This window comes from Elaeis guineensis, chromosome 7, assembly GCF_000442705.2.
Source record: "Elaeis guineensis isolate ETL-2024a chromosome 7, EG11, whole genome shotgun sequence".
Classification (NCBI taxonomy): domain Eukaryota; kingdom Viridiplantae; phylum Streptophyta; class Magnoliopsida; order Arecales; family Arecaceae; genus Elaeis; species Elaeis guineensis.
This window is the reverse complement of record NC_025999.2, coordinates 15,980,980-16,051,021: the sequence shown is the minus strand read 5'-3', so window position 1 is coordinate 16,051,021 and position 70,042 is coordinate 15,980,980. Positions and strand designations below refer to the sequence as shown.

The window sequence follows — 70,042 nt, the reverse complement described above, 5'->3', positions numbered from 1 at the left end:
TATGATGACTATTCTGCCCTCTTGACCGGTATCACCCCGCCTTGCTACTCCGAGATTCGCGGGCAGAATGACTTTACCGACAGCCCCCGTTATCAAACCCCTGTTGTTGATGGAATTCTTCCTTGGGCTCCCTTTAGGACGACGGAAATTCTCACCGGCCGCCATTCTCCTCCTCACCTTCCTCCAAACCCTAAAAATTCCCTCAAGAACAGCCTCCCGAGTAGAGAGCATGGTGTGAGGGAAGGAGACAGGGACTGGGGCGAGAGAAGTAGGGCTCTCAGATGAAAGAACAGCGCCAGGATGAAACCACGAAGGGACTGAGGGGTTTAAATAGCCGATGGATCCTGGCGCAGTTATGGCGGCGGGTATTCCTGAGCCAACTGGTGTGTGCCACATGGCGCGTTTATCCCCTTCACCGCCATCGAGGGTTGACCGCTCACAGATTCCCGCAGAGCGACGCTTGGGATCGCATTTCAACGGGGGTTTCGAAAAGACTTTTCAAGTCGCCTTCACCGAAAAACGGATTCTGACGTGCGCGCATTAAATAGGGGCGGCAGTGCGCAAGGTTCGAAGGGGCAATTCCGGCTGCGCACATCTCTCTCTGTGTACTTCCTTCGCTTGAAATACCCGCAGCCGAAATCCTCAGCAGAACGGCTCTGCCCGGACTCCTACGGGAGCCGGGCTCCTCCATCGACAGCAGAACGGCTCTGTCCGGACTCCTACGGGAGCCGGGCTCCTCCATCGACAGCAGAACGGATCCGTCCGGACTCCTACGGGAGCCGGGCTCCTCCATCGACAACAGAACGGATCCGCCCGGACTCCTACGGGAGCCGGGCTCCTCCATCGACAGCAGAACGAATCCGCCCGGACTCCTACGGGAGCCGGGCTCCTCCATCGACAGCAGAACGGATCCGCCCGGACTCCTACGGGAGCCGGGCTCCGCCATCGACAGCAGAACGGATCCGCCCGGACTCCTACGGGAGCCGGGCTCCTCCATCGACAGCAGAACGGATCCGCCCGGACTCCTACGGGAGCCGGGCTCCTCCATCGACAGCAGAACGGCTCTGCCCGGACTCCTACGAGAGCCGGGCTCCTCCATCGACAGTAGAACGGATCCGCCCGGACTCCTACGAGAGCCGGGCTCCGCCATCGACAGCAGAACGGCTCCGCCCGGACTCCTACGGGAGCCGGGCTCCTCCATCGACAGCAGAACGGATCTGCCCGGACTCCTACGGGAGCCGGGCTCCTCCATCGACAGCAGAACGGATCCGCCCGGACTCCTACGGGAGCCGGGCTCCGCCATCGACAGCAGAACGGCTCTGCCCGAACTCCTACGGGAGCCGGGCTCCTCCATCGACAGCAGAACGGATCCGCCCGGACTCCTACGGGAGCCGGGCTCCTCCATCGACAGCAGAACGGCTCCGCCCGGACTCCTACGGGAGCCGGGCTCCTCCATCGACAGCAGAACGGCTCCGCCCGGACTCCTACGGGAGCCGGGCTCCGCCATCGACAGCAGAACGGCTCCGCCCGGACTCCTACGGGAGCCGGGCTCCTCCATCGACAGCAGGGCGACTCCGTCCGGACTCCTACGGGAGCCAAGCTCCGACCTCAGTCTCCGACCTCAGTATCAGCTGCTGGAGCCGGATTCCACCCACGACCTCAACCGAAAAGAGGACTCCTCCCGGACTCCTACAAAGGCCGAACTCCGACCACTGCCGAGCCTCGATCAACAAGATCCGCGTCCCTTGGCAGATCACAATAACAACCATGATCCTGTTCCACTTCCTGTAGCGGATTCCGTGCGGCTCCATCACCCCCTGCGGCGGACCCATTACTCTCTGACAGGCTGTGTCAACGGCCACGATGCTGCTCCGCTCCCTGCGGCAGGTGCTGCACGATCCCACTACTCGCTGACAACTAGCGGCAACGGACGCCGCTCCACTACCTGCAGCAGGCCCTACGTGGCGGGCTACGACGATGGCCACGGGTCTACCCCACTATCTTTCGCAATCAATTCCCCTGACCATGGGCGGCCCACTACCAGGCGGTTACAAACGTCGCCATCAATCCGTTGCCTCCTCCGCCTATAAAAGGGAGGTCCAGATACGTTATTCTTTAAGCTCATTTTTCCTATCTCAAAACTCTGCTAAATTCTCCGTTCGAGCATTCCATTCTTGTTGAGGCAGAGAACTGACTTGAGCGTCGGAGGGTCTTGCCAGAGCAACCCCACCTCCGGTTTAGACTTCCCTTGCAGGTCCCGGCGGCGACCGCGGCTTCTCCGACTCCAGCTTCTCCGGCGCAAGCGGATTTTTGCACTAACAATACACATACATACATACATACATACATACATACATACATACATACATACATACATACATATATATATATATATATATATATATATATATATATATATATATATATGATAATGGCGTTATTTAGTTGTATTATTGCTGTTCATAAAATAAAAAATGGTTTACTAAGAAAATTGAATTTGATAAAATATTAGTTATTACATTGTAAACGTAAAATATAAGATATTCCATTATATAATGTCTTCTGAGGCAGGATGACAACTGGATATTAGCTTACTCTATTATAAAAGCAACGGGGCGCATCTTAAACCATCACTACAGCTCTAGGTGGCATCTTGCTTCCTATCTCTGTCAAGAAAAAGGAAACCATCACTACAGCTATAGCACCATTACATCACCTCCAGACATTTCGATTCTTCTCCGTAAGATAGAGGGCCCACAATCCATCTAAGCATCAGGATCAGTCCATAGAGTGCTTGCGTCAATATCAGGCTTGGCACAGAAGAATAAGTGCTTTAGATACCGGATAGAATGTGCCTTCCCTACCAGACGCTTATTGGATCTATGTAGATTACGCTCCAATGTTCATCCTCCAGGTCAACCCCATCTTAATCTTATCTCACACAAAGATGGCAACAGGTTTGATATGAGTCCGGTAGATCATTACCCATACCTACCCCATACTTGCCTCATAGCCAGATGGGACAGGTAAAATTAGATAGGACAAGTGAGATGGGACATCCAATTCTTATCTTCTCACCCTGCATGCCATGCATCCCATGGAAACCAACCTCACACGAGAATGCCCGGTGAGGAAGTCCCAGGCGATGTCCCACTGTTGTTCACATCGACAAGCATCGACAAGTTCGGTAACCAAAACGGATGCCTTCTGAAGTAAACATATAATACGAAGAAGCAGAAGGACATGATTATTTCGCCGTGACAAATAATGACAAGAATGATTAACTTTGTCCTTATCTATATGGAGAAAAAATTTGCAATGTGAGAGGCGGAATGTTAGACGGCGGGAACCGTGATTTTTTAGGAAACTAATGTCAATTTTAAAAAAATTATCAAAATAATATATTTTCAAAATTATTTATTAAAAAATTATCTAAAATAAAATCATCTTATTATAAAATAATTTTTTATTCTGATTCATCAATCTTATCACTAGTTGGAGAACAAATGGCTGATAATATGAGTCAGCCTACCATAGGATGCATATATTGATCGCCGTATAATAAGGTGATTCTATAAGTTGTTCTATGATAGGCATTATAGGGAGACTCTACAAGTCGCCCTATTATAGAACGACTTTAAAATATCCTTCACAAATCTTTCTGTTCTAACTTGTGGCACAGTGGTGACTTGGCACGAATCGACCCATGAGTCGACCTCTACTGTACTACAAACTAAAGTAGAAAGAGTCGGCCTCTACTGTGCCGCAAACCAAAACAAAAAGCATATTTCATAGGCACAGCAAAAGTCAACCCATGAGTCGCCCCCCGACACAAAAATCGTCCTATGGATCGCCCTCTTTTGCGTGACAGCCCTAAAACGTTCTAGCTAATGCTCCATCCAAAAAGGGATGACGTAGTAGTCACCCCTTCATATCCGAAACTGATTTTCTCTTAATTTTAATTTTTGAAACTTTCAAAAAATATTATTTGTATCTCTAACTTGATGAATTTACAACTTTGGCCTTCTCTATGCATCTTTATCTATCCAAAAATTTTTGATTTTCTTGAGATATAAATTCAAACTTCTCCAAACTATTTTTATAATTAACATAGCAGGATATCTCAGAAATGATAGACAATGCCAAACTCCAACCATATAACCAATATCAAGCTCAACAATTATTTTTTTGCGCAACCAACAACAATTCTAGCATGTGCATTCAGATTAAAAAAAAATTTGTAACATTAATTTCAAAATAATGTAAACCAATAGTTGTTCTTTATAAAGTTTGTTAGCAAAAAAACATATGTACAAGCATTATAACTATCGAAAAATATATATACTAAGATACTGGAACCTCCTCCGCATCTGCCTTTCGTAGACGTGTGTCACCTCTGGCCACTGTCGTGATGGCTCAAGCATGATATCAATCGGTGGGGAGGAAAGTGCAGGCGTGCTCAGCCTATCAACATGTATTCTACGTCTACCTCGGGGGACCCTCAGTCTATCCTTGCCTCTAGTCCTCGCATGCATATGATCGACGTGCTGCTCATCGAGTCCATATGACGTCTTCCGACTCACTCATCCTCTGAGATATAGACGTATTATCTACAAAAAGATCGAAGTCCGAGCAGCCAGTATAGGAAGTGTGCTGGGCATATAATGAGATATTCGGATCATCTGTCAATGACGCAGTGTGAAATCGTCTATCCTCAAAGATGACTCGCATAGTGTCTATCCTCAGGTACGATATGCTCCCATACACTCACATACTCTATATATTCCATAAAAATCAATCACATGAAAATACTCCACGATCCTCTCATATGGCCACCAGTCGTGCATCATGGTAGACTCTCTATGTCTCCAACATAGAGGCCCTACATCCTCTCCAGAGTATATATGATTACTACAGTGTCGAATCTAGAGATATAGTACGATAGTATCTATCGACCCCTGTTGCTCCTTGGATTGATTTTGATGATTACAATGTATTTGAAGGGGTACTAACGATTTTCGCTTGAAAAAGACTTATTGCTTTTCAGGAGCAAAATCATAATTTTACCAAAATCCTGATTTGAAAGCATCAAGTGATAGAACAAAAGATTTGTGATTCATTGGTGAAAATTTTATTGTTTTTAGACTTGTATTTTGAAAGATATTCATGTTTGAAAAACATGAGTCGACCCATGAGTCAACTCATGGCACAATGAGCTGTTTCGCACGCAGATTTTTTGGCTTGGCACAACCTATGAGTCGACCCATGAGTCGACCCCCAAGGCATGAGTCGACCCATGAGTCAACCCCTACTGTTTTTAGGCCAAAAATCACAGAACCTTATTTTCTGGTGGTTTTCTGGTGTTCTTCCACAGAGGTCGACCCATGAGTCGACCCCCAGGCATGAGTCGACCCATGAGTCGATTCCTGTGACGGGATTGTTCCGCAACGACTAGTTTTTAATCCGTTTTAAGTGCTTTTAATGCTCATTTAATATGGTCTAACGGCTCTATTTCAGCCTAGAATATTTTTCACTATTTCTTGAAGCTATAAAATGGACAAAAAGGTGGAAATCAAAAAGAAGAAGAAAAGAAGAGAGATTTTGAAAAAAAAGGAATTTCAAGCAAACTTTTCAGCCCTAAGCAAGAGATCACTCAAAGCATTCAAGAAGCCTTTAATCCAAGCTCACCAACTCCTCAAGTGCACATTCAAGTCTCCAACCACCTTGAGAAAATCAAAAAGAGTCTTCTTCTCTTTGAGTAAAGTGTATTTAAAGCATCATACGCTCATTAAAGGAGCTTTCTTTGTACTTGTGCTATTTATTGTTATACTTTGTTTGAGTTATTGTTTTTGTTTTGGAAGGATTCCAAAACAAGGGAAGGTTGATCCGAACCTTGAATCAGAGTGTATTGGGTTGACTTGTACCCGAAAAATAAGTGGACTAGCTTGGGATAGCTAGAGTCGGAGTTTCCGACGTTTGTATTCGTGTTGAATACAAGTTAGTGGATTGAAATTCCCAAGTAGGAGCTTAGGGAGTAGATGTAGGTGCAAGGTTGGCACCGAACCACTATAAATCCTTTTGTTTGTGGTGTGCCTAATTGCTCTTCTTTAACTCTTCATTATTTTCTTGCATTCTTGCTTTTAGTCATTAGTCTTGAATTAATTTTACTCTCTCTATTTATTTAGCTATTGTCAAATATTTTTCATAAGTCATAAGTTAAGCTTAAAATTTTTAGAAACCCAATTCACCCCCCTCTTGGGTTGCATAGCTGGGCAACAAGTGGTATCAGAGCCCGATGCTCTAACCCTACTTTGATCTAATCAATCAAAGAGCCAAAGATCTATGGCAACTCAAGTCGGCACTTCTCTAGTCGAGGGGCAATCCACTAACCGACCTCCACTTTTCAATGGGTCTAATTAACCTATTGGAAAGCTCGGATGAAAATATTCATTCAAGCACTCGACTATGATATGTGGAGTATCATAGTGAACGGCCCTCACACATCCACTAAAATTATAGATGGTGTGGAATCAGCCAAACCCGAGAAAGAATGGGATGAGGTTGATAAGAAAATGACCCAATTAAATGCTAAAGCTATGAATGTTTTTTATTGTGCTCTTAATGCTAACGAATTTAATCGCATTTCTACTTACTCGTCTGCTAAAGAAATATGGGATAGTTAGAAGTAACACATGAAGGAACCAATCAAGTAAAGGAGTCCAAAATCAACATGCTTGTACATAAATATGAATTGTTTAAAATGGAGCATGATGAGTCCATAACTGAAATGTTTACTCGCTTTACTGATATTATAAATGGTTTAAAGAGTCTTGGTAAGTCCTATACTAACAGTGAGCTTGTAAGAAAGATTCTCAGGTCCTTACCAAAAACTTGGGAAGCCAAAGTGACCGCCATCCAAGAAGCCAAGGACTTGAACATTCTACCCTTGGAAGAGCTTCTTGGATCATTGATGACTCATGAGCTGAGCATGAAGCAACATCAAGAGGAAGAAGTCAAAAAAAAGAGAACAATTGCCCTCAAATTCACAGCTCCACCAGATGAAGAAACTGATGACACCGAAAATGAAGAGCAGGATGAAGAGTTGGCACTCATTACCCGAAGATTTAAAAAATTTTTGAAAAAAAAGAAACAAGGGATGAGAAAGAGGCTATTCACAAAAGGAGAACAGAGCAAAGAAAAGGATAAAGACCAACCCCTTATCTGCTACGAATGCAAGAAATCGGGACACTTCAAGTTCGAATGCCCACAACTGAAGAAGGGTCCCAAGAAGTACAAGAAGAAGGCCATGATGGCCACTTGGAGTGCGAGTGATGACTCAAGCTCAGAAGAGGAAGACTCGACTGAACAAGCCAACCTGTGCCTTATGGCACACGAAAATGAGGTAATTTCCGAAACTCCTAGTGACTTTACATTTGAAAAACTGCATGAAGCTTTTTATGATTTAGTTGATGAATTAAAGAAACTAGGGATGAAGAACAAAGATCTAAAATCGAAAAATCAATCTTTATTGAAATAAAATGAAAGTATTTTAATTGAAAAATCCACCCTGCTTCAAGAAAATCAAAGTTTAAAGAATGAAATTGCCAAGCTAAAACCAATAGTAGAAAAATTCATCTTGAGTTCAAATAAACTTAATATGATTCTTGATAATCAAAAAGCCGTATATGACAAGGCTGGACTTGGCTATAACCCTTTGAAGAAACAAAAGTATCTGAAAAATATCTATGTAAATTCTTCAAATAACAAGTTCTCTAATAGTACTTGCTTCAAATGTGGTAGAATAGGATACAAGTCATACACTTGCTTCTCTAACAAATCTGTAAACTCAAATGTAAAGAAAATATGGGTTCCAAAAAGAACCATTATGACTAACCAAAAAGGACCCAAGAAAGCTTGGGTACCTCAAACAAAAACTTGACTTTTGTTTACAGGTGTGTCTAGCATCCCAAAGAGAAAACAGGAAATGGTATCTTGACAGTGGATGCTCGAGACACATGACTGGTGATGAATCCCAATTCATCACTCTTGATGCTAAGAATGGAGGGATGGTCACCTTTGGAGACAATGGCAAAGGAAATATCATCGGTATAGGTAACATTGGTATCACTCCCTCCAAATACATTGAAAATATTTTGTTAGTAGATGGTTTAAAGCATAATTTACTAAGCATTAGTCAATTTTGTGATAAAAGATATAAAGTTGTTTTTGAATCTTCTGTTTGCATTGTAACTAGTCCTATTAATGATGACATTAAATTTATTGGACATAGACATGGTAATGTTTATATGGTAGATTTAAATGATCTGTCCAAAATAAACATGCAATGCCTAGTATCCTTGAATGCTAAAATTAATGAGACTAGTTGGCTTTGGCATCGTAGGCTTGCACATATTAGCATGCATTCACTTTCAAAATTAATTAAGAAAGAATTAGTTCTTGGTTTGCCAAAATTGAATTTTGAAAAGGATAGAATTTGTGATGCATGCCAACTAGGTAAACAAACAAGAGTTTTATTTAAATCCAAAAATATTGTTTCAACCTCTAGACCTTTAGAGCTTTTGCATATGGACTTATTTGGACCTACTAGAACTACTAGTCTAGGAGGAAAATGATATGGTTTTGTAATTATAGATGATTACTCTCGTTTTACTTGGGTTTTCTTTTTGGCACATAAAGATGAAACTTTTCAAATTTTCACTAAATTTTACCGAAAAGTCACTGATGAGAAAGGATTTTCAATTCAAAATATTCGAAGTGATCATAGAACTGAATTTGAAAATCAAGACTTTAAAAAATTTTGTGATGAAAAAGGAATAGGCCATAATTTTTCTGCACCCAGGACACCTCAACAAAATGGGGTAGTTGAAAGGAAAAACAGAACCTTAGAAGAAATAGCCCGTACCATGCTATGTGAAAGCAACCTTCCAAGATATTTTTGGGCGGAAGCAATTAACACAGCATGTTACATCTTAAATCGTGCTTTGATTAGACAAATTTTAAAGAAAACCCCTATGAGCTTTGGAAAGAAAGAAAACCTAATATTGCATATTTTCATGTTTTTGGTTGCCGATGTTTTGTATTAAATAATGGTAAAGAAAGACTTAAAAAATTTGATGCAAAATCAGATGAAGCAATCTTTCTTGGTTACTCCTCCACTAGTAAAGCTTTTAGAGTTTTTAACAAAAGAACCTTAGTAGTAGAGGAGTCTATACATGTTATCTTTGATGAATCTAATGATCTTTCTTCAAAGAAGAATGAAGGTGTTGATGATGCAGATCCTCTTATAGAAGGAATGAAGGAGATCACTCTGAAGGATTCAACAATTCAAGATGATGAGGAACATGAAGACAAACAGGATGAGGAAAATGAAGAACATCAAGAACAACCTCAAGGTACAAATGATCTACCTAAAGAATAGAGGTATGTTCACAATCACCCTAAGGAGCTAATTATAGGTGATCCTGAGCATGGGGTAAGAACTCGTTCTTCACTTAAAGATGTATTTAATCATTGTGCTTTTGTCTCTCATCTTGAACCAAAAACTATTGAAGAAGCTGAAAATGATTATAATTGGATTAATACAATGCAAGAGAAACTTAATCAATTTGAAAGAAATAATGTATGGACTTTAGTATCAAGACCTAAAAATTATTCAATAATTGACACAAAATGGATCTTTAGGAACAAATTAGATGAACATGGAAATGTAATAAGAAATAAAGCAAGATTGGTTGCTAAAGGTTATAATCAAGAAGAAAGAATTGATTTTGATGAGACCTTTGCACCTGTTGCTAGACTAGAGGCCAGTAGACTTCTACTTGCATATGCTTGCTTTATGAAATTTAAATTATTTCAAATGGATGTCAAAAGTGCATTTTTGAATGGATATATTACTGAAGAAGTCTATATAGAACAACTCTCAGGTTTTGAAAATCATACTTTTTCTAATCATGTTTTTAAATTAAATAAAGCTCTATATGGTTTGAAACAAGCACCTAGAGCTTGGTATGATAGGCTAAGCAAATTTTTGCTAAACAATGATTTTTCAAGAGGTAATGTAGATACAACTCTTTTCATTAAAAGAAATCAAAATGATATATTAATTATACAAATATATGTTGATGACATTATTTTTGGGTCTACTAATGAATCTCTTTGTCAAGACTTTGCAAAACTCATGCAGGGGGAGTTCGAAATGAGCATGATGGGAGAACTTACATTCTTCCTCGGACTCCAAATCAAACAAACAAAGGAAGGAATCTCCATCACCCAAAGCAAGTACACCAAGAAATTACTCAAAAGATTTGGAATGGAGAACTCCAAAGCAATTGGCACACCCATGAGCCCTTCATGTAAGCTTGATAAGGATGAAGAAGGTAAATGTGTAGACTTAAAATATTATAGAGGTATGATTGGTTCTCTATTATATTTGACTGCAAGTAGGCCTGATATCATGTTAGGATTAGAGTCTCACTTGAATGCTGTTAAAAGAATCCTTAGATATTTAAATGGTACTCAAACTCTAAGATTATGGTACTTTAAGGACTCATTAATTGATTTAATAGGATATTCAGGTGCTGACTTTGCTGGATGTAGATTAGATAGAAAAAGTACTAGTGGAACTTGCCAATTTCTCGGAGTTAACCTAATCTCCTGGTTTAGCAAGAAACAAAACTCGGTAGCACTGTCTACGACCGAGGCCGAATACATTGCAGCCGGAAGTTGTTGTGCTCAAATCTTGTAGATTAAGCAACAACTCGAAAATTTTGGTATCAAACTTAATAAAACACCCATAAGATGTGATAACACTAGTGCCATAAATCTTACTAAAAATCCAATTCAGCATTCTAGGTCTAAACATATTAAAATCAGACATCATTTTATAAGAGAACATGTTCAAAACAAAGATATAATTCTTGACTATGTTTGTACTGAAAAACAATTAGCCGATATTTTTACAAAGGCCCTAAGTGAAGATAGATTCTGTGAAATTAGGAGAGAGCTAGGAATTCTTGATCCATCTGCTTAAATATCTCTCTAATTCCAAGGAATCAATGTCAAAAATTCTTTGAACTCAATTTCCATCATTTCTCTTGGACCTAAAAGCTCAAGATTATCATTCTCACAACTTTACATAGAGCAAAATTTCTTCTCCCAGAGTTTTGAATTTTTTCAAAATTTATTCATAATTTTTCTGAAATGTTGTGAATCATGAGTCGACCCCCTAGGGTCGACCCAATGGCATACTTGCAATTTTCGGCCAACATCCCACGGGTTCATCTCTCTTTGATTAAAACCCCGTTCATGAGCCGACCCTCTCTATCTTCGTCTTTCTCCCTCCAAAATCCATAGTCCTCTTCTTCTTTCTCTCCAAATCCAAGGTCTAAGTCCAAGATTTTTCTCTCATCACCTCTCCACCTCAAATCGCCCCTTGGGAAAGGAGCTATTCCCATTTTTCTTCCTTGATTAGAGCGGTTGGAGCGTACCCTAGCTTCCACCATTCTCCTCCAAATCGGAGTTTCTCTCTTCCAAAAATCTCTTTCCATCCCCTAATAACCCTCTATCTCCTCACACATTTAATCTTCCAAGTCTCCTTGCTTGTTCTGGTGGTGAGAATGGCTCCAAAAATGAAACTCCCTCAAAGAAGAAAATCGGTCCGTGAGTTGGAAGAGGGCGTGCGCAGGAAAAGACAAGCTTCTCAGACCTCTTCTGCTTCCATTCCTGCTTCGGCATCTGCTCCAGGTTCCTCTCAGTCTCCTCTAAGCCCTAGTAAAATTCCTCTATCTGTCAGAAAGGTGGAAACCGAGAAAAATATTGACTTCAGATTTTTTGAAAATGAGGGATTCTCCATTGGTTCAAAGATCAAAAACCAGGGTTGGAGATTTTACTGTTCACTTAAAGATGTTACATATGTAGATTTGGTTAGAGAGTTTTATCTGAATCTACGTTATGGCAATGGAATAGTAACATCCACTGTTAAGGAAATTGATATCTGCCTAGATCCTGTTATTTTGGGAGAGATTCTTCATTTGCCCTGTGAGGGATATTCAAACATGGAACTCCCAGTGAAGGAAGAAGGAATTAATGTAATTTTAGGAGGAACTTACTCGGGAAGCCTAAATAAACTTGAAGCCAAGATCCTGTCCATTGAAATGAAAATTCTACATCAATTGGTAACAAAGCTTTTCTTCCCAAGAAGTGGTAGACATGACCTCCTTTCAGACCGAGACATATACATCATGTTTCATGTGATCACCCAAACCCCCCTAAACCTCCCTGCATTAATGATAGAAGCTATGAGAGAAACCCTGAATAGATCCAGGACACATCTGCCTTTTGGTATGGCCCTCACACTGGTATTCAGAAGGTTTGAAGTTAGTTTTGAGGGGGAGGCATCAGCTAGGCTCTCTCACTCTGACACCATCAACCAACACACTTTGCACCGCATGAGATTCACTAGGACCGATGGTGGTTGGATTAAGGGTGCAGAAGAGAGAGTTGAGGACAGAGCTGAGGAAGAAGGTCCTTCATCACCTCTCCATGACATCAGGACAGCATCTCCAAACATCCGGTTTGTTTCAGATCCAGAGGCTGGCCCTTCAGAGTCCACCTGGAGGCAGCCAGACTTAGAGGAGTATTGGAGAGTGGATTTGATTTCCTGAGGAGAGAGATCAGAGGCTCTAGTGAGCATACATCCACCCAGTTCACTGCACTGCTACAGTCTGTTTTGAGAGCTCTAAACCTTCTAGACACCATCAGACTCTCTCTTGCAGTTCAGTCTATTGCTTCTCAGCCTTCAGGATCATCTCGCCCACCTACTCGTGCCAGCACCTCCACTCATGGCAGAGGCAGACGGGGTAGAGGACGAGTCCTTGGTCGTGATCCTTCATCTCCCCACCCCATCTCCGATACATCTGACTCTAATCCATCTAGTCATGAGCTCTACTAGATCCTTATTGTTAGTCTTGACTTTTGTTTCTTTCTAGGATCTATCTTCTGGACCATGTAATGATATTAACTGGTTGACTTTTATATTATGGAATATGTATTGAAACAACTATGGTATCAATCACTTTTTAATTATAAATCTACTCTTTGACTTTTAATATATGACCTTCAAATTGAGTGCATACTTAAAATACTATGAATTGCTATTTCATATCTATGATATCCAATAGTATGTTTTTTTATAATTGCTGTATTCAGGGGGAGTAAACATTTATGTTAGTAAAATTAATGATTAGTACAAGAAGCTCAAGAAACAAAAAGAGAAAATGTATTCAAAAGAAAAGGGGGAGTAAACAATTTTTGTTTGATGATGTTAAAAAGGGGGAGAAATTACAGAACCAAAAGCAAGATTAATAAAAGACTTAAAAACAAAATGAGTAAATTGTTAAGCAAAAGCAAATGAGCAAACTTTAAAATTAATTCTTAGACATGCTCTGATAGTAAATTGTTAAGCAAAAGCAAATGAGCAAACTTTAAAATTAATTCTTAGACATGCTCTGATACACTTTAAAATTAATTCTTAGACATGCTCTGATACCAAAATTAAATAATCAAATGAGAATGAGCAAATTTTCAAGATGCTAAGCAATTTGAAAAACAAGCAAATGAGCAAATGAGATATTTTCAAATATGCAATTTTCAAATTCTTAGGCAAATTCTGCTTTGCTCTGAAAATAAAAACAAATTTTGCTCCGATATCAAAATCACATAATCAAATGAAAAAATTTTCAAATCTTTAAGCAATAGGCAAATTGTTTATGCAAATGAGCAACACAAGCAAATGAGCACATGTATCACATGCCAAAGAATCAATCTTCTTTTTAAGCAAATACACTTATAAGTATTTTTCAAGTTGGTAGCAAATTTCTCATTTATCTTCAAACTACCTATAATGCATTTCATTCCTTTAAAATTCATGCTCATTGTTTCATATATATGCTCTTGTTCAAGTGTTTTGTCATCATCAAAAAGGGAAAGATTGTTGCTCCTTGGATTGATTTTGATGATTACAAAACATTTGAAGGGATACTAATGATTTTCGCTTGAAAAAGACTTATTGCTTTTCAGAAGCAAAATCGTAATTTTATTAAAACTCTGATTTGAAAGCATCAAGTGATAGAACAAAAGATTTGTGATTCATTGGTGAAAATTTTATTATTTTTGGACTTGTATTTTGAAAGATATTCATGTTTGAAAAACATGAGTCGACCCATGAGTCAACTCATGGCACAATGAGCTGTTTGGCACGCAGATTTTTTGGCTTGGCACAACCTGTGAGTCGACCCTCAAGGCATGAGTCGACCCATGAGTCGACCCCTGCTGTTTTTAGGCCAAAAATCACAGAACCTTGTTTTCTGATGGTTTTCTTGTGTTCTTCCACAGAGGTCGACCCATGAGTCGACCCCCAGACATGAATCGACCCATGAGTCGACCCCTGTGACAGAATTGTTCCGCAACGGCTAGTTTTTAACCCAATTTAAGTACTTTTAATGCTCATTTAATGTGGTCTAACGGCTCTATTTCAGCCTAGAATATTTTTCACTATTTCTTGAAGCTATAAAAGGGACAAAAAGGTGGGAATCAAAAAGAAGAAGAAAAGAAGAGAGATTTTGAAGAAAAAAGGATTTCAAGCAAACTTTTCAGCCCTAGGCAAGAGATCACTCAAAGCATTCAAGAAGCCTTTAATTCAAGCTCACCAACTCCTCAAGTGCACATTCAAGTCTCCAACTACCTTGAGGAAATCAAAAAGAGTCTTCTTCTCTTTGAGTAAAGTGTATTTAAAGCATCATACGCTCATTATAGGAGCTTTCTTTGTACTTACTTGTGCTATTCATTGTTATACTTTGTTTGAGTTATTGTTTTTGTTTTGGAAGGGTTTCAAAACAAGGAAAGATTGATCCGAACCTTGAATCGGAGTGTATTGGGTTGGCTTGTATCCGAAAAACAAGTGGACTAGCTTGGGAATGCTAGAGTCGGAGTTTCCGACATTTGTATTCGTGTTGAATACAAGTTAGTGGATTGAAATTCTCAAGTAGGAGCTTGGAGAGTGGATGTAGGTGCAAGGTTGGCACCGAACCACTATAAATCCTTTTGTTTGTGGTATGCCTAATTGCTCTTCTTTAACTCTTCATTATTTTCTTGTATTTTTGCTTTTAGTCATTAGTCTTGAATTAATTTTACTCTCCCTATTTATTTAGCTATTGTCAAACATTTTTCATAAGTCATAAGTTAAGCTTAAAATTTTTAGAAACCCAATTCACCCCCCCTCTTGGGTTGCATAGTTGGGCAACAACCCCGAGTGTACATCGGAGTCTGAACCAATCATATCGTATCTACTATTGTTATGACAAAATAAAAATAAATATCATAAATGTCATTAATAATATAAATGCCAACAGTAACAAAAGGATAATTTCATAATTTTTTTTAAACATTTACATGATATGATTATATAATCAAAATAGTTTAAAAAAATATAAAGGATATATAAAGATAGTCTGTATATCATATAAAAAAAAAGATAAATCAGCACCGTTGGGGGCATTTGCGTCGGTTGTGCCCCATCTCTTTGCACAATCTATAATGGACAATATTTTAACTTTCCATTACATCCATATCATTTCGGATCCTTCTTGATTATGGATGCCCCTTTCCATACCATCTTACGGATGGGTGCAGTATGAGTCTAGATACTATCCACTCAAACCAATAACGAAAATTCTTTAGAAGGTAGAAGATAGATGCATAAGACTGCTCATAATGTCTAATAGTATATCAGTCATCCATAAACTGCTTTCAGTCCAAACGGGACAGATACAGGCTAAGACACTCCATGCTTGACTGCTCCAATGGGACAAATATAGGCTAAGATACTCACATACTGTTCACCACCATTTGAAACTCCTAATGCTGCCGGCTCAATAAAAATTTTAACTGCCAGAAAAAAACTCCTGTGATGGAATGCCTAAGACGGTATACGTTGTTTGATCATCTTCAATACGTACAACCAAATACTATCCAGCCGTATGAAAATACTATCTAGCCGTATGAATCGAAAATCTACATATTAGAAAAACTCTACATTCCTTGGGGTTCTATCTAATAATAGCATTGCAGACCTGCACAAATTCTTGATATGTTACATTACGATCCACCATGACCATTCAGATCCTTCCACCATCGTAATATGCACCATTAGCATTACAACCGATCACTCCATCCCAATAAAGATAATAGTGACAAGTCCTAGATTCATTTTTCAAAAAATATTATGATAACTAACTGTATAAAAATAACAAAATTATAAAATACTATTTCTAAACTCCTTACACAATAACCTGATCTCAATTTCAAATTTGAGTCCTTAAGTTTGAAAAGCAAACCTTCAACAATGAAGAGCTTCATCCTTGAGTCTCTAAATTTGAAAGGCAAATGCAAAAATGCAGTCTAACCCGACAAACCTAGTGCAAATCTCACACCATGAATTTGGTATCATTCATATTACCATAAGAATAGATCCCATAAAATGAAAATTTTTGTAAACAAAAAAACCTAATCCAAATCTCTCACCATGGATTTGGTATTATTCATACTATCACGAGAACAGAACCCATGTTTCTAGCAAGATTAAGCTCTCAAAACCTCAAAGAACCAACGAAGCACCAAATGCCCTAAGAGAAAACCCCAATCGAAACCTAATAAACCCCTCCAACCTCTCTCACGTGCTCTCCTTCCCCACATATCTCTCAAAAAGAATGAAATAAAAAAAACAAGAAGCAAAAATAACAAAATAAATGATCAATATGGATATAGATCATACCTTTTAATAAATCAAAGAGGAGCCAAGAAAGCCATCCACATGCACACACGAGACGAAGAGAGAGAGAGAGGGAGGGAGGAACGCACCCGCATGAGAGAGAAGGGGGATACTTGGGGTGACTGAAGAACTCGAGATAGCAAGAGAGAAGATGAGAGAGGTCGGAGATCTCAAATCTTAAAGATCTGATAAGTGAATCATTCTATCATAGAACGACCCATAAAATCACTTTATCGTAGAATGACCCATATAGTCATCCTACCATATGATAACTTTATATAATATCTACCTCCACACCCCCAACTGGCGTTAGATAGCTGAATCAATATATAAAATCGCCCTATCATCCAATGATTTTATGCGTAAGCATTATTTTCGTAAATAGTTTGAACACAATATTATTTTAATAATTTATTTTTAAATGAACATTATTTCAATAAAAATTCCAGCGAGAACCACTATCAGGACTATTTTCATCGTTCTTTTTTATTTTACCCTTTTTCTTAGCCATGATCAATTTGCAACATAAGTTTTGGTGGACTAAAGTCCAACATAATTAAGTCCTTTAGAAATAGAAACAGATTGAACTAACAGGTATGACCCCAACAGCATTCACCTTCCGCCCTCAAGTGCCAAGTTTGCCATGCCCCTGGACCATCCATCAGAATGTCTGATCAGTACAGAACAAGAATATAGTATTCTGGAAAAAAAAATAACGCTAAATCACAAAATAAGACTTCAACAAAGAACGGGTACGATATGTTGTTTGGGGAGAGAGAACTCTAGTAATATGTGTGAAAGCGGCACCTGGCAAAAGAACATAAATTGCACGAACTGTTTCTCAGTGAGGCGGTTCACAATTCCTAAAGATTGGGAACTTGCCTGTTGGCACCGGAATCATTTGTCTTCTTTGGTGACTACCAAACAGTTTTTTGATGGCTTGCCAAAACAGTCGTTTGTAGAATAGCTTGATTCTAATTTAGAGTTAATTTGGTAAGCCACGGTCACTAAATCTACAGTTCCAAACTTAATCGGCGGGAGATACTGATATATTTAGAATTAAAGCTTTTAAGCTAACAGAAAATTTAATGTGCGCGTGAAATAAAAGAGCTATTTATTCATTCACTGTGAGACAGGAAGGTATATCAGACCATATGCTTAGCAACGTGAATGGGTTAGTTGAACAAATTATTGGATATTCTGGTGGTAGGTGGAATTTTTTGATGGAAGTGATTGATATGCTCTAATGTTCTACAGCAACTGAAACAGCTAAAAAGATTAGATAGGGAGCATCATCTTCCAGATTCTTTGCTGAAAATACACAACAAGAGCTTGGTCATTTGAGAATGTAAGATAATTGATATTTTTATATATTTGTACATGTAAAAAAGCATAAATGAGAAAAAAAAGCTGACAATACAAAGACATGGTCATTTCAGCAGCAAATAGCATCTCATCCAACTATAATTTAGAATGTGTTCCTTGAGTCAGTCACAAATAATTAGAGTAAAATCACAAACCCATATATACTGAAAAGTTCTGTCGATCTGATTATCCAAGAATAATTCAAAGTATTAGTTGTCCAGGAAAAGCAAGAACAATTCAAACTTTTTCAAAAACATAAAGGATCTTGTTACCATGCATAGGATTAAGAAGCTACAGGTCCAGTTTAAATAAAATGAGTCTATTTCTGATTAACCTTATCAGGCCAACCATAGATATTCATATATTTTAAGTTCAAAAGAACTCAAATAATAAATAATTGAAAAAAGAAATTAGCAAAAAATAAGAATGTAAGCAAATTGATTTTTTATATATTTTTTCATGTAAAATAGCATGAAAGAGACAAGAACAATTAACAATGCAAAGACACATAGCATCACCAAATTGTAAGTCAGAATGTATTCCCTTAATTAATCATGAATAGTTTGTGTTAGAATCAAAAATCTTGTGAATCTGAATAATTTGCGTTAGAATCACGAAACTCATGAATGTTGAACAGTTCTAAGTTGATTTGACGATCCAAGAATTTTTGAAATTTTCAATCATGTGGCTAAGAAGTTGGAGGTCCAAATTTAGACTAAAATGAGTTCATTTTTAATTTAATTTATCAGAATCAATTACTAACATTCATCTAACATTAAAAGGAGGAAGGTTACTCTCCCCAACCCTTTACTTTGGACTCTGCCCAACCCCCTCATTCCCCTGAGCATTTCTTGCAACCCTTGGGAAGTGGGACCACCCTCTTCCAGATGAAGAAACTAAAAACAAAAATCATATTTTTATTGATAACTCCAGTTTTCATCTGTGCACCCATCCTTTTTCTTGCACTCTCTTAGAGAAGGAAAGCAACAACAGAAATGCAACCAGCAGCAATAAGATTTTATTTTATCATGCTACATATAATAACTAATATATGAGACTTAAGAATTATTCATGCTTTCTCTCACGTGCATCTATGTCGTTAAGAATATTGCAGCCATCTGTGCTTCATGAAACATGCATTGCATTCAGCCAGCATTGGTATTAAAATATGCCAGGTTTGTCAACCACCTCATTCTCTTATGTTCCAATAAGCTGATCATATTGGATGGTGACAAAAATGTTCCACTACAATTTCAAAAGTAGTACCATCTAGGGTGAGTCTGCAGCCAAAATTGAGAGGATAAGCATGTTACTGAAGATGAAAAGAAAAGAAGAGAGATAAGAGGAACCCTAGTCTGAGGGGTGTAAATGAGCTGAGCTCGAGCTGTTCATGAACAGCTTGTTTAGGAGATCCGGTGAAATCATTTGAGACTTTCGTTTATATATGCGAGCAATAATCTGGATTATATTTTAATCTTATTGTTATAACGTATTCCATTCTGCATAACATGGTTCATCAAATCATCCCAAACCACCCATACCGAGGCATACAGTACCACACTAGTGCAGAACTGCGATGGTTCTAGGTTTGATTTGGTATATGAGCTGAACCAGCCCTGATTGATACGAACTGAGCAATGCTGCCCCGTACTCCCCAGTCCCTACCCATACAATGAAAAGTAGAGTCGGCATAGGAAGGGAAGCTCATCTATAAAAAGAGAGAGCAAGAGCCATGATGAGCGGGGGCAAATGGTAGTTTCATCATTTTCTAAACTGAGATGCATTCTATCATGAGTTGAATCCTTTAGTGTCTCTTTGAGCTATGAACTGAGAGGCCACAGCCATACCATGGCTAGGAGTGAGAAAAATTGTTTAGAGCCTATGTCGATATGGCATGCATATTGTACCATACCCTAACATACTGCTACAATTCATGGTACCAATTTTGCAAACCTTACAACATAACCTATATTAGCTTATAGCAAAGAATTATAAAATAATTATGTTACAATTATTTATATTATATAATAATAATCAACATTATATTATATCTATATTATTTATAAATTAGTTTTCAAGCTAATGTGAGCTGAGTTCAAGCTACTTTCGAATAGCTTACTAACTATTTTCGAACAGCTTATTCATTTGCCAACCCTACCTAGAATTCACCAAGATAAATTTGGGTGGTCATGAAAACTAATCCATCCCAAAATCAGTAACTCTAGTGGTACTCCTAAAAACAAACACCTATACTAGCACAGACACTACATCAAAGAAACTTTATATCTATCCAAAACTCTCAACAGTAATTTTAGGGCTCCTTTAATAAGCCTTATTTAACATTCACGACCCTATACTATATTCATAACCTTTTAACTTTCTAGTACAATGCAGACTAGCAATCTCTCCAATTGGTGCTAGATTTTCTGCAGAATGGAATGGTGAGAATTCCTGTCCCGATCATGCACATGCAGAGGCATGTCATGTGTGTCAAGAACCAAAAAGAAAAGAAAGTAAAAAGGTTGGTAGCATGGGCCCTAATGCTATGAGTTTCAAGGACTTTCACAACCAAGACACCACCTACGCGGAAGAGGTAGGCTACAAATGAGGCTATGATTCTACACTAACAGCTATGAGTAAACTAGAGTAAAAAGCAAGGTAAATAAAGCAAGAAAATTAAAGATAAATGCAAAGACAAAGTAAATATAAAGATAAAAGACAGGTGTTTGATTGGCCAAAGATCCTCCTATGAGAATTACATCCCACTATTTATACATCATGCTGTATTCACACTTGTCCTTCACTCCTCTGACGGTTCCAGTGATTGGTGCTAATAGTTTTCCACTCTTGTCATGCCTCATACCATATACAATTCCTTCTAGTAGGCTGATGAGGAAGATCTTCCGTGGTTCACCATATCTGATTAGCCTCAAGCAGATATGGATAGTCTATGCTTAGGTTGCCTTCAACAACTATTCGGCCTATCCTAGCCGATGCTTTCCTTACTCGGTCTGTGAGGTTTCACACGGTTCCCATGTTAACCCACCCCTTAACTTAGTCTATTTCCTTCATATGGAATTCATAGGTGTCAAGTATTCAGCCTCTGAGTAATCATCTCATTCCATCAATTCCAGGTGTTTGGTCCGAGACCCCTTAACCTCAAACTATGGTTTTCATTGTTCAACATGCAGACCAAGCACACAATGTTTTATAGAGGAACCACCATTGCATTAAGAGACCTCTGGTTACTTGTCCTTATTACTACAGATTTTAATTTGGAGAGAGCAAACTCAAAAGTTTAGAAGAAGTACTAAAATAGAAATTTTGCTAGTTACATAAAGTTTGGAAGTACCTTAGGACAAGCAACTCAAAACAGAATTGCAGAATACCAACCATTATATTAAGTTTACATCGTGCTAGTTATTAATATTTTGATATTATTATGTAAGGAATTCTGAGACAATATATGCTATATGATTTGAGTTCATCCCATTCCCCTTCGTTGTTGACAGGTTTCCAAATGAATACAACCTTCTTTCAGCCTTTTTCTCTTCTTAATCATCCACCACACCCTTTTCAAAAGGAGAATGGTGAAGTAGACATAATGGGTGCTCCTTTTCCTCTGCATATACTTCCTGATGACTCCACTAAGAAGAAGGCTATCAATGAGGAAACAAAATCCTAATAAAAGATGATATATTTTTGATAGTGGCACAGATTGTTGGTTGTAAATGGGTTAATCAGTATGCAGAAGATGAAAGCAAGGTTGGCTAAAGGCTTCAAACAATCCAATAGTACTAACTAACAAGAATGTTTTGTCAGAAAGAATTTTTTTGGTAATCCTCCTTTCCCTACCAAGTGGTGGCCTTCCACTAAAGAACTAGTTTCATAATAAGCTCCTAATGGAAGTGTTTATAGCAACACTTTCAGGGCCCTATGTTTCAAAATTTAAATGGAAAGCTAGCAAGTTGAAAAGGTTGTCCACCATAAAGTAGCAATCTCTTCACATGGTCAAAAAAGTTTACTGTTTTATAAGATCACAACTCACAACCAAGGTTTGCTATCTTAGTACCGAACCTCGTACCAGTACCATCCTATTACAGTGTTGATATGCAGTTCGGTATCGTATGATAGTGTCAGTACAATATGGTGCGTGGTACGTGATACTCATATGGTACGCCTTGTATCATATGGTACGGAGAGATATGGCAAACCTTGGTCAGAACAATATCAGTTTCCATTTAACTTGTGATAAATAGAATTTTATATCCTATTTTCCATGTCAAGGTTCAAGCATATGTATCATCTCAGCACTAGTCATTTCCAAAAATGGAAATATTATTTTTCATTCCCATTTTTTGAGTAGTAACCCAACTTGTCACAAATTATTATACAATCCTATCAATAACTATGTCACATATACACTAGTCACATGTATAAATTTTTATTTCCAAAGCTATGCAACATTAGGTGGCATTTTATAGATTGATTTGACAACCAGTTTACACATTTCATTGATATTAACACATGATATGCTAGGAGGCCCATCAAATGTGCATTTCTCTTTCTATGTAACATTATGAAAACGTCAACATATTATTGTTAACATATTCAAAGCAAAAGGAGGAAAACCTTCAAAATTACATTATTGATGATGTATTAATGATGGAAGAGGGTGAGACTTGGCGCAACGATAAGATTACTCCCCTATGACCTGAGTGTTATGGGTTCTAAACAAGAAAATAACCCTTCCGCACATGAAGGTAAGGCTCGTGCACTGGGCCACTCTTAACTTTTTACCATGTATTAATGATGGAAGAAGGCAGAAGAGGAAGAAGAAACAATGTATAAGAGTTCAGATGAGTTTATTTTATCTGTGCCTAACAAATTCTAGGATTATTTGATCGTATATTAAAATCAACAATTTATTACCTTTCCTACAAAAAAAATAATAATAAAAATAATAATACTAGCTTTATAAAGTTGCTTGGTGGTCTCAAGTCTCAACAGTAAGTTATCACAGCCAACTTTCATTTACGAAAGAAATACAGTTACAGGTGAGAGCTAGGTCTTGCACAATTATCAATTATATTAAAAGGCTTCTCTTTTTTAAAACCCCTTGCCTTTGATGCCAATTATGATTATTAGTATTGGAAAGTTCACATCTCTTCTTCTACAACTTTGGGAAAAAGAAGTCAGTACTTGCTGAAAATCCGCCCATCAAATGAGAGTCCAATCAAAGTGAAAGTAATGTTTGTTTGATACTCAACAACAAAAGATGTTTGACCCTCAGTTCAAAAGGCAAACTAGAAGCAATTATTTTAAACATAGCTTTTGCCACCTCTTTCATCTTCAAACCAAGCAATTAATTCCATGAACCCAGACCTATTCCTAAACCCTAAAAAAGTAAGGTTTCAGAACTTGGTTTGAGTTTTGGTTTCAATCAACCTAAATGAATTTCAATTTCAGTAATTTCAGCAACTTTGTTTTAAATTTTTTTTTTTTAAAAAAGGCACACTAAAATCTAAAAGGGATAATATCAAGAAATATTAAACAAGTGAAGAAAATGAATCAGACATCACTTGAGCATACTGCACTAGTTGGAACTTTCAATGTATTGCTTCTGTGTTCTCATACTAAAATTATATCCATGTACATACAATACCCTGAAACTAATATATACATATATATATGTATACATATATATATGTATACATATATGTATATATATATATCTCGTCTCATATTATTTTAGTGTGTCGTATATCATTTCACCATTTAAGACAAACTAAAGCATGAAATGTATTATTGTTTGTAGCATCGAGAATAACTTTTTTTAGAATTTGCAGATTCTGAGTATAAGTTTATGAAAATAATTCTCAAACACAAAGAAATGAAGAATGATACATAATTAGTAAACACTATCAATACACCCATGTTGATATACATATATAATACTTGGCCTCATAAGTTCTGTTTAAAACTCAAAATTAGATTTCATTCGGAATCAGTTCCAACAGATACTCAAAATTGTTTGTTTAGATTTCAGAGTTTCAACCAAGACATGAAATCATGTACAGACTCAGCAATCTCATTTCCTAACTTCCACATTCCAAAAATGCATTCAAGAACTTTACCAAATAGAAAAGTAAAAAATTGACCGAAATGGTGATCCTTCTTTGAATCAAATTATCTAGAAGTTGATTTCTCCTAATAAATTATTAACAATTGTTCTTCGTCAAGCTTCATAGGTTGCATCAAGGCAATGTGAATGCTAAAGTCTACAACCAAGATTATTCATATTACAAGAATTGATACCTAGCAACAACCTAGATTATTCATATTATATCCTAAGATTGATGAGACAAAAGTTGAGTCAGAAATAAATTAAAAAAACAGAGTTCACATAAAGAGTTTGTTGATTGGGGACAGTCAAGATCTATCTTGCAGACCTACCAACATATAAACAGATGCTTAAGAGTTGATGTGTTCTGCAAATTCTTAAATCAGAAAGCGCAACCAACATTACAAAAGCCACAAGAAAAACAAAAGACTTGCATATTTTCAATGATACATGAGTCCCTTGGTAGCCTTTGAACCAAGCAATGAGTGGCTACAAATATAAGCAGGTTTTGCAGTTTTAGTACAAAGAATGGTCCAGTGCAGCCCCTGTGCCAAAAACACTGGTCTCATTTCAAACAGTATCACAGTAAAAAGAGATAAAACAGAAGAACCGATATTATAAAAGTTTATTATGACATTAAGCCCATTAAAAAAACATTTATACATAAACATTCATAATTCTGTATTATGAATTATACCAATTTTCCATTTTAAGTTTGATCCAAACAAAATATCTATTGGTTTGATAAGATGACTGGTTGTTTATACATTCTTCAACCAATATAGAGTTCGGTACCAAGACAGTGAACCTTACTTGAGAGGACTCTATCCATATTTTCTAAATTGTCACTCCTCTCCCATGGTTCAGCCACATGCATAGAATTTGCAAAACTTAGTCATTAATAAAGCTAAGTAGTTGATAGTACTAATATGTCATGTATCATGCATACTATCTGAGACTAGAATAGACTATTATAGAGTAGCACAGGTTCATTTTCTGCAACCACGACCCTCCTCACATGGTTGGCCACAGCCCACATAAGTGGTGCAACACAGTGACACACACCACTGCGAGCACAGAAAATGGTACTCTATCCTACATGGTCAAACCAAGTCAAGGCAGCAAGCAAAAAGAGAAGATCAAAGGCATAAAGGGATCTTCTGCATCACCTCTTGTTTTCCTTTTTGTGGGACATGTTTTACGTTACCTATTCATGTTGGGGGTGCACCATACTTATATCTCTTCATAAAAATCCTTATAAGATGCTCCCCGAAGAGGTATTAAAATAGCAAGACATCAGTTTTCAACTTGATAGTTAACTCCTTTATCCATTGGCAGCCTGTTCAATGAGATGGTCATATATGAAGTAATCCTGAAATCTTGACACATTTGAGGCAGAGCATGAATTCATAATAAGGTTGGAGTTCATGGAATGGCAGAAAATACTAGTTATTTTCACGTAGAGGCCAATACAAATCACTTTGAAACCAAAAAAGATTAGAAGCCAAAGATGTAAGAATGTGTCCTGACCATTGTGCAGCATTTTAGTTCTTCCAACAAAGGGAAATATTCTAATTGAGATGGATATAATCTCTTGAAGGGGACAGAATGGGAAGGTAGGAGAAGAAAGGTCAGTGACTAAATTTTGTTTTTCTAAGTTTCAAAATTTATATGCATTAATATTATCTCCTCTTAAGGTTAGAAGTCATTTTATTAGAATAAAGTATATAATTGATAAATCAAAGTTGTTAAGAAATTCCAAGTTTGAGAACAAACAGCTGTAGTAATATAAATATTATAAACCAGTGAGTATAAGTGAATATCCCACCATCACCATGGATTGGAAAAATTTTGGAAACCCTTATAAAGTTCAATCTGTAATTTGAGGTCTAAATCAATGGTCCATGGCCAAATGCATTTCAAAAAATCACTGTTTTAGTAGTGTTGTGTTCTAAAATGGCCAAAAGCCCAAAATTTGAAGATTAGCAAGTTTAAGCAATAAAAAGAGGCATGAAGATAAGTTTTTAGGAACTCAAGAAAATGTTGATATACATTTCTTTATTTGAAGATAAAAAAGAACATCACCTAGCAGTCAAGTGATCAATCCAATATTATATAAACTTCATTCAACATTTAAGAAACCCATTTTTAGCCAGAACACAGTTTCAAAATATTTCTTCATTAAGAACCCATTCTCAATTAGCTCAACTAATTAGACTTCAATAAAGCTTCCTGCATGCAGCTTATGCTAAACACTTCTCCGAAAATCATGATCATGCTCTTGAAATAAAAGCTAGCTCTAAAACCATCAAACTTACTAACCAAGTGACTCTTCCAAGGAAATTTATTATCAAGATGGATGCCCAACTGGTTCAGAACTGGTTGAATTGTGCAAGGACAGAGTCATCTCAACCATGAAAATTGAATCCTCAGATTACAGACATTCCCCATAAATTTGATAATTGGGTATCAAGCATGTCTATGAAGAACATACTGCCAGCAGAACAACTAAATGCTGCAAACAGGGTTCTTGAGAGTCATAGTTATGTGATTCTACTCAAGGATGTCAATTTTATCCATCAAAGTGGAAGGGGTGCTATAGGTATAAGCGGTGGCTAGCTTTCTTTGTTAAAAGTAGAGGGATTTGATTGAAATTTGAAATCACTTTTGCTTCCAGAAAATGTATGATAATAATAAAGAAATATGAGCCTGCTAAGTATCCGCCCTTGGTTTAGACCCATTAGTGATTGGAAATTCACCTGTCCCACTTGTAACATAATATTCCTAACTACCAATGCGTCTTTATAACTGTCCTTGGTAATTTCGATAAACCCTTTAAGGCAACCTTTCATCTCAGTGAGATATTAATTTGCATGGGTATCACAGGGATGGCAGTCAGACAGGTTTTTTCAGGTATCTGATCCATCCTAAACCATAATAGGACCAGTTTAGCATATCCTATAGGGTTTGGGACAGGTTTGGGATTTAAATCTAAAACCCAAATGGGTTTGGTACAAGCCTGAGATTTTTCCCTCATGTACCCGCTACCCAACTCTGATTATATATAAATACTAACACAAAACCCTAGCCTTCATCTAAGCTTTCCTTATGCGGCCGCCGATCCAAGCCTCCTGCAGTTCCACCTGATTGAGCCTTGTGAGGACCAAAAAATCAGAGGAAATATTAGGGGAAACACAGGAAAAATCCACAAAAACAAAGGAAAGATATGAAAAAAAATGTAAGACCTTTTCCCATGTAGATTGATCATTTTTTTTTCTTTTCGGTTCTTTTCTTTTCTTTTCATTCTCTTTTTCGGAGATCTGTGAGGAAGTAGAACACCTGAGGGAGATTAGAGGGGTCTCTTAGTTCTAGTTGGGGCTTTTTCTCAAGCATAAGATATTTTGTGCAAGTTGTGGTGGTGTGAGTTAGTTACTTGGGGGTTTGAGAGCTTAATCTTGGTAGAAGTGTGATATTTTGTAGGGTTTGGGGATTTTTGATTGAAAGGATTCTTCTTAGTTTGGCTACTAAATTTTCAATTTATGTAGTTCTATTCTCATGATAATATGAATATGATACCAAATCCATGGTGTGAGACTTGCATTAGGCTAAGTTCCACCTTTCTGAACTGTCATGTGAATGCATGAACAAGGCCTTTCTCATGCTATTCAATGCCAAGGGCCGATGTGCGTCATGGTAGCTTGCACTGGCCACCACAAAATGACGGAGACAAAGATGAAAGGCTCATTGTTTAACATGTCCTTTTCCTTACTTTCTAAACAACAGCTTTGTGAAGTAGGAGGTGGTCTAATTGAGTAATTGTTTTGAAAGGTTGTGTAGCAGTCATGCTTGGAATCAGAGAGAAACCAATTTTTGATTGAGGTGGCTGGTGTACTTTAACTTGTAATTAGTTAAAAAAACAATTTCTTCACCTCTTTTTGACGTACATACCAGTCATTATATATGAGAATCAAAGAAAACAAAGTGTTAGTTCTCTAAATTGTGTTTTTGTTTTAAACATTCATGTTTTTATTAATTTTTATTTTAATGTAATGATAATTATGGTTCACCAAACTGCTCTGAACCGATTGACTCCGAGCATGCCAAACCATACTAGTAGCCAATCTGTGAGGTTCAGGCATTCAATTCGAAATGCCAGCGAAAACAAAGTGAGAGAGAAGGAAAGAGAGGAAGAGAGAAAGGAGGAGAGGGAAGGAGATGGGAAGGCCAAAGGTGGCCTACTGAGGCCGTCGGAGGGCTGTCGAGGTCTCCGAGGCTCCGCAGTCCTCCGTGAGAAAGATTAGAGAGAGAGACAGAGGTGAGACAGAAAAATGGAGGGAGAGGAAGGTGGCGGGGAGGCCGCCGAATGGCCGTCATGGCCGCCAAACGATGAAAATTCAACCGCGACCGCCATGGATTCGAAATAAGGATGACCCGCCTTTGTTCATCTCATTTTTTTTAAAAAAAATGTGATTCACAATAAAACCTGCAATTGATTTGCAGGCTTCACTTTGCCGACTTTACTATAAATCGTGTTTTCCAAAAAAATACGATCAATAGAGGACCCTCCCCTATTTCAAACTCGCAGTGGCCGTAGATAGATTTCCACCATCTAGCGGCCTCTCCACCGCCTTCCTCTCCCTCTGTTTCTTTTCCTCTCCCTCTCTATCTCTCTAATCTCTCTTGTGGAGGACCGCAAAGCCTTGGAGGCCTCGATGGCCCTCCAAGGGCCTCCGCAGCCCTCCGATGGCCACCACCAGCATCTCCACCAACCTCCCTGTCCCTCCTTCCTCCCTCTCTCTCTTTTCCTTCCTCCCTAGTTCTCCCTTGTTTCCATATTGGTTCGGGCCCAATACAGTCCAATATAAGAGCATACCAACTCATATCGTCGATTGGCTGCCACGAGGTTTCGAGTCAGCGAACATTAGACTATTGTACTTTTTCAGTTTTTCTCATAAACAGATGAATTATACCTTACACGGGTTCAGTTTTGGTCAAGCAGGTTTGGATACCCAAATAATCTAACCTGATTACAGGATAATCATGCGGGTTTGGGTACCTGGCGAGTATACCAATTTTAAAACGGGATGGGTTTGGGATTTCCAGTCAGTTTTGTAATCAGATCCAGGACGGGTTCGAGTAGTAATATTTTAAACAGGTTTGGGTATGGGCAGGGCAAATTTTGCGGGTACCCTATGCATTGCTATCCCTAGGTACCAGGCACTCACTGATATGATATATGAAATACATTGTCTTACTTTTTTGCAGCTGATATTAACCAATGCATCCAGAGATTTCAAATATACAAAATCAACAATCAACTAAAATTTTTAGATCATATACTAGCAAGAATTAAGGTCAAATCGGAGCAGCAACAAAAGAAAGAGAGTTCTGGTTTGAATCAATTAATGGAACTATAAAGCAGATGAAAACTTTCAGTTGATAATATGAGCCTGTGCTACTCATGAATCCATTGCATCAAGCCCTTGATGGGAAGGAGGCCTCTAGGAAGAAGCCAATCAGCTCCCTCCACAAGTGCAACTCTTTTACTAATAAGAATCACGGCTAGATCTGAGGAGTTAAATCCTCTCTAAACCTGATACAATGTCCCTCTTGCCAGCTAAATCAGCGACTATACATTAAGGTGGGTAATCAGCAATGGTTCAGCCAAGTTCACACCTTTATATTTATATGTTTTGCTCAATCAGTCAAACACCATTGATTGATGAAATTCCTTTGATGCACTACGATAGTTTATTTAACTTAAGGATTTGATGATAATAAGAATAGTAAAGGTTCCTAATTTAATCTTCAAAGGAATCTTTCTTGTTTTAAATTTTTAATCATTATTAATTTCTTTGTGATTAGTATCATCAGATATATTGTTAAACCAGTTAATTTATGTTAACCAAGATATCTAGCAATGGATCAACCAAATGCTTTCTAGCAAGATAAGTGATGCCGTCTCAAACCACCCAATTAGAGGCGTACTGAACCATACCAGAGGCAGACCGGCATAGTTCCACCTAAGGTATACCATACCGCACTGAACTAGATAGTATGGGGCAAACATAGTGGTATCGAGCTGGTACATGATAAAGAGGAGGCGAACCAACACTTGGTATGGCAAGCCAGCCTCTATATCGAGCGTACTAGCACAACAGCATGATGGCACTGCTATAGGGACTGAAACTAAAGCAGTGTATCTTGGTTCCATCCCTTGGTTTGAAAGATTCGATGAGGGAGAGGGAGGAGAGAAAGGGGGAGAGAGGGAGAGAGAGAGAGAGAGGGAGGGAAAGAGAGAGGGAGAGGAAGAGGGAGAGGGAGGGGGAAGGGGGCTATGTGAGAGAGAGAGAGAGAGAGGGAGAAAGAGGGGGCTCAAAAGCCCTCTTCTCCTCCTTTATTCCTCCACGGGGCCGCCCTTGTTTCCAAACGAAACAAAAGTTTGCCCCTATTTTTTTTTGATAATTTCTTAGATGAAGTTAGCAAACCATTTGCCAAATTCATTTAAGAAATTACAAAAAAAAAAGGGGGGCAGCAATTTACCAGCTTCACTTAAGAAATTACAAAAAATAATTAAGGGCAAAACCCCCATTTCATTTCAAAATAAGAGCACCTCTTGCGGCCCCTAAAAAAGAATAAAGGGGAAAAGGAGGGATTTCAAGCCCCCTTTCTCTTTATCTCTTGGCCTGTCCTCTCCCTTCTCCCTCGCCCTCCCTCGCTCTCTCTTTTCATCTCTCCTTCTCCTACTCCCCTTCCCTTGCTAGATTTTCTATCGATATAGCCTAGAACAGCATAGCACATGGACATACTATACTGCACCACCAGGCAACCGATAAAAATCCTGATACCAGTATAGCTTACCTTACTTTCTAGCCTTACATCTTGACCTAGGTAAATTGACATCTAATTCATCTCAATTTCGGTAAACTAAGATTGACAAGATATTGGATTCTAGAAAACTTGCTTTGAGAATACCTTTTCATACCAACTAAATTAGCTCTCTTAGTAATCTAAACTCACATTGGAAAGATAGAGAACATTAATAAATACTTTCACATCAAGATTTTTCCAAGGGTTGCCATAATAAGAAGCCAACATCCATTGCTTAATTTATATGTATAAAAAACAAAATTAATTTATCAAAACTATTGTAATTCCCTAAATTTTTGTTCCAATGCTTTGCTCCATAATTCAAAGAAATTACAAATTAAATTGTTTGTGCAATCTTGTACATAACTCTTATTCTTATAACTACATATCACACTACTATTACAAAGTTTAGGCATTTTCTTTATTTTCCAACCTTTCATTGGATAACAAAGAGAAATAAAAAGGAAATAAAACAAAACAAAACAAAAAAAGAAGTCTACAAGCATTGGACAATAGTAATAATTAGATTTTGAATCGTATGGTACCAAACTAATAACATTCCAAAATCAACCAATTGTAACTTAGGAACTTAGCATATTAGAAAGGATATTTTATTCTTAGTTAGATATACATAATTTTTTACCCTTAAAAACAAAAGTCAAAACATTTGAATTATGGGAATTAAAATTTAGTGGATCGAAAGAAAGATCAAGATGTTCATAGATTATCTATCTCAAGTTCTGTGAGACATGAGAATAATCAGCAATAATATAAACAGAAGAAAGATGAAGTTTAATTTGTAAATTTTGATTTAGCCAAATTAGTTTTTTTATGGTCCATCTTTAGTAATTTCATCCAAAAAGGAATCAAGAAGGGAAAAAGGAAAAAAGAAAAGAAAAGGAAATCAAGAGAATATCTTAGACATCATGAAGCATATCCATGCCATTACCATTTACTCCATAGATTTCTAATTTATAATGTATCTTAAACAATTCCCTTTCCTATTACTCTTTTTGAATTAGTGCTTCCTTGATCTTGCACCTAAATGTCTATTCCCCCTCTCTTTCTGCTACTTGCAACTATCAGCCAACATAAAGGAAAGTGGCTTAAAGACAGCACAAAGTCAAAAGCAGATTCCACAAAAGAAGAAAGATGAAAAAGTGCAAGGCACAAGCATTCTCAAGAAAGATTTAAGTACCTCTATTTAAAAAATGGAAATAACCCAGTATGTAAAAGTACCTACCATAAACATAAATTGAAACACTAGTTATTAAACAGTTCGTTGGCTGCAGGATCAATGAATGCTAGCTTCAAAGTTATTAGGTCAGAGCCTAGGATGGAGCACTACAATGTGATTCATTTTGTCTATAGAAGAGTAATAGATCTTTGGCGACTTTGTTATCATAAAATTCTGTATATGCTATGACGTACCAGCTGGCAGCAGCTTGTTTCTGCTGCTAACATTTTGTAAGAAAGTCATATTAGAATGACTCATTTTTTATCCATTAAAGTATAAACTTTAAAAAATAAAAGATTCTTTAATATGAAAAAATTTTTGAAGGATGTGTGTGTTGCCAGTACGATCATACCTTGAGGAAGAAATGTTTAAATGTTTTCCCTGATATACTAAGAACTCCTCAAAGGAGATATTAAGCATAATATGGCTAGATGAAGTCAAATATTCATTAATAGCAAATGAAAAAATATTTTGGGAATAGCTATGCTGGTGATTATTGTTACTAGGCATGTAACATGGTTGTCAAGTATCCAAGTATCCTGAAGAAAGATTCGGTAACCTTCAAAAATTTGGACATGCGACACGTCCATATGACATGTGTCAATAAACGTGTACAATTTTATGTATCTAATTAATATCTATCAAACCAATTTGTTTTATAACTTGATTTAACTGAAAAAATTTTGCTAGAATGTCATATTAGACTTTAAAAAATCCAGGGAGAAATGCCAACAAGTTGATACATAAAGGTGAGGACATAATGCTTTGTTGATTTGAAGTGCCATGAAGTGTCTAGGTGTCTAGGCTTTTGGACAATATTTAAAAGCCCAAATTTTAAAGTGCCTGGGTAACACTACAAGTGATGCAACTTACAAACTTCCTTAACATATGCCATCACAAGATATCACTTTTCATGCAATTTGAAACTTACTCATTACATACATCATGTGCATCCCAAGCCAAACATTGAGATAAGAGTATAAAATTGTTTTATCATTGTTTTTCTTATTCTTTTTCTCATCATTTGTACTATTATTACGGGAGCATTCAAACTCTTCTTTTCTGTCATGTTTAATCCTTGGAAAAATAATCTAGCATAGCGTAAGAATACGAATTTCACTAAGATGTGGAAGATAAGTTTAGAAGACAAATTCTGTGTCATTGAGAAAAGCAACGATCATGAATATAAGTGTTTTGGTATGGCCCAAATTTACTGAGCTAGAAATCTTACAAAAGTAAATATACTACAAGCCTATTTAGCATTGCTTTTATTTTTTATTTTCTATATTTCAAAATTATAAAATTTAAGAAATAATTTGTTCATTATTGTTATTTTTATTTACTATTTTTCCAAAATTATTTTCAATATTTCTAAAAAATAAAAATAATAAATCCTTATTTTCAATAATTTCAAAAAAAAAAAAAGAAAACCCATGTTTTTACCAACCCCACTACTATCACATCCACCACCATTGCTACAACCACCTCCACACCGATATCGCCATCAACGCCATCTCCACCACATCACCAACACCCCATCACCACCACTGTTGTTGCTGTTATTATCACCATCTCCATCACACGATTATTATTATTGCCTTCATCTTTACCGTGCCATTGATGCCCCTATTGCCAGCACCATCGCCTCTGCCATAGCACCACCACAATTGTTACCACCTCCACTACACTACCACCAACCCCATTACCATCTTCACTACCTTCGCTATTATTACCGCTACCTACAACACCATCATGTTTTTAAAAAATTATGGAATACACAACATGTTTATAATTTAAAAATTAAAAAGATGCTAAAATTATTTTCTATTTTTAAAAATAGAAAAACAAAAGTGACACCAAACATCCCCTACACCCAGTGATGTTGTTTAATTCTTCCTTCTTTTTTCTATATAAGTTAAGTCTTCTTGCCTGCAGACTATAGTTGGATACAGCAATGAAAAATATACCATGAATCATCTGCTAAGGTTGCAAGTCAACAAAGCTTGTGGTACAACTAAATAAAGAAAATCTAATACAAACCCAAAACTGATACTTTCAGTGACGATATTCTACTATAAGCATGAATGGTAGGATCAGCAGAACTGTAAATTTTATGCACATTGCTTAAACAAGGCATGTGCTTTGACATCTAAATATTTAAATATTTCAAAATCAATCAGAACTAATCATATTAAGGTCATTTTTTTCATGCAATCTGATAAGTATTGATCATTTCACAGTCATATATAAATTACAGGTAATCCTTCAACGGATTTTGTCACATAAACAGTCATGTACTGATAAATAAAACATAACACCTTTAAAAAGAAGACACCGTACCATGAATTTTCTCTATGTTAGATTATGTTTATTGTCAATTCTAACATTTTCAAATCCATTGTCAACTTCCATCCGGTTAGTTTCACATCTTCTCTACTAATGATATAATCCCGAATTTCTCAGAATAAGGGACAGCTTTAAACACATAAACATGCGCTCCCAAATCTGACACTTTTTTCCACTTCTCACTGACATTTTCATGGCGTTCAGATATTACTTTTACACGACTTCCAAACCATTAACATCTGAAGCAGAAAATGAGATATTATATTCCTAGGTTTCAGTTCTCAGACGATGAGGTCTGCCATTATAAGTAGCATGTTCAAATTTACTAAAAGTACTTGCATAATCGAGTATGTTAAGGTCTTTCTCCTTCCTTCTGTTAGTCCCCTTTGAATCAAATTCAAGCCCCCTCCTTACCGTTGGAGTTGATCCCTAATACCGTGTGATTCTACGTAAATTCCATCATCGTCTTCCAAATTGAAAACACCCACCCCTAAATACACAGTCACAACAAACACGCCCAGAGGTCATGATACCAACAACCAAGGAACAATGGCACATTCTATCGCGATCTAAGTCAGGCTAGCTAAAAGTGAAACGTCGTAATGCATTTCTTTGTCTTCGTTCAAAGATCAGAAAAAGAATAAAAAAAAGAAAAAATAGAGGGAGGAAATGGGGGACAAAAAGGAGCTCACTTTTTCTGGCGGCGGCTCCGCTTGGGGCCCCAACCCTCAAGCTTGGCGACAGGGCACCCGCATCGCGAGCGGAAGAGCAGCACAGCTCGGCCGTTGGGGGGCGCCATCCGGCGGAGCTCGGCGCGGAGGCACTCGTAGTCGGGGTTGTTCCCCTGCTGGCCTCCCTTCCAGGGGAGGCCGTCGATCTCCTTCCACATGGAGGCTGCGGCGGCGTCAGGTGGGGAGCGGAGGGCATCCTCGGTCTGGAGCTGGACGTCGAACTCCAGGGCCTTGCGGAGGCCACGGCAGCGGGGATTGCCGCAGCGGCGGCGGGGCCAGAAGGGCCAATCCCAGGGCCGGGCGGCGCCGGAGAGCTCGGCCGCAGCGACGGTGGCGCCGATGAGGAGAAGAACGATGATGGCGGCAAGGTAGGGGAGGGGGGCATCGTGGAAGGAGGCGGCGAGGGGGCGGAGGAGTGGGGGGAGGACGGTGGAGAGGGTGCGGACGAGGTGGGCGAGCGAAGAGATGATGAGAAAGGCGCAAGAGAAGAGGACAAGGAGGAGTATGAGGAGGTCGAGGGTGGCCGCCGGCGAGTGCTTGCACGGCGGAAGGGAGCCGGAATTAGGGTTTGGAGAATTAGAGTTAGGATTAGGGTTTCGCTTTGGCTTAGGGGAAGGGGCGGAGGAGGAGGACGGCATGGCGGTGAGGGGGGAGAAGGGGCGGATCATCCCTCGCTCGCTCTGTCTATCTCTATCGCATCGCTCTCTGCCGCCGCTGCTGTTTTTATTTTTTAATCTATTTATTTAGTTATTTATTAGTTTATCTTAATTTTTTACTTTAATAGTCGTTACTTTGTTTAGAGTGGGCAAGATGGAGTCCAATCGTGTAGGGCTAATTGCTCCGAGTCAACGCGGAAGCACGCGGGACGGGCACGGGTTTGGACTCGGGAAATCGGTGAGGAGCATGTGGAAGGAAAGGCCGACTTTATCAAGCTAAACTAGAAGTTAGATATGGCTTCAATTGGATTGCATGCGCAGGAGTTGGGATCTGTTACGGGGATTATCCATTATTGGATCCATGCTCTCTTCCTTGAAACGAAGCCGAGCATCTTTTGGTGGCCCGATAAGGTCAGTCATCTCCCAAGATGGGATGGCACTACCAGATCGGTCTCCACAGATTTCCACCTCGGTCATTTATCGGGCTTGCGATCAGGACCCACCCGATAATACCCGATGACTCCTACAATTGGTCTCAGATGGAACCTTCAACCTAAGTTTCCGACCCACTCGATCGTCCAAACAACCGCTGGGATTTCCTGACAACTTTCAAATCATGCACACGAACCACAACTGACACCCATAACTAATAATCCAGATCATAAGACAGTGGACAAATCCCAATGATCCATCAAATAGTGATCTCCCAAGCATTGACGGTCTTCCACTGTCCAGTGTAACAACCTATAACACTCTTTTAATATAAAAGGGATAAGCCTCAAGTAAGACCCAAACTCCCATTGGAAAAGGCTAGTGCTCTCGCCTTCATCCATTTTTCTTCGTCCTTGATTTATTCTTTAAAATTTGACTGACCTACGCATCATAGAATCTTTCGTCGGATACAACCCAGCAAAAAGATTTTTCTTGCAAGTTTTCCTTCCACAAAGGACTGCTCACATCCTAAGATGCATCCGACCGACCACTCGACGTGGTGCCATCGGAGCTTAACGGCAAAAGGATTCACAAGTTTTTAGCCAGAATTGGAGGCTAATGGGCTAGCTAGGGTTAGATTGCATGGAATTTAGACAATGACATTTAAGTATGCATCTACAACACCGTATAAAATATGTAAGCATTCAAGAAATGGGGGGAAATATTGAATTATTCGAACAACCTTATGGCATGGGATCTTCCGATCTAACATTTGTTTAGGTAAATGATGTTGATTTTAGTTTTAGGGCTCATCCAGTTATAATATAATTTTAAAAAAATTATAAATAAGCTTTTATGGGCCTCACTTCAACTATGCAAAATTATTTTCTTATCTCATATTTATCGAACAAATAGCTCACATCTCATACAACCTAGCAAAACAAAGAATGCAGGTTGTTATTTGTAACTCCACATTGTAAATTATCATAACTAGTTTTTTTTTTCAAAAATTAATTTCTCAGATACAGTCAACATATTTTTTTCATGTTATTGGACAGTTTGGTCAAGTTTCAAAAATGGCAATATCTCAAAGATGTCAAGATATTTTTTTATACTAAAAAATTGATTTCTTAAGTATAGTCTAGATGTTTTTTGTTGTTGCTAAAAAATTCAATCAAGTCTTAGAAAATATCAATATACCCCAAAGAATCAATCCCTCTTGGACTAATCATTTTACATAATAAAAAAAGTAATGGTTGCTATCCATATAATTCATCCTTTATTTAGATTTTTGTGGCCATGATGGTTGTCACAAAAGTGAAAAAATAGTTGTTATAATATGAAAATTGCCAAAATCAAATAAAGGAAGCTACAATTTGAAGGCCACAATCTAATTTGTAATAATGATTTTCATTAGTTATTTTTTCTCAAGTGTTAAATATGCACCACATAGGATTTGGCTATGCAATATAATATTATTTTTTAAAATTGCAAATAAACTCTTATTAATGTTACTTCAACTATGAATTTTCAAGCCTTTCTTTTCATATCAAACTAATGGCTCGTATCTTAAAGAAACTTATAAAATAAGTAGTCCCTACATGTTATCTGCAGCTTTCCATAATTGCAAATTATCACAACTGTTGCTTTCTTTACTAAAAATTTAATTTTTTAGATTTAGTTAAGATATTTTTGTTGATGTTGGAAAATTAGATAATTTTTAAAAATGTCAATATACCCAAAAATCTCCTTTGCACACAACACCCCCACCCCCCCGGCCCCCCACAAAGTATGCGCCTTCAAATTAGCATTTTTAGTGTTATCCATATAATTAGTCACAATGAAGAATAAAGGTAGTCATAATATGAAAATTATCAATGCCAACCCATTAAGCACATGAGGAAACACTTTTTAAAAAAAAAAATTAAAACCTTCTCCAAATGAAAGAGGCTATAACCAAGAGGTTAGAAACCAAATTGCAATGATGGCTTTTAGTAGCTTCTCTTTTTTTGAAACCTTGAATATACACCAACCAAGTTTCGAATATGTTATAATACAATTTTTGAAGAATTATAAATAAGATCTTATTGATTTGACCTCAACTATACATTTTTAAGCAAGATCCCTTATTACATCAAAGAAATAGTTTACATCTTATGCAATTGAATAAAACAAAGAATACTTACAAGTGGTTATTTTCAACTCTCCTTATTGTAAATTGTTAAAAATACTACTTTTTTGTACTAAAAAATAATTTTTTAGAAGTAGTCAAGATTTTTCTTTCGTTGCTGCTAGATAATTTATCATGTTTCAAAAAATATCAATATCCCCAAAGAATTGATCCTTTTTAGAATTAATTTTTTATTATAATAAAAATAATGGCTACTTTTGAAATTAATCATCCTTTAGTGAGACTTTCTACTCATAATGGTTGCCAAAGTGATATAATAGTTGTCATAATATGAAAAATATTAAGGTCAACCCATCAAACACATGAAGAAACACTTTTAAGAAAACTTTAGAATCTTCTCCCAATGAAGAAGGCTACCATCTAATTTGCAACAATGATCCTTATTACCTATTTTTTAACCTTGAATATGAACCATCCAAGATTCGAAACTAGAATCCCTACTTCTTGAGCAAATAGTGCTACCATAGAGGCAATCTCCTATTTTTATTATTAGTTGTTATGATTTGAAATGATGAATAATAGTAACCATTATTTTTTGATAAAATCATTAGATATAATCAAGATAATAAATTATGTAACTTGATGATTCTTTAGATAAATTCAAATGATTTAATAATATTTAAAATAGTTTTTAGATTTTTAATGATTTATGAATTTTCTATTAATATTTATCTTTTGATAAAAAAACTTGATCTAATTCCTAGAAAAGCTCAAATATTAGAGCGAGCTCTTTATCAACTTTTATATAGTCCTGTATTAGATGTTTTAGTAGAAGGTTACTTCTTACTATTGTTAAATGCAAGGCATATTGGGAAGCTATGGTTTATTTGCTTGTCATGCCTTAATAAAACAATCAATACTCCTCTAGTATTTCTTTTAAAATCAAATGCTAGCTCGCATAGAGAGGGTCATGATCTTTCACTAACCACTTACTTAATTTAAGGACTTGTATTTACTTATAAATGGCACAAATTTATTATATACCACAGTAACAAATATCTACTTACTACATACTATAACTATATATGAGACATCAACTCCATCAAAAAATTATAAAATATCGGACAAACTCTACATCAACAACATTTTTACTATATGCTGATAAGAAATTATCACTCTTTCCATAAATTAGTGTAGTGCCATCTACAACTTATGGAACCTTGATATTGGTGTGAAAATCTTATTTTCAAAATGATAATATATTATTAAAGGCAACTAATTGATTTGTGTGCTATAACAGAGTCATACTTTGGCTCTATTTGTTTCATATATTAAGATTTCTTGTTAAATACATATATATTTGTTGCTGCTGGTTCTAGTTGAGGTCGGAAGTGAAGAAAAAATGAGTAGTTCAAAGTATGTATTTTTAAAATTTTATAATAAAATAATAAAAGATTAAATATTTTAATCTTCTAAACATATCTTAAATTAGATCTAAACTACCATTAAGGATCTATGACATCAAAAATTTATATATAAAATCTGAAATAAAATAAAAAACTGCATCGATCACATCGATGCCCTGAATTTGATCTAACCTTTAGATTATGTCGGTAGAGTTTAGAACTCATCATCTTTTCGCGAGTTGATGATCTTTACTATTGGTAAGCATGGTATGAAGCTCTCACTGATGTCGAGCAGCCGTACAAGCATCCAACCTCTATGGATGGTCCACACGAAGTCCCTCAAACCGATCAGCCCTCCGCGGGAGTGCTGGCTCGCGCAATCGACTTGTGATGGCAGATCTGACTTGATTTTCTTCTTCGATCATCTCAAACCTTTCTGATGTCGAAGATGGATCAAAGAAGGATACTGGATGATGGAGAAAATTTAGATGAAGACTCTCTTCTCTTTGATTTTTCTCTCACCCAAAAATTTGAAACAATTTTAGGTCTCTCACCCAAGAGGAGAATGATCTCCTCTTTTGTTCACACCAAGGAGGAAGGAAACCCATCCAATCCTCCCATCTCAAAGAAGTGTTTTTGATCCTATTTCTCTCTGATATCTTGTGGTGAAGAGCTTTCTTCTTTTGGCATACAAAATTGTAGCCTTTTTATGGTTGTCGTACAAACCAGATAAAACAGGATAAGGACTGGATTTTGTTGCAATTCAAACTCTTTTAAATTTTAATTCGACTCCAACTTTTTCTCACCCTTATCTACCTTAAAGAGAAACTTACTAGAGAAAATTAGACACAAAAATTTGTTAGAAAGATCTCGTTTTCTCGTACACAATAGACCCCTTCAAAAGCAACCAACGTGTGGAAGGATATGGATTAGATTTTTAGTTGAAATTCAAACTAATTTGAATTCAAATCAAAACCAACCAATTTCTATCCTTAATGGGCAATAAAAGAAAAATTATTTTTTAATTTTCTCATATACAAACTGATTTTGTGCGGTGAGAAAAGGCATGAGATAATTTAGGTGGCGCAAGGGATAGAGTCCTACTCATTTGGGACTCTAGGGTTTAACCAATTAGATTTCTTTCAAACCCAATCCAATTAGACCCAAATAAAATATGATGAATTTAATCTAATTAGGCTCTTATAGTTTTAATTAAATTTGATCAAATTAATAAATTAATTGAGCCATAGATCCGATCAAATCAGGATCATTTCTCCCTTACCGATTAGGTCATCTCATAACCTAATCAGACTTGACCTGATTGAATCAAATTCAATCAGACTTGATCCAGACTTTAATACTCAATCAAATTAAGCTAATTAATAATCTAATTACTAATTAATCTTTCACTAATGATAGAGTTCAAGTTTAGTACTCTTCTCTAGAGTCCCCATCCAATGGGACTCTTCAGCAGAGTCCCTGTCAAGTGGGACTCTTCACCAGAGTCTCCGTTGACTGGGACTTTTTAGATTAGCCAAGTGATTGGAGAGAAACTTCTAATATGTATGATCCCATAGGTTCGAACCTAAACTGGTAGTACAGAAACTAATTTCTGTACCAATCGGAGTAACTATCTAGTAATGATACCCGACATCCGGATAGGCCGAATGTATGCTAAACAATACTCAAAAACCTATTTGAATATAGTTATCATATAATTTATCTCTTTGACCTAAATACTCAACGTGACCTAGGATTTAACTGCCAATCCTGATATGATCATCCACATTGTATTTCAATTTTTAAAATCCATCACATGGATTATCCCGGCCAAGGTTTTACTGAATTGAAGCACATTAACTCTTACTTATTCGGAGGGATCAATTTTATCTTGTCTCACACACCGACTTCATAAGTACTTGACTATGTCCAGAAATCTTTCATCGTTGAATTAAAAATTCAGATAGTTCGACACCAAAGTATAGTGAGTTGCTTGCAAGTCATCGTAGTGATCTCAGGTCGGAGGGACACTTATACCTATATCCCTTCGGAGTGATTCTTGATAGCAGAGTACTCCGAAATTGATCACGTTCAGTGAAATATACTCTTATATTTTATCTGCATGCCATACCAACGTCTCCACGCTCCTTGGTTAAGATGATAACTATCCCATATGGCACACAACGATGTACACTTGATATGTCTATCATCCTAGTAATAGCATATCATTTGATCGCAAATTCATTTAAGGACTAAATGATATATCCTCCTATATCGAATCAAATAATCTCAAAGACTTCATCACATAACAGGAGTTCAAAATGAGATGTACACAGTGATAAAAAATCAAATAATATTTATTAATTCAATAATTCATATACAATTATGATAATAAGCACAACCGTCAGCAGGCTAACGATTGACTTTGGGACATAATTTTCCACAACTCCTACTTGGACTAAAGTCAATCGATGCAGTATCGTATATCCATCTTTGATTTGTAGTCTTCGAACTCCTTAACGCTGAGGACTTTAGTAAATGGGTCAGCCAGATTCTCCTTTCCGTCGATCTTCTGAAGCTCCACGTTACCTCGATCTACGATCTCTTGGATTAGATGGTAGCGGCACAAAATATGCTTGATCTGCTGATGTGACTTTGATTCCTTCGTTTGAGCAATAGCACCAGTACTGTCGCAGTACAACAAGACAGGGCCATCAAGGGAGGGTGCCACTTCGAGCTCGTTGATGAACTTTCATAGCCACACAGTTTTCTTCGCAGCATCGGATGCCATGATATATTCCACCTCATAAGTAGAGTCGGTCACAGTATGCTGCTTGAAATTTTTTCAGCAGATTGCTCCACCATTCAGGGTATAAATATATCCTGACATGCTTTTGCTGTCGTCATGATCCGACTAAAAATTAGAGTCTGTAAATCCCACAAGTTTTAGGTCAGATTCTCCATAGATAAGCCACTGATCTTTAGTATTTCTCAAATACTTAAGGATGGTCTTTACAACCTTCCAGTGATTCTCATCTGGATCGGACTGATATATGCTCACTACTCCTAATGAGTATGCCATATCCGATCACGTACATGTTATGATGTACATAATAGATTCCACTGTTGAAATATATGAAATTCTACTTATATGCTCTCTCTTGAGGAGTTGTCAGATAATCACTCTTCGAGAGAAAAATTTCTTGACCTATCGAAAGATAACCTTTCTTGAAATTCTCCATGCTGAACTTTTTCAGCACAGTATCAATGTATGTCGACTGGGATAATCTAAGCAACCTTTTAGATCTATCTTTATAGATTTTTATCCTAAGGATGAATGATGCTTCTCCCAAGTCTTTCATGGACAACTGTGATGATAATCAAATTTTTATTTCCTGTAATGCAGGGATGTCATTTTCGATTAAGAGAATGTCATCGACATACAAAATAAGAAATACTATCATAGAGTTATTAATGCATTTGTATATGTAGGGTTCCTCTCCATTCTTAATGAAGCTATATATTCTGATCACTTTATCAAAATGCATGTTCCAATTCTGAGATGTCTGCTTCAGTCCATAGATGGACCTTTGAAGCTTGCACACCTTAAACTCATCTGTGGATATGAAACATTCAGATTATATCATATACATCTCTTCTTCTAGCTCTCCATTTAGGAATGCTATTTTCACATCCATTTGTCAGATTTCATAGTCCAGATGTACTGCTATCACAAGCATAATCGAATAGACTTAAGCATTGTCATAAGAGAAAACGTCTCGTCATAGTCAATACCATAACACTGATGGTAATGCTTGACAACCAGACAGACTTTATAGGTCTCCACCTTTCCGTCTGTGCCCCTCTTCTTTTTGAAGATCCACTTACACCCTATGAATTTTAACCCTTCAGGTGGGTCAACCAATATCCATATATCATTGATTTTTCTGGACTTCATTTCGGATTTTATGGCTTCCAGCCACTTATCGGAGTCAGACCTCTATATCGCATCCATATAGGTGATCAGATCCTCATTGTTCTCATCAAGTTCAACTGGATCTCCATCTCAGACTAAGAAATCGTAGTATCTATCCAGTTGACACGGTACTCTACCAGATCTCCTTAACAATATTTTGATAATAGGTTTCGGATTTGATCTAATCAAGTCCAACTCTATAGGTTTACTAGATTGTGTCAGTTATTCTACTAATCGAACTTCATCAAGTTCAATCTTTGAGGTATTAGTTCCTTCATCAAGAAACTTCTTTTCTAAAAAGACAGCCTTATTGCTGACGAACACCTTCTATTTGTTAGCAAGGTAGAAGTAATATCCCTTGGTCTCTTTTGGGTACTATACAAATAGATATTTGTCAGACCTAGGTCCAAGCTTGTGAGTTTTCAAATGTTTGACATAAGCCGGACATCCCCAAACTCTCAAATGAGAGAGTGCTAGCTTACACTCTGTCCACATCTCATGTGGTATTTTTCTTACAGATTTACTTTAAATTTTATTTAAAATATAACAGCTGACTCGAGTGCGTATCCTCAAAAAAAAATTAACAGACTTGCAAAGCCCATCATGGACCGAACTATGTCTAACAGGGTTTAATTCTTCCTTTTCGATACACCATTATGCTGTGGTGGGTCAATTCCATTTTGACTCATACATCGACTTCACAAGTACTTGACTATACCCAAAAATCTTTCATCACTAAATTAAAAATTTAGATAGTCTGGCATCAAAACATAGTGAGTTGCTTGCAAGTCACTTGTGGTGATCTCAGATCGAAGGGACACTTATACCTATATCCCTTTGGAGTGACTCTTGATAGCAGAGCACTTCGGAGTTGGTCATGTTCAGTGAAATATACTTCTATATTTTACTTACATGCCATACCAGCGTCTCCACGCTCTTTGATTAAGAGGATAACCATCCTATATGGTATACAACGACCTATACTTGATATGTCTATCATCCTAATAATAGCATATCATTTGATCGCGAACTCATTTAAGGACTAAACGATATATCTTCCTATATCGAATCAAATAGTCCTAAGGACTTCATCACATAACAGGAGTTCAAAATGAGATGTACACAGTGATGAAAAATCAAATAATATTTATTAATTCAATAATTTATATACAATTACAATGATAGCACAATCGTCAATAGGCTGATGATTGACTTTGGAATATAATTTTCAACAGAAAGGTGAGTGATCGGATCTTACGCAGGGGTGCTAGAGTGATCTGCAAAAAAAAGTTCGGATTGGAGGTTTTCGCTTCGGCAAGGATCTTTCGACGCTCAAGTTAGAAATCAGAGAACAATAAAAAATCGTAAGTGATTCTCTGAGGTGGATTACTTATCTGGATCCTCGGGACTTTAGTTATTTATAAAGTGCATGATCAAACAACCATGAGATTGTGCAGTTTCGAGATTGTCAGGCTATTGAACATGCCGTTGTGGGTGAGATTTTTTAGCCTTTATCTACTTCTATAGGATTATGGGTAGTTAGTTACATCTAAGCTTATCCACTTAGGGTAGACAGCTACTGCACGTGCCAGAAAACTGATTGACCGAGGTAATGGAGGAAACTCATATGTCAGATGGGCCGCACATTAGACTAGATACAAATAGTTCAACTTCTTGTACTTCAGCTCGATATTTGGATCGGCAATCATGAAGATAGCTCACTGACATGAGGTATCCAACTGATCTGAGGTATCCACGATACCACCGTAACAATGCTTATTCTCAGTATGGCATGACGAAGATTAGGACATAGAGTGGATCAATAGAATAGAAAAAAACCAAGGATCCTTTAGAGCCACTATGTTGAATGCTTCTTTGCACACAATTAGGAAGCCAAGTGGCAATAATGCATAGGCTATTAAGAGGAATGAAGTAATATAATAGATGTGTAGGGAAGGGGGAGAAGGCAAGGACTATAGATTGGGGAAGAGTGAGTAATGATAATTGATGAAGCAAGGTCATAGAGAGATGAGAAAAAAAAATTTGATATCAAAAGAGAGATTGTAATCCTTCTTATTTTTTTAATTTTGAAGTTAAAGAATTGTATGAAAGATTGAGCTCATAAAGAGAAAGGGGCATCTGGATTGCCTAGGAAATGGCTGACAGGCAATGGCTCAGGTGGGCTAAATAAATAGAAAGATAATGAAAATATAATATTATTTTAATTATGAAATTTCAAAGAGAGAATTTAAGGCATTGTTTATGTAGTTCTAAACATCGATTGAAGTTCCAATGGGATGGGGCTGTCTTGGCTATCCCATCCCATTCCATTAAGATCCCAGCACCTGAGATGGGTGTGGGACCCTAAAACCTACTTCCGACCTTTATCTTGACTATCTCGCCTTCATCTAGCCTGGATTATGCATCGATATAGACATGCCATCATTTTTTTTCTTTTATGGATGATGCTTCGAACAATCGATTCATCATTAGGAGGAAGAAGAATGAAGGTCTGAGTGCCCTTTTTTTTCTTCTTTTTTGGTTGATGTATCAGCATCGGTATCATCATTAGGAGGGAGGAGCACAACCATCATCCTTTCATTCCAAGTTTCCCACAGAGAGTAGAGCACGTCGGGAGGGAGGACCACTTGGGAAGGAGAAGAGAGGAGAGAGGAGGGAGGAAGGAGGAGGGAGGCATTTGGATTTTTTGATGAGGAATCAATTGAGAGGGAGGAGGGAGGAGAGAAGATCAGAGGAGGAATGAGGGTTTGACTAATGAGTATGGCCCTAATGCCCTTTTTCCGTGTGTGCTTGGGCTTTATCTTTTATGTGAAAGAATGATTGATCATCTTTTATGACATCATCCGTTGGATCATATTCACATAGCTTTTAAAGCACTTCAAAGTCTCTTATTCATCAGCATAGATCATGACATTTGCATAATCCACCAATCCAAGAAAAATGAATCATTCCTTAATGCGAAAAATATGCCCCTACCCTCCCAACTCCATCAATCGCGATGTTGCTGTGGTGATGGCTAAACCAACAATGATGGGATTCTCACGGAAAAGAAAGTTAAAAAAAAAAATATCATATACACATTAAAAGGAGAATCCAACAACAACAACAACAATATGTACGTATTAAAATATTATGATGAAAAATTAATCATTCCAATGGTGAAAAAGTCATGGGAGTAGTTTTTTGGAATGAATCCAACAACAACAGTATGTATACATTGAAAAGAGAAAGTTAAAAAAAATATTCATATGTGTTAGAAAATACACCTCAAGATTTGATCCATATTGAGCTTATAGCGAGGTCCAAGATGATGAACAGAGTCCAACGAGCTCAAGAACAGTCCAAACAGAGTCCAGACGGTGAAGATACGTGCGAAAGAAGCTCAAAGCAGGTGGCACGATGCATGAGGCAGCGAAGGCTGGTGGCAGGCCGATGGAGGCTGGTGGCGATGCAGTTGGGCTCGATGAACGTGCACGCATCAGGCACGTGCGGCCCAGCATGCGGGCGGGCCCAGCATGAGTGTGTGCGCGAGCGCCCAGGCCCAACACCCTATGCAGTCCATCGTGGACTGCAGGGTGTTGGCCGGTCCATGGAGGCATCATGGATCAATCACGCAATCCATGCACCGTCCACGAGCAATTTTGCATGATCCAACGATTTTAGAGCGAGCCGTTCATGATTGGACTGCTGAGGATGACTCCGGACATGATCAGGCTTGATCTGAGGCTATAGTGTGCAATCGGACAGCTCTGGTGTGAGCTGATCATGATCGGATAGCCACAGATGGTTCTAGAATTGATTGAAACTCAGTATTCTTAATGTAACAGTATTTTTGAGATTTTGGAGCCTATATAGCTCTGATTGACGAGCTATTTATTGCGTTGGATAGCTGGTGACATTCTGGAGGTATAAAAAAATTTCAAGAGAGTTTTTAAAGAGCTTTTATGAGAATTTTGGAGCTTCTTATTAAGAGACTCTTGTACAAGAGTTGAGTGGTGAGTTTCTCTTATATTGATTGTATTTTATTCTCATAGTCAAGCTTGCATGTCCCATGGAGGTAGGCTTGAGGCCGATTCACGTATTTGTATTGTGTTTCTTATTTTGTTTCTTCATTCTTTCTGTTGCATCGTATGATATCGGATCCTACACAACAATTGATATCAGAGTAAGATGGTATCAGAATATAGGTTACGGCGATGGTGATCGAGATAGAAGATGAAGAAGATAATCAAAATCTAGATGGAGATCAACAAGTTTGATGAAAAGAGTAATTTCTCCTTATAGCAGGTGAAGATGAAGGACGTGCTCATCCAGTAAGAGTTGATCGATACTCTCTTATACGAGAAGAAGTGGACTACCATGGAGATATAAGATTGAAGGCAGATCTAGATGCAGGTGGTGAGTATGATCCGTTTGTACCTAGCGAATAAGATGATGATCCATGTGCTTGATGAGTCTTCTCTGATGGTGCTGTGGTCGAAACTCGAGGAGTTGTACATAATGAAATCTCTCACCAACACTCTCTTCATTTGGAGGCAGTTTTACCAGTTGCAGATGACTGAGGAATAGAGCATGCAGGAGTATCTCAGCCACTTTCAGAAGATCCACACCGATCTTGTCAATGTTGGCGAGAAAGTTGAGGAGAAGATCAGGATGCTGGTCTTGCTAGTGTCGCTTCTTCCTTCGTATGAGTCCTTGATGGCTGCTCTTCTAGTGGAGAAGTGCACCATCAAGATGGACAAGGTCACCATGATGATTCTCCAGAACGAGATTGTCAGGAGGGAGAACCCAGCTTCGAGCTCAGGTGGCAACTCAGCTTTGGTGGTTTCTGGAGGAGCAGAAGGTGGCAAATAGAGCAACAGGAGATCGCGATGAGGGTGGTCTAAGTTCAGGATGAGAGACTTGAACAAGATTAGATATTATCGATGCGACGAGTTGGGACATCTAGCCAGAGATTGCCCTCAACTCAGAGATCGGATAAGGACTACTGCAGTGATGGCCAGTAGTGAGTCAGAAGATGATGTCCTAGAGATATCTAATGAGATATATACTTCTTTTCAGCAGAGATTTTAAATTCTGCATGCACCTATCATATATCGATGGTTAGCTATGCGATCGATCTGTACGATCAGAGGCATCGAGATGGTCAGCTGGAGGATACATGATGATGTAGTAAGAAAATTGGGGGAGGTCCGATACATACTCGATTTTAAGCAAAATCTTGTCTCATCGAGCAGTCTGAATTTGAGAGGCTACAGGACGATAGTGAAGGAACCAGATCTAGGGTTTCAGAGTTAGATCTTGAAAATTTTTTAAGATCAGACAATGGAAGACTAAAATAAATCAAAATTTATCTTATAAAACCAGAGAATCCCTAGATCTAAGATCCTATTACATGATTATTATATGGCATTAAATCAAAAATTAAAATATAAAGAGTAAGAACTATATGTTGATCATATCAACATGTTTCTATACTACATCTAATATATGTAAAATATAATAGGTCAGATCTATTACCTTGCAAGTTAGGTGTTCTAATTTTATTGATCCAAGCTTGAGGATGATATTATGAGCCACACATGCATCCGGTCTCTAGGAGTCATCCCAATGAGCTCATGAATCACGATCAGAAGTCTTGGTCCAAGAAATCAACACAGTATGCTAGTACTGTGCTGATCCTTCTTCGATGGTCGATCAGATGCCTCCTTCTTCTTGATTTGGACTCTTCCAAAAATGAGAAGTAAGAGAAGAAATTTTAGATATGAGACACTCTCAAAAAACTCATGGATGGAGGAAGAGAAGAGGTGAACTAAGCAACCCTAGAAGAAAACCCTCTTCTTCTTCTCTTTGCTTTAACCCAGACACTTAGTTTTGTATCCATTATATCTCCATGCTCTTACACTCTTTCTTCCTAATTTTCACACACCCCAAAGGTCTCTCAATGCTCTATAATTCACAAAAATTTTAAGAAAAAATTTATCTTAAATAAAGAGATATAAAGAATCCTTATCTAGGTCAAATACCTAGTCAAGAAAAATCCAAACAGGGCAAGACAAGTGGTGCCCAACTCTTGGGCGCCCCCTCCTTCTTTTTTTATCATGGACCATCAGAAAAGGGCACAAAATATATGCCCTAAAAGCCACAAAAATTTAAAAAAAAATCTGGATAAAATCAGTGTCATAAGGAAAGAGTTTTGATTTTCTAAAATTCTATCTCATAGAATTTGAAATACAAACTAATTCCTACTTTGACTTGGTCCACAACCACATTCCATGTAAGAGAGAAAGAGTGAAAAGCTTTGGGCATGCATGAAGGCCTAGGAGAGAAGGTTTTATCGCACAAAATAAGAGAGAGTGGAAGTGGGGGGCTAAGGTGGCGCATGGTGGAATCCTAGTCTTACTAGGATTCAATCTATGACTTGTTCAAATTTGATTTCTCAAACCAAATCAACCCAATTAAAATAAATCTTAACCCAATTAAAAATCTAATTTAATTAGATTAAATTATATTTAAATCTAATTTAATTTTTTAATCAAATTAGAAATTAGGTTGACCCAAGTCCTAATTGAACTAGGACTTGTTTTTCTTTGCACTTGGCTTATCCAATAAACTAATTGGACTTGATCCAATTAAGTCCAAACTAAATTGAATTAAATCATATTCAATTAGACTTAATCTCAGCCTATTGGCTTAATCAAATTAAGTCAATTAGTAATAGAATTGCTAATCGATCCTCCTACAATACTTGTACTAGGTTAAATGTCAATCGTATTGATCGTTTAACCCTAAAATGATTCTTAATCATTGATCAACCATTCGATCGGATCGTGAACTCTAATGTGTGTGATCTTATAGGTCTGAATCTAAGCTAATAGTATAAGAATAAATTTTTATGTCAATAGAAGTGACCATCAAGTAATGGTACCCGACGGTCGGATAGGTCGAATGTGTAGAACAACATCCTTAGAACCCATGCGGATATAGTTTTCATATAATTCATCTCCTTGACTAAAATGCTCATAGGACACCTCAAAGTTCAACTGTCAACTCTGATCAGGTTGTCCACATTGTATTTCAAAATATCAAATCCATCTGATGGATTATTCTGGCCAAGATTTTTCTAAATTGAAATACAGTGACTCATTCTTCTCCAACTCTTGGAGTGGTCAATCCCATCTTAATCACACTCCGACTTTACAAGTACTTGACTGTACCCAAAAGCTTTCCATCACTGAATTAAAAATTCAGTTAGTTCAGTACCAAAGCACAGTGAGTTGCTTGCAACTCACTGAGGCGATCTCAAGTCTAAGGAACACTTATACATATATCCCATCAGAGACATTCTCGACAGCAGAATGCTCTGGAGTTAGTTGCGTTCCATGATGATGTACCCTTACATCTCATCTGTATGCTATACTAGTGTCTCCACACTCTTTGATTAAGAGGACAACCAACCCATATGGCCTACAGCGATCTATGCTCGATGGAAGCTGTCATCCTTATTAACAGCTCATCATTTGATCGTGAACAGTTTTAAGGACTAATCGATAAATCTTCTCTTTATCGAACCTAAATAGTCCTAAGAACTTCATCACAACAACTGAGTTCATTAGAAGATAAAAACTTATGATGAAAATATCAAAAATATATTTCATTTATTAATAAATCAATTACAATACAAGGTTGCTCAACCGTCAATAGGTTGACGATTGACTTTTGGGACATATTTTTCAACAATTCCCACTTGTCCTAAAGCCACTTGGCACAGTATCTAATATCCATCTTCGATTTGTGGTTGTCGAACTCCTTTATCGCCAGGGCATTAGTGAAGGGGTCGGCCAGATTCTCCTTTCAATCGATCTTCTGAAGGTCGACATCACCTCGATCCATGATCTCTCGGATCAGGTGGAAGCAGTGCAAAATGTGCTCCGTCCGCTGGTGTGCTTTGGGTTCCTTCGCCTGAGCTATGGCACCAGTGCTGTCGCAGTAAAGCAGGATCGGACCATCGAGGGAGGGTGCTACTTCGAGCTCGGTGATGAATTTTTTCAGCCACACAGCTTCCTTCGTGGTATCCGATGCTGCAATGTACTTTACCTCACAAACAGAGTCTGCCACAGTATGTTGCTTGAAACTCTTCCAGCAGATGGCTTCACTATTCAGAATAAAGATATAATCTGACACGCTTCTGCTGTCATCATGGTCAGATTGAAAGTTAGAGTCTGTGAACCCCACAAGTTTTAGATCTGACTCGTCATAAACCAACCATTGGTCCTTAATATTTCTCAAATACTTAAGGATGGCTTTAACCACTTTCCAGTGATTTTCTTCAGGATCAGATTGGTATCTACTCACTACTCCTAGTGAGTATGCCACATCTGACCTTGTACATGTCATAGCGTACATGATAGATCCCGCGATCGAAGCATATGGGACTCTACTCATACGCTCTCTTTCTTCAGGAGTTGTCGGACAATCCTTCTTAGAGAGAGAAATTCTATGGCCTATCGGTAGATAGCCCTTCTTGAAATTCTCCATGCTGAACCTTTTCAGTACAGTTTCTATGTACGTAGACTGGGATAACCCAAGCATCTTTTTAGATCTATCCCTATAGATCTTTATCCCTAGGATGTAGGATACTTCACCTAAGTCCTTCATGGAGAATTGCGATGACAATCAAACTTTTATTCCCTGTAATGTGGGGATGTCATTCTCGATTAAGGGAATGTCATCCACAAACAAGATAAGGAATACTACAACTGGATCATTTGCCCATTTATAGATGCAGGGCTCTTCTTCGTTCTTAACGAAGCCATACATTTTGATCACCTTATCGAAATATATGTTCTAACTTCGAGAAGCTTGCTTCAATCCATAAATGGATCTCTGAAGCTTGCACACCTTGGACTCATCTGTGGATGTAAATCCCTCAGGTTGTATCATATACACCTTTTCGGTCAACTCTCCATTCAGAAAAGCTGTCTTTACATCCATCTGCCAGATCTCATAATCTAGATGGGCAGCTATTGTAAGCATTATCCGAATGGATTTGAGCATTGCCATAGGAGAGAACGTCTCATTATAGTCAATACCATAATGTTGACGATACCCCTTGACAACCAGACGGGCTTTACAGATCTCCACCTTTCCGTCTGCGCCCCTCTTTCTTTTGAAGACCCATTTACATCCAATGGGTTTAACCCCTTCAAGTGGGTCAACCAATGTCTATACATCGTTGACCTTTATGGACTCCATTTTGGATTTCATGGCTTCAAGCCATTTCTCGAAATCAGATCTCTGCATTGCATCTATATAAGTGATCGGATCCTCATCGTTCTCATCGAGTTCGATGGGATCACCATCCCGGATCAAGAAACCGTAGTATCTGTCTGGCTGATGCGATACTCTACCGGATCGCCTTAATGGTGCAGGTATATTGGGCTCTGAATCTGATCTAATCAAATCTGACTCAGGTTCAGCTATTGGTGTCGGTCCTTCTACCTGTTGAACTTCATCAAGTTCAACCTTAGAGGCAACGATTTCTTCACCAAGAAACTCTTTTTCTAAAAAGGTTGCCTTAAGGCTGACGAACACCTTTTGTTTATCAACATGGTAGAAAAAATATCCTTTGGTCTCTTTGGGGTACCCTATGAATGTGCATTTGTCAGACCTAGGTCCAAGTTTATCTGTAACTAACCATTTGACATAGGCCGGGCACCCCCAGATCCTAAGGTGTGAAAGTGCTGGCTTACGTCCTATCCATATCTCATATGGAGTCTTAATTACAAACTTACTTGAAATCCTATTTAACAGATAACAGGCCGATTCGAATGCATATCCCCAGAAAAATATCGGCAAGCTGGCAAAACCCATCATGGATCAGATCATGTCTAACAGAGTCCGATTTCTCTTTTCAAACACACCATTATGCTGTGGTGTTCCTGGAGGAGTTCATTGGGAGAGAATCTCATTCTCTCCTAGATATGTGAGAAACTCACTAGAAAGATATTCTCCTCCTCGATCAAATCGAAGAGTTTTAATACTCTTCCTAGTTTGTTTTTTTACTTCACTTCAGAATCATTTGAACATTTCAAATGAATCCGACTTATATTTCATCAGATAGATATATCCATATCTGGATAAATCATCCGTGAAAGTGATGAAGTAGAAATATCCACCTCTAGCACCTGTGCTCATGGGCCTGCATACATCAGTGTGTACTAGGTCCAAGAGCTCAGTCGCTCTCTTACTTTTTTTAGTAAAAGGTGACTTGGTCATTTTACTAAGAAGACAGGACTCACAGGTTGAAAGTGATTCACAATCACTGACTTCGAATATTTTCGCTTGAGTCCACCTGTTTATCCTGTTCTTATTTATATGATCTAGCCTATAGTGCCATAAGTAGATATCTGATACACTATCTAATCTAGGGTACTTGCCAGTAGAGTAGACTACGTTAACAGGTTGTGATAACATATACACACCATTATTCAAATGTCCACAAAAAATAGTAACACCATTCATAATGATATTACAAACTTATTTTTTTATTAAAATTTCACAATCATTTTTTATCAGAAGGCCTTCAGAAATAACATTTAAAAAAAAATTAGGACAGAAATGACAATCATTAAAAACAACGATATGGGACTCAAATACAAGTTTCAAGATTCCTAATGCTAGAACTGGAACTGGTCTTCTATCTCCAACGTTCAGGAACCTCTCACCTTGCTCTAATCTTCTACTGATCTGCAACCCCTGCAATGAATTATAAATATGGTAAAGGCTACCGGTATCCAATACCCAGTCAGTTATATCACAAATAGAGAAATTGTAAGGAGTTATCATATAAATACCTTGCCCAACAATAGCTTGCTTCTTTCTCTGCCTGTTTGGGTCCAGGGAGGCAATGTACTGAGGATAGTTCCTCTTCCAGTGCCCCCGCTTCTTGCAAAAGAAGCATTCAGCTTGACTCTTTCGGGCTTGATCTTTCTGGTCTGGCCCTGCACTGATGTTCCAGCCTGAACTTGCACCTTCTTCACTTTCTTCTTCTTGTTCTTCTTCTTTTTCTCAAAGTGTCGAGAACCAGAAGATGAACCTCCCATTAAGTTCACCAACTCCTTATGGAGTTGGTGATCCTTCTTAAAGTTCTGAAGCAACCCCAGTAACCTGTGGTAATTTACTTCAGGCTTTGTCATTCTATAATGAGTAAGGAATGAGAGATAAGACTTGGGCAGCGAGTTCAGTATTGCATCTTTTCCAAGCTGCTCATGCAAGAGAAAGTCGAGCTTACTCAAACACTCCATCAGCTCGATTATGTACAATATATGATCAGTGACAGAGGCACCATCCCGCATTTTGGCGTTGAAGATGGCACAACTAGTCTTGTGCCTCTCCACGTCATCGAGTGCGCCAAAGGCATCCTCCAACACTTGAAGCATATCCTTTGGCTGAGCCATCTCAAATCTACGACTGAACTCGTTGCTTATGGCAGTCAACATGATGCAGTGCATCGTGGTCCGATCACTGAGTCACTTCTGGTAAGTGTCTCTGACTTTTCACGTGCATTGGCAGCTGGCTCCTCAGGTATAGGATCCGTTATCATATATAGGATCCGTTCATGCTCCAGGACTATCTTCAACTTTCGATACCAGCTACTGAAGTTGGATCCCACCAAATTATCATTGTCCAACAATGATCGAAGCGATAGATAAGTAGCTATATCTGCATAAAGGGAAACCATAACCTAATTAGTAATTGATTCATTTAACCTAAAGATTTGAACTTTAATCAAAAGGTTTTTTCCACTATTTTAATCGAATTGGTAGCCTCTACCTCCAATTTGAAGAATTACTCTAATTTCTTAGTGGGTATTAAAATCCATTTAGACTGCACATAAGCCCAACTTTGGTTGGCCAACCCATGTACATCTAAAGGTAAGTTCATAACCAACTATTTCTCTAAATAATGTTTAGTAATTTAAATTTTGCCCCAGTCCCTCATCAGTAGGCTTTGGCCTCCACTGAAAAGGTCTGGTTAGGTCCAACCATTAACATGACCATACTTGGCCCATCTAGCCAATGAATGATTAGGCCCAACTTTGGTTGGCTAACCTAACCACTATTTAGAAAGATGCAGTTAAGAAATCATAATATGAATGATAATTCCATCAGCCGATAAGCACCAGGCCTTTGGGCCTCCAATGATTATCCAACTGATAGATCCATTATCATCCACTTAATGAGAGGCTATGATCTAGTTATCACCATAACTATTTTATTTTAAGAATCTAATAATTTTAAAAAATTTAATTGATTTAGAGGAGGAGGTCAGATGAACCAGCTTATCATGATTCTCCCACTGACTTCATCAAGTCAGCTTAAGGGAGACCATTAAAAGGGCTAGTCTAGGAGCACCTAAATCAGTCACACTGATTTACCTAGCTGATATGGGTCAGCTCGAATAGTCAAGTGATCCGATCAAAATATAATTTCATCAAAAGATCAGGTAAGTTCGATCAGTGGGAGGGTCTGCCAAAGCTTGCCTTAGACACCATCAGAAATGGCTAGGTAAGCGGGCTGCCAATTAAAAAACCACCAGTATGATTTATCTTAGATACCAACTGGTTTAATTAGTTTCAATTAGATCAACCTAACAGTTCATGCTAGATCCTTAGCCAAGAATCAAGTCCATTTGATTCTCGTTAAAGACATGGACTTGACCAACTACAACTATTGTAATTGATCTAGAAAATTTTTGACCTAATCCAAGACAACAATTGATTAGATTTAGTCAATTCTCTAATTAAGTCCATCTTTAATCTAACCTTAGGTCTAACCTAATTAATGGACCTAATTTCTACTAACCCATTAACCCAATGCGTTATAGTTTGTGTCTTAGGTTCTTCAATTCACAATCCTAGAACCTAATCAAACAACTTCTTAATTCTCAATTAAGTTTTGGGCTGAGGGTTGGGGTTCGATTTTTTAAAAATAATTTTCATATTTGTAAAATATTTTTACAACATGGTTCTACCAACCAAGTTGCATGTTTAATTCATAATCAAAATGCAAGTGAAATAGGCATGAAACTACTTTAGATCTAATCTAAACAGGTTCATGTAATTGAAACAATTTTAACTTTAAACTGTATAAATTTTTCAGACAAATATATGATGGTTCTTTACACAAAAAATATTAACAAAGAGATTTTATTTTAGATTTAAGTATTTTTTAAATCTAATAAATTATAAATTTAATCTAAATTATATCTAATAAATTTATGATTAAAGATAGATCTACACGAACTATGACAACCTTTGCACTGTGAGGGATAAACCTTACAGCAGGACAACCTACAATTCGTGATTGATCTAAAAATTTTAATTTCATATTTAACAATCAGATTATAAATTAGATATAATCTAAAAAATAATTTAAGTATATATAAATAATCATGTAATAAACAACTTAGGCTCTGATTCCAATTGAAGGAACTAGATCTAGGGTTTCAGGGTTAGATCTTGAAACTTTTTCAAGATCAGGCAATAAAAGACTAAAATAAATCAAAATTTATCTTATAAAATTAGAGAATCTATAGATCTAAGATTTTATTACATAATTTTTACATGATATTAAATCAAAAATTAAAATATGAAGAGCAAGATCTACATGTTGATCATATCAACATGTTTCTATACTACATCTAATGTATGTAAAATATAATAGATCAGATCTATTACCTTGCAAGTTAGATGTTCTAACTTTTTTGATCCATTCTTGAAGATAATATTGTGAGCCACACATGTGTCCGGCCTCTGGGAGTCATCCACACGAGTCCACGAATCACGATCAGAAGTCCTAGTCCAAAAAATCAGCACAGTATACTAGTATTGTGCTGATCCTTCTTCGATGGTCGATCAGATACCTCCTTCTTCTTGATTTGGACTCTTCCAAAGATAAAAAGTAGGAGAAGGAGTTTTAGATATGAGACACTCTCAGAAAACTCATAGATGGAGGAAGGAAAGAGGTGAACTCAGCAACCCTAGAAGAAGACCCTCTTCTTCTTCTCTTTGCTCTAACCCAGACACTTAGTTTTGTGTCTATTATATCTCTATGCTCCTATACTCTTTCTCTTTGATTTTTATATACCCCAAAGGTCTATCAATTCTATATAATTCACAAAAATTTCAAGAAAAAATTCATCTTAAAAAAAGAGATATAAAGAATCCTTGTCTAGGTCAAATACCTAGTCAAGAAAAATCCAAACAGGGCAAGACAAGTGGCTCCCAACTCTTGGGTGCCCCCTCCTTGTTTTTCTACCATGGACCATCAGAAAAGGGTGCACAATATGTGCCATAAAATTCACAAAAATTTTAAAAAAAATCTAGATAAAATCAATGCCATAAGGAAAGAGTTTTGGTTTCCTAAAATTCTATCTCATAGAATTTGAAATCCAAACTAATTCCTACTTTGACTTGGTCCACAACCACATTCCATATAAGAGAGAAAGAGTAAAAAGCTTTAGACATGCGTGAAGGCCTGAGAGAGAAGGTTTTGTCACATAAAATAAGAGAGAGTGGGCGTGGGGGGCTAAGATGGTGCAAGGTGAAATCCTAGTCTTACTAGGATTCAATCTATGACTTGTTCAAATTTGGTTTCTCAAATCAAATCAAATCAAAACCAAATTAATCTAATTAAAATAATTTTTAACCTAATTAAAAATTTAATTTAATCAAATTAAATTAAATTTAAATCTGATTTAATTTTTTAATCGAATTAAAAATTAGGTTGACTCAAGTCCTAATTGAACTAGGACTAGTTTTTTCTTACACTTGGCTTATCCAATAAACCAATTGAACTTGATCCAATCAAGTCCAAACCAAATTTAATTAAATTATATTTAATTAGACTTAATCTCAATCTATTGGCTTAATCAAATTAAGTCAATTAGTAATCAAATTGCTAATTGATCCTCTTACAACACTTGTACTAGGTTAAATGTCAATCGTATTGATCGTTTAACCCTAAAACAATTCTTAATCATTGATCAACCATCCGATCGGATTGTGAGCCCTAATGTGTGTGACCTCATAGGTCCGAACCTAAGCTGGTAGTATAGAAATAAATTTTTATACCAATCAAAGTGATCATCTAGCAATGGTACCCGACGGTCGGATAGGTTGAATGTGTAGAACAACATCCTTAGAACTCATGCGGATATAGTTTTCATATAATTCTTCTCCTTGACCAAAATGCTCATAGGACATCTCAGAGTTCAACTGTCAATTCTGATCAAGTTGTCCACATTGTATTTCAAAATATCAAATCCATCTGATGGATTATCCTGACCAAGGTTTTGCTAAATTGAAATACAGTGACTCATTCTTCTCCAATTCTTGGAGTGGTCAATCCCATCTTGATCACACTCTGACTTCACAAGTACTTGACTGTGCCCAAAAGCCTTCCATCACTAAATAAAAAATTTAGTTAGTCCAATATCAAAGCACAGTGAGTTACTTGCAAGTCACTGAGGCGATCTCAGGTCTAAGAGATACTTATACCTATATCCCATCAGAGATATTCTTGACAGCAGAATACTCTGGAGTTGGTCACATTCAATGATGATGTACCTTTACATCTCATCTATATGCCATACCAGTATCTCCACACTCCTTGGTTAAGAGGACAATCAATCCATATGGCCTACAGCGATCTATGCTCGATAGAAGCTGTCGTCCTTATTAACAGCCCATCATTTGTCGTGAACAGTTTTAAGGACTAATCGATAAATCCTCTCTTTATCGAACCTAAATAGTCCTAAGGACTTTATCACAACAACAGAGTTCATTAGGAGATGAAAACTTGTGATAAAAATATCAAAAATATATTTTATTTATTAATAAATCAATTACAATACAAGGTTACTCAACCTTCAACAGGTTGACGATTGGCTTTTGGGACATATTTCCCAATAGATAGCTGGTGGATGAATCTTGAAGGTGTTGCATGGTGATAGGGTTATTCTAGAGGAAAAGAAAAGGACAAAAAGATATTACTACCTCATGGAAAGTCCAGTGCGAGGTGGAGCCCAAATGAAAGACTCAGGAGGATGAGAGACGACATTGCAGAGTGAAGTTCCTATTACTGCAGAAGATTTTTTCGAACAGATCTTTGGTCAGAGTGGACACAACCCATGACAGAGGTGGGATCAAGCAGTTTGGCTCGACTCCCACATTTGCCCATCCATGAGATAGCAAGCATGCCCTAGGATGTGGGGGTTAGACGGAGCACAAGCTTTCAGAGTTAGGAAGAGGCCGAATGTCGAGTCGAGATCGAGATTGTTATAATATATGTCTCAAGATTCGATCTGTATTGAGCTCATAGTGAGGTTCAAGATGATGAATAGAGTCCAACAAGTCCAAGAACAGTCCAAATAGAATCCAGATGGAGAAGATACGTACGAAAGAAGTTCGAAACAGGTGGCATGGTGCACAAAATGGCGGAGGCCAGTGGTGGATCGATGGAGGCCGACGGCAGTGCAGTCGGGCCCAACGGATGCACACGCATGCACAGGCACGCACGGCCCCATGCGGGGGCGGTCCCAGCATCCTGCGTGGTCCACCATGGACTGCCGGATGTCGAGCGATCCATGGAGGCCGTGTGGACCAATCACGCGGTCCACGCCCAGTCCACGGGTGATATTGTATGATTTGATGGCTCTGGAGCTAGCCGTTCATGGTCGGATGGCTAAAGATGACTTTGGATGTGATCAGACTTGATCTGAGGCTATAGTCCATTATCGGACGACTCTGATATGAGCTCGTCACGATCAGACAGTCACGAATGATTCTAAGGTTGATTGGAATTCAGTATTCTTAGTGTAACAGTATTTTTTAGATTCTGGAGCCTATATAGCTCTGATTGACGAGCCATTTATTATGTTGGATAGCTGGTGATGTTCTGGAGGTGCAAAAAAGCTTCAACAGAGATTTTAGAGAGCTTTTATAAGAATTTTAAGACTTCTTGTTGAGAGACTCTTGTTCAAGGATTGAGTAGTGAGTTTCTCTTATATTAGTTATATTTTATTCTCTTATAGTGAAGCTTACATGCCCTGTGGAGGTAGGCTTGAGGCCGATCCATATATTTATATTGTGTTTCTTATTTTATTTCTTCTTTCTTTCTGCTGCATCGTATGGTACCGGATCCTGCACAACAATATGATGGGACTATCACATGGGCGACACTCAACATGATTTGAAATAGCAACGATACCATTTATCCACATGAAGAAGGATAGATCTTCCAAGAAATTATTCATATGAGGTCAATGTGATTTGAAGTAATAATATCTTTGGAAAAGAAAATAGCACCTAATATGCAGTTTGATCCCATAATCTTCTATTACCATATAAATATTTACAGCCCATCTCTCAAGACCAGATAATATTCATCAGACTCGAGAGCCCTGTGGTGATGGCAATATTATTCTTGAGGACCTTGAGGTTCTATCTTAGAAGGGAGAGAAATGGAGAAGAATTGCTTAAATCCAAACTGTAGCCACCACTTCCTATTTTTTAGAATTTGTACAGCAAAACTGACGAGACTCACCAATGGAATTCCCACTCCCACCTTTGTTTCCATGTTTCATACTTATCATCAAATTTATAAATATTTTTCAATTAATAAACTATTGTTTAAGTAATTATTACCATTATTTTTCTTACTATATTTTAATTTTCTATTACAATAGTGATATCAAAATTATGACCACTCCAATCAATCGTTAATTTAAAGTTGTTGCAATATATAACTTTGGAATTGTTAGATTTTCTCTAATAAAAATAATGAAACTAAGGTTCAAGTTATAATATTTGATATTGTGTTATAATATTTTACTAAGGTTCAAGTGTTTTTTGGATCCTTTAAAATGTGTAATTATTAGATGGACTAGGTCCAGTGGACCAGTTCAATAGTTACCCACCACATTATCCTTTGCATTCAAACAATTCAAGATCATATGAAGATGCTTGTTATGTACTATACATGTGCTCTAGGATTTGGAATGCTTAACTAATCCATATAATATTTTTTTCTTTTTGAAATAGTGAGATACTAAGAGTCTGATATCAAAGTTAAAGCAAGTAAACAATATTTTTAAAGAGAAAATAAAGTACAAACTCTCAAAAAAGTGAATGGGAAGGGGATAAAAAGATTAATTTCCCATCAAACTTCTTGTGTGATTATAAATTACAGTGAGGAGATTTTTCTATATTTAAGATAGAATTTATATGCTAAAGTTCATATTTAGAAGTTACAAAAAAATAATAAATATAAAAAAGGATGCATATAGTGTATGCCGTATATAACTTAAATCTAATTTCTAGTTACTTACTATGAATTCTAATAATTATATAAAATAATTAAAAAATTATTAATTATAAAAATATATTTTAGAAATTACAAAAATCTTAAACATTAAAAATGGTAGATAATTAGATACACCAAACAACTTAAATCTAATTTCTAGTTACTCTTGTTGAATTATAGTAATTACATAAAAAATTTGAAAAATTAATGAAAATAATGAATATAAATAATATAAATATCCAAGTAAGTTTTTCAAAAATTTTATAAATTTTTAATGATTATTTAATATAGATTAGCAAAAGATAATTAAAAATTATAATAAATCTAGAAAAGTATGGATATAGCATAAGCAACTTAAATCCAATTTTTAGATACTTATAATTATTAATTTTATATTTTTTCTGAAACTAGGTGGATCCCAATAGCAAACAATAGCATGATCCATATATTGGGTGGCATTTTGAAAAAAATGAGAAATGACTGGCATCCATGGAAATGTAATTACTGCAACTAGAAAATAGAGGAGTTGAAGTCAGTTGATTGAAGTAACACTTGGTGGGTGGCTTTAGTGATGCTAAAAAGTATCCGAAGGTACCATAAGGTTTGAGTAATAATAAAGAAGCATCTATAGAAAGAAAAGGAGGTGAAGATATCATTCAAAGCTCGAAGGGAAGCACCTGATTGTTAGACATCTCAATCAAATACTCACATAGACTGGGACGATGGTGATGATGATGATTATTTCGATTTAGATGATTTAGAGATAGCTCATCAACAAGAGGCTATTCGGGCCTCTCAATAGGACCAATGGCAACATGAGGAGGTATTGAGACATAGAATACAGTTTGGACACTCTTAATTTGAAAATCATATTCATATTTATAGTTCGCTAGATTAGAGAGGAGTTAGCCTATGAGGATAGAATCATCTTCAATCAAATCTTTTTTGGGTGCATTTAGAAAGAAATCGAAGAAGAGCTTAAGAGGTCCCAGTATCCATGGTCTAAATCCTATAGCATATCTAGATCTAGAGAAAAACAACTAAGAATTAGTGACTACATAAACAGGACAAGAAAAAATGATTAATAGGAAGGGTAATTATCAATATATTTTACTTTAGTCATATTCTAGCATGAGTAGCAACAAATATGTACTTTCGATGGATGCTTAGTACTGCATAGAGAGTCGATCTAGATATTGATCCTTCTATATCTTATGAGATATATGAACCATATTTGCAATAGCAGATCATAGATATCAAATCTTAGATTGAGAGATAAAGAGTAGTAGAATACTTATGGGATGACATTGATGTGTGATGGTTGGACTGGGTCTACTAAGAGAAGCATTATCAACTTCATGGTCAATTATGATAAGGTGACCATCTTCATACTTCAATTGATATTTCAAATAAAATATATAACTCTAATAATAATTTGGGCTTGATAAGGGATGTAGTTGATGAGATTGATGAAGAGTATATCATTCAAGAGGTCATAGATAACAGAGCAAACTACAAAAAAGCAGAAAAGGATCTAATGCTGAAAAAATGGCATCTATATTAGACACATTATGCAGCACATTGCATAGAACCGATGAAAAATATTGGATAGCTATCTAAGATGAAATCCATAGTAAAAAGTGGATAAGAAGTATCAAAATATATTTACAATTGTTGGAGCATGATCCCGGCTCCTCCCATGGACCTTGGGTGCAGCGGAACCAGCAACGAACAGATCTGGAGACTTCTGGACACAATCTAAGTCCCTTGACGAAATCAGCCTGGTTGCTGTCTTCTTCGTCAGCCTTTCGTTCCAGATGAAGAATGCCTCTGAAATCACCTCTAAAAAATCTAAGATCTGGTACCCAATTAGATCAGACCTGGACTGAGGTCTTTCAATTTGTAGATCTTGAATTGGGGTATTCTAGATAGGGAAGAAGATAGATGGAGACAGACCTTGCAGATCTGTCCTGCTGCAGCCTTTCTTGTAGATCTATTGATGGAGATCTCACCCATGTCTCAAACGACCTCAGATCAACTCCAAATCTGAGAGAGACTTGTACCAATCTCTTCTCAAGAGATTCCAGGTCCTGGACCTGGTGTTTGGATTACTGCAAGAGAGGAGGGGAGCAATCTGGTTGGCGGCTGCAAGGAGGAAGGGGCTAGCGCCTCCCTTCTTTCTTTCCTTATCTGGACCTGGCGGCAAGAAACCCTAGGGTTTCTTGCTCCTGGGGCGTGGAGGATGGCTGGAGAGAGAGGGAGAAGAGAGAGAGAGAGACTTGAGAGAAAGAGTCGTCTATTACTTGGCTTAATCAAACCTATACACAGTACATGTATATATAAACACCGGGTCAAGTGACCCAAACTCAAAACTCTCTTGACCAACTCTATGGAAGATTAGGTTAACCCAAGCCCATGTACACCCATGACTCGACCTAATCGCACCTATCCTAGGCCCAGATCTGGCCTATAAAGAGTTGGTCCATTGAGGCCCACATAACCTAGACCTCAAGAACCCGAAAGACCCACAGCCTTTCAACCTAGGGCCCAACTAGCCCTAGAGCCTCCATGAAGCCCTCATGAATGATGGACCTTGACCTTAGCCTTGGTTCCCTGGACCTTGGGCACACCACCTGGATCATAATAATCTCCACCTTGGTGTCCTAAGGCCTCAACCAGCTCCACTCTGTCCTTGCGACTGAAGACCCATTTGCAGCCAATGGGCCTTTTTTCTTGTGGCAACTGCACCAATCGCCACGTCTGATTCTGGTGGAGAGACTGCATCTCCTCGGACATTGTCTGGACCCATCGCTCTCTGTCCTGGCTCTCAATAACCTCCTGATACATATATGTGTCTCCATTCACTGTCACCAAGACATATGACAGCATCTCCTCGAAGCCATATCGGTCCGGTTGCCTGATGGTCCTCATGGGCTTGTGTAGGGCAACATCGATATCAGTCATCGATCCAGCTCGCTCCTGCTGGACCTCTTTGCCTCGATCATCCATTCGAGTCCTCTCCACCTGCGGAGACACCTTAGGTAGGTGCTCCACCTCAATATCATGTCCTCCAGTAGTACCTGCAAGAGGCAAAATCAAAGAGGTAAGCTGTCCAGCAGCACCCTACTAGACCTCCTCCTGCTCCTGTTGCTCCTCCATGCCTGCTCACCTCCGTAGGACTGACTCCTCATCAAAAGTCACATCCCGACTAATGATGACCTTCTTTTCCAAGGGATCCCACAACCTGTATCCCTTGACTCCTCGCGGATAGCCTAGAAACACCGCCTTGCGTGATCTGGCATCTAGCTTGCTCCTCTCACCAGCTCCAATGTGCACATAGATCGTGCACCCAAATATCCGTAGATGGCCCAGCCCAACTGTCCTCCCAGACCACACCTCCTCTGGAAGCCTGCCATCCAACCTGGTGTGAGGTGACCAATTGATCAAGTAACCCGCTGCATCTACTGTGTCAACCCAGAACTCCTTTGGAAGCCCTGCCTGCAGCCTCATGCATCGTGCCTTTTCCAGAAGTGTTCTGTTCATCCTCTCGGCCACCCCATTCTGCTGTGGAGTCTCCTTAACTGAGAAGTGTCTCCTGATCCCACACTCCTCACAGTAGTCCTGGAACTCTCTGCTGGTGTACTCCCCGCCATTGTCTGACCTCAGACACTTCACGCTCCTCCCCTGCTCCTTCTCTACCTCAGCTCTCCAGATCTTGAACTTGGTGAAGACCTCTGACTTCTCTCTCATGAAGTAAATCCAGAGTTTTCTTGAAAAATCATCAATCAGGGTCATGAAGTATCTGGCCCCATTCCTAGCTGAAACTGGGGCTGGTCCCCACACATCCATGTGTACTAACTCTAGAGGGGCTACACTGCGGGTTGTACTGATGTTGAACTAAACTCTCCTCTGCTTTTCCATCTGGCAAGGCTCACAGATCTCTCCTGTAGCACCATCCTCCAGATCAGAGATGAGTCCTCTCCTGCTCAACTCCCTCAGCCCCTTGTCACCCATGTGGCTTAGGCGGTAGTGCCACATCCTGTAAGCCCCCTGCTGGTCCTGTGCTGCAGCTGCTGCATCAGACTCTCCAATCACCACAGATCCCATCATGCGATAGAGGTTATTGTCCAACCTCCTGCCTCTCATCACTACCATAGCTCCATTGGAGATGTTCAGTACTCCACTTCTAGCCCTACTGCTGAAGCTGTATCCACTGCGCTCCAAGTAGCCTAGTGACACCAGATTCTTTTCCAGCTCCGGGATGTGCTTTACATTTGTCAATGTCCTCACAATCCCATCAAACATCCTCACCCTGACTGCCCCTATCCCAGCCACCTTGCAAGGATGATTGTCGCCTAGAGTCACTGATCCCTCATCTGTCTTGGTGTATGTCGCAAACTAAGACCTATGTGGTGTGTAGTGATATGAGCATGCAGAGTCTAGTGTCCACTCCTCTGTGTAATGCCTGTGACCATCTGATACCACAAGTAGATCATCCTCCACCTGCTGCTCAGCAACTGCACTCACTGATTCTGAGCCACTTCTTTCTCCCTTCTTGCTCTTCCATAGTGGATATTCTCGCTTGAAGTTTCCGAACTCGTTGCACTTGAAGCATTTCATCTCTTTCTTTCCCTTCCTAGACTTGGACCGCTCCCTGGACTTGCTTCTGCCTCTGCCTCTACCTGTCCTCTCCCCTACTGCCAAACCCTCCTAGGGAGTCCGATCTCTGGTCAACTTTTCTCTTTGCTCATTAGACCTCAGCACCGAGACCATGTCCTCATATTTCAGAGTCTCCTTGCCGTAGAGCAGTGTAGTCACCAAAGAATCATATGATCCTGACAGCGAACATAAAAGCAACAGGGACTTATCCTCCTCATCTAGATTTACCCCGATATTCATCAACTCCGTGCACAACTGATCGAACCTCTGAATGTGGCCAATCACATCAGATCCCTCCTGCATCCGAAGACTGTACAACCTCTTCTTCAGCATCAGCTTGTTGCACATATTCTTCCCCATATACATAGTGTGCAACTTCGACCAAAGGCCCTTCGGGGTCTTTTCTTCCAGCACCGAATACAACATCGCGTCCGTCAAACATCCTCTGATCATCGAGCATGCTTTCTTCTCCAACGATGCCCACTGTCTATCTGTCATTCCCTCAGGCTTCTCATCCAAAGCCTGATCCAGATCTGCTTGCACCAGAAGATCCTCCATCCAAATTTTTCACATGAAAAAATTCTCCTTGCCATCAAACTTCTCAAACTCAACCTTCATATTGCTGCCCATGACTGGATCTAAGCCAAACAAGCAATATAAAATCAAGAAGTGTAGAATATACCTTGATGGTACCTTGCTGAAAATTTTCAGCACTTGGGATCTTCAACTTCTCATGCTTGAAACTGCTTCCTCACCACTGTGGCTCTGATACCAACCATTGGAGCATGATCCCGACTCTTCCCAAAGACCTTGGGTGCAGCAGAACCAGCAATGAATAGATCTGGAGACTTCTGGACACGATCCAAGTCCCTTGACGAAATCAGCCTGGTTGCTGTCTTCTTCGTCAGCCTTTCGTTCCAGATGAAGAACACCACTGAAATCACCTCTAAAAAATTCAAGATCTGGTACCCAACTAGATCAGACCTGGATCGAGGTCTTTCAATTTATAGATCTCAAATTGGGGCATTCTAGATAGAGAAGAAGGTAGATGGAGATAGACCTTGCAGATCTGTCCTACTGCAGCCTTTCTTGTAGATCTGTTGATGGAGATCTCACCCGCACCTCAAACGACCTCAGATCAACTCCAGATCTGAGAGAGACTTGTACCAATCTCTTTTCAAGAGATTTTAGGTCCTGGACCTGGTGTTTGGGTGACTGCAAGAGAGGAGGGGAGCAATCTGGTTGGCGGCTGCAAGGAGGAAGGGGCTAGCGCCTCCCTTCTTTCTTTCCTTATCTGGACCTGGCATCAAGAAACCCTAGGGTTTCTTGCTCCTGGGGTGTGGAGGATGGCTGGAGAGAGAGGAAGAAGAGAGAGAGAGACTTGGGAGAAAAAGTCATATATTACTTGGCTTAATCAAACCTATACACAGTACATGTATATATAAACACCGGGTCAAGTGACCCAAACCCAAAACTCCCTTGACCAACTCTATGGGAGATTAGGTTAACCCAAACCCATGTACACCCATGACTTGACCTAATCTCACCTATCCTGGGCCCAGACCTGGCCCATAAAGAGTTGGTCCCTTGAGGCCCACATAACCTAGACCTCAAGAACCTGAAAGGCCCACAGCCTTTCAACCTAGGGCCCAACTAGCCCTAGAGCCTCCATGAAGCCCCCATGAATGATGGACCTTGGCCTTAACCTTGGTCCCCTAGGCCTTGGGCACACCACCTGGATCATAACAACAATCACATCTAGATATTTGCTCTTATGAGAAAACATGTATAAGAGAAGCTGCTTAAGCTAGAGTTAACAGGATTTACTACTAATTACATAGTATTGAAGAGCCTTCTTGAAAATAAGCTTGGTTTGAGGGATGTGACCACTTTTGATGAATGGAGGGCTTTCAAATATGTAAAGACCAATAATGGATGATATGTTGAAGGTATTATATTGAGCAATAAAATTTAGAATAGGTGCTCTAAGGCGGTTAAGGTAGTAAAGCCCTTATATGTAGTGCTGGAGATAGTAGATACCGAAAAGTTCCTTCATATGGGTTATATATATATATATATATATATATATATATATATATATATATATATATATATATATATCCCAAGATGTCTACCTACAAAGAAGAGATTATAGAAATTGTAGGATAGAAAAAGTAGCACCATATTTGCATATCATTGATAATAGATGGATACTCAAATGGAGAAGGAATTGTATTTATCAAGTAAAACTTGTTTAAATCTCAACTCTCAGTTATCTTTTATCGAGTAAGCTGTGAATATCTTTGCTCTTAATCAATATTGATTTTATTTTTTATATAGCCTACTATTTAAATCTTAAATATCAATATTATAATAATATTGCCTTGAATAAAGAGCTTTTGATGGCCCTTAGGAATGTGATGCATAGGCTAGAAAGTGATTTGCGCTTAGCTACAGAAGCTATAAGTGAGGTAATAAAAGAGTAAATACCTATCGATCATAGTAGGATTGTTGGTGTATTTTTGAATATATTAATTTATTAAAATTAAATGATCTTCAATGAGAAGTCTATATTGATTGGGTAGGAAAAAATTTTTTAAAAAAGAAAGGGAGCTTTGGAGAACAAGGAGCACATAGATCTATATCTAAAATGTAACCAGATAAAAAATATAGGACTATTTTTTGTTATCTTTGCATCTATATATAGCTGAGGACTTAAGTATTTATATACATATGTATTATTTGAATATAGAGGAGTGCTGGGTTTAGTGGCGCACATCGATACAAAATTTAAGAAAGATTATCATTCGAATCCTACCACAGATCGTCTCATTAAGTAGATTCGAGTACAACTAAAGTATATTTATCCTGATC

At 38.0% G+C, this 70,042-nt stretch overlaps 1 protein-coding gene across 4 annotated transcripts; it reads right to left on the bottom strand.

Annotated features, from left to right (window-relative positions):
* Nucleotides 1–17,305: 17,305 nt before the first annotated feature.
* On the bottom strand, nt 17,306–36,253 carry LOC105032491 (uncharacterized protein At5g19025). Of its 4 annotated transcripts, none has more exons than XM_010906945.4 (2): nt 35,481–36,251; nt 17,306–17,495 (listed from the first exon to the last, which is right to left on the bottom strand). In XM_010906945.4, exons 1-2 carry the CDS (start codon nt 36,185–36,187, stop codon nt 17,459–17,461), a joined length of 744 nt encoding a protein of 247 aa, XP_010905247.1. In that variant the 5' UTR covers nt 36,188–36,251; the 3' UTR covers nt 17,306–17,458. The 4 variants fall into 4 exon arrangements, with proteins under 4 accessions (XP_010905247.1, XP_010905248.1, XP_019701868.1 ...); XM_010906946.4 differs by lacking the exon at nt 17,306–17,495 and adding an exon at nt 17,569–18,157 and having other exon boundaries at nt 35,481–36,252; XM_019846309.3 differs by lacking the exon at nt 17,306–17,495 and adding an exon at nt 24,597–24,880 and having other exon boundaries at nt 35,481–36,253.
* Nucleotides 36,254–70,042: the final 33,789 nt, after the last annotated feature.

Coding starts and splice junctions, on each gene's coding strand:
- LOC105032491 (XM_019846309.3), bottom strand. CDS start 36,187: ATGATCCGCCCCTTCTCCCCCCTCACCGCCATGCCGTCCTCCTCCTCC. Junction 24,881..35,480: donor CGGAGCCGCCGCCAGAAAAA/GTGAGCTCCTTT, acceptor TTTTTGGCACAG/GGGCTGCACTGGACCATTCT.